This window comes from Strongylocentrotus purpuratus, unplaced genomic scaffold (assembly GCF_000002235.5).
Source record: "Strongylocentrotus purpuratus isolate Spur 01 unplaced genomic scaffold, Spur_5.0 spur5_scaffold_20, whole genome shotgun sequence".
Classification (NCBI taxonomy): domain Eukaryota; kingdom Metazoa; phylum Echinodermata; class Echinoidea; order Camarodonta; family Strongylocentrotidae; genus Strongylocentrotus; species Strongylocentrotus purpuratus.
In genome coordinates this window covers 37,370,579-37,442,667 of record NW_022145606.1, presented here as the reverse complement: position 1 = coordinate 37,442,667, position 72,089 = coordinate 37,370,579, and the positions used below count along the sequence as shown (strand labels likewise).

The window sequence follows — 72,089 nt, the reverse complement described above, 5'->3', positions numbered from 1 at the left end:
CCTTTTTCTTTATATTAATCTTCCAAAATACATATTGTGAAGTTAATTTTCTTTATTTCTAACCCGTCCAATAACAAACAAATTCTAGTCAGTGTCATCTGTTACCTTTAGTGGATTTATCATGATTATGCTTTCATACAATTAATGATATTGCAAGTGTAGAGCAGTGGTTCTAAAACTTTTTCAGTATACGGTACGGAACGGATGTGATTTCCATGTGGGCTAAAGGGTCCGAAACATGGGATGCCATTCGCGCAAAAGTTTCTCCCGGTCATTCGCATACGTCCAATGAAGTGTCAACAATTCTGTTCAATTCAAAGAAGTGCATTTACCTCATCAATCAGAATTACTTTACTCTTTAGGGCTATAATTGAAATGGCTCAATATCCAGTGGTCATAATCAAATACATACATTTCTATCACATTTTGTGCTTTTATGAAAATTTGATGAAACACCGAATTAATTTAAGATACTATATGGGGAGGGGAAGTCGTAAAATGAAGAAGATAGGAATGAGAGAAAGAAGGGAAGGGGCGTCTAAGCACTTCTGTCCACAGGGAGGAAAATTTCACACCCTCTTTTAATAATAATTGGTAGAAATACTGACTGACTGGCATCTACCGATAAACCTAGATGGTAAAAGGAAAATTCACTCTCTCGATTCTGGTTCACTGCCACCGTATGTTTGTATAGGGACAGGACCCCTGGACAAACGATCAAAGTTTCACAGCCGATCAAAACTCTCTTAAAATAATGTCTCACACACCATTCTGAATATCAAGCATTGTGGCGTAATAATAGAGAATCTTGAAACTTGAATTTGTTGCACCCTAAAAGCTTCGTTGGTAGCTGTCCAAGGTGGAGTGAAGGCAATAGTGTGTGAGTGTGTGAATTAAGCAAGTAAAACGGAAACATTCTAGTGAGTAGTCAATTTTCGCACATTGTTCACTTGTACATAATGAGTGATACATAGCCTCTCACAGTGGCGCCTAGCTCCAGGAGGTTTGTCTCCCTCAATCGAATGCCCACCCCCAACAAACAAGGGCGGACCGAAGGGAAACATGAAGGAAGAGGAACAAACAAATATGTAACATATGGAGATAGATTGCTCAAAGATGATCTTCAAAGACAATGATAATTATGTGAATCAGTAATGATAAGCTTAAATGAACATTTTATTTGATGAGGCAAGACATGAGAAATAGGTTTCAAAAGCGATGAGGGGGTAATCTGTATTATTATTATCATAATCGGCATCATCACTATCAGTATTGCTTGAACTATTATCAATTTAATCTTAGTTTGTAAAAAGAAGAACATAATTCTCACAACCCAGAACTCCAAATTTGTAATGATATTCATCAACAAGATTATAAATAGAGGATCAGGAGTTTTGGAAGGTTTTTAAATCTGTGAGTGCCATATTTGATGGAGATGCTCTTATCATCTTTATGCTTATTTCACTGGTCCTATTCACCATTATTCAAGCGGGAAGTATACTTGAGTGTCTTGTCTCCACACCTAATAACATAGCGGTTTTATTTATCATAATATTTTTTAAAAGGTGCATTAAACGATTATCGAAAATGCTCTGGGGCAAAGGCTACGCTCTGGGGGTGAAGAGGGTGGACAAGAGGGGATACATTCGTAGTACCTTAAATCTGCAACGTTTTACTTCAGATAAGTGCCCTTTTTCAAATAAGTGCCCCTTTCCCGTTCTCAGAAATACAACACTGATAAGTGCCCTACTCAAATCTGATAGTTTCCTTTTTTAACATTTGCATGTGCTCTTTTCCTCTGTAATAAATACCTATTTTCCCTTCTCATTTATACGTGCCAATTTTTCCTTTATCAATAAGTGCCTCTTCTCTATAGTAGATGTGTGCATGTTTTTACACATATTCTATTTAACTGCTAAAAGAGCTAACTTCCAACCTGTCATCCTTTAAACCCAATGCCCTTTTGAACTTCATAGAATACCAAGGTAATCAATCACCCTTTGTTCAAGAATTTAAAGGTTTTGAGATTGCAAGAGTTTTTAAACTCAAGGCAATGCATATCCATTTCCTAATGTCATTCAAGTTATACAAAAAAGACTGACAAATAATTACCAAACGTGCTATAACAAGACATTATTATTACCCCTCATTTCCCCAGAAACAATAGATGTGTCATAATGTTCCTAACATGTGTTCCAATATAAATGATTGAGAGACATTTTTCAGACCGTCACACACAACAGCAAAGTATGGTGTTGAAGCAATTGTAAAGAGACAATCTTGAAGATCTCACATTTGTAATTTTATGATTTGAGATTATCCGTTATAGGTTCCCCTTCTTGTCTAGGCAATGCCCCATTAGGCTGGTGCCCCCCCCCCTTGAAAGACACTCTGTTTCCCCACCATGCCAAATCTATGATTCACAACATACATCTTTCTCCATCTCTTTTTTTTTCTTTTTACCATACTCATTGTAGTAAGCGGATATTAATCGACTTCGAGGGTAATGGTACAAACTATCATCACCGAAACGATGATAGTTTGTATATATTGCCCGAGTAAAGGAGGTTGATATTTGTTTTGTATCCCACATCGGCAATAAGGTCTATTTAAAGGGAATTTTACATAATTAAAAAAAGTGATTCTGCAGATAGTTTAGCTTCAGCTACATTTTACAAAGCATAACATGCATACATGAAATGAAGTCGATACGCGCTCATTTGACATTGACGTTGACATTTCGCGTAACCTACTTTGCTATGCGCTATATTCGTCGCTGTTTTCACGAAGTGACGGTAGTGAAAAAAAATTGCATTCACTTTAATGGGCAAGAGTGGGGCAGAAGTAAAAAAAAAAAAAGATACAAAAGTCCTATCGCAGGGAGATAGTGCTTATCTATCATGTGACCTCGTTTAGACCAATCAGATTGCAAGATTGTTAGTATGCGGGATATAATTCCTCATATTTGCTGTATTGCAAATCAGACATATGAGAGGGTTGGTATGGGCATGAAAGATAGAATGAGAGAGAGAGATAGGGTGTAGATAAAGAGAGAACGGGGAGAGTGAGATAGAGAGAAAGCAAGAAAAAGAAAGGGGAGAGTAAAAGAGAGATATGGGTGAAAGAGACATAGGAGAAAAAAGAGAGAAAGAGAGGGATGGGGCTATGCCTAGACGTGCTTTCATTCCAATATGTATCTGGTACACTATCTTTCATGCCCATGCACACCCTCTCTAATACACTCCCCAGTATCATAAATACTCCTCTAATATTCCCATGCCAAATGTATGATTTGCGATAAACATAATGCCTTCTCCGTCTCACTAGGCAAGAGATATGTGTTCAATTGTCTGGTTGCTTGGCTACCATTAAAGGCAAAGCCCCTCATATAATAGTTTCATTTTCAAATGGAACAGGCTCCTAATACAGAGAGTAACAAACGCATGACTCCAGCTCTTTGAGCATATATTGACCATCAATAAAAACCAACCCTTTTTCTTTATATTAATCTTCCAAATTACATATTGTGGAGTTCATTTTCTTTATTTCTAACCCGTTCAATAACATTACAAATCTAGTCGGTGTCATATGTTACCTTTAGTGGGATTATCATGATTATGCTTTCATTCCATTAATGATATCGGTAGTGTAGAGCAGTGGTTCTAAAACTTTTTCCTTGACGGTACGGAACGGATGTGATTTTCATGTAGGCTAAAGGGTCCGAAACATGAGATGTCATTCGCGCAAAAGTTTTTCCCGGTCATTCGCATACGTCTAATAAAGTGACAACAATCCTGTTCATTTCAAAGAAGTGCATTTACCTCATCAATCATGGCAAAAGGAAAAATCACTCTCTCGATTCTGGTTCACTATTTGTATAGGGACAGGACCCCTGGACAAACGATCAAAGTTTCACAGTCGATCAAAACTCTGTTACATGTCCCACACACCATTCTGAAGATCAAGCATTGTGGCGTAATAATAGAGAATTTTGAAACTTGAATTTGTTGCACCCTAAAAGCTTCGTTGGTAGCTGTCCAAGGTGGAGTGAAGGCAATAGTGTGTGAGTGTGTGAATTGAGCAAGTAAAAAGGAAACACTCTGGTGAGTATTCAATTTTCGCACATTATTCACTGGTACATAATGAGTGATACATAGCCTCTTACAGTGGCGCGTAGCTCCAGGAGGTTTGTCTCCCTCAATCGAATGCCCCCCCCCAACAAAAAAGGGTGGACCGAAGGGAGACATGAAGGAAGAGGAACAAACAAATAGGTAACATATGGAGATAGATTGCTCAAAGATAATATTCAAAGACAATGATAATTATGTGAATCAGTAATGATAAGTCTTAAATGAACATTTTATTTGATGAGGGAATACATGTGAAATAATGAAATTCACAAGCGATGAGGGGGCAATTTGTATTATCATTATCACAATCGGCATCATCACTATCAGTATTGCTTAAACTATTATCAATTTAATTTAGGTTTGCAATAGTTTCGAATAAGTGCCCTTCCCCCTTCTCATAAGTCCCCTTTTACACCGTTGATAAGTTCCCCTATTCAGATCTGATAGGTGCCCTTTTAACATTGACATCGATTCTGCCCCTTTTTCTTTGTAATAAATACCCCTTTTACCTTTTTATAAGTGCCAATTTCTCTTCAAGAAAAGTGCATCTTCTCTTAGTAGATGTCTGCATTTCTACACATATTCTATTCGACCATTGAAAGAGGTATCTTCCAACCTATTATTCTTTAAACCCCATGCCCTTGTGAACTTCATAGAATACCAAGCTTATCAATCACCCTTTGTTCAAGAATATAAAGGTTTAGAGATTGCAGGAGTTTCCAAACTCAAGGCTACTGCACTTACATTTCCAAATGTCATTCAAGTTATAAAAAAAAATAATAATAATAACTACCATACGTGCTACAAGATATGTTTTTCACCCCTCATGTCCCCATAAACTATAAATGTGACCCAGTACCACAAAACCACCAAAAAGTCGCAAAAAATTATTTTCCTGATTTCATCTGATTATGAAAGAAGAAGTTCTCCTCATTAAAATGGTATATTACTTGTCCAAATTGAAGCTTCCTAACCCTTTCAATTTAGTGAATGAAAAGAGCTGGTGAGGGAAGTTACTGGTATTAAATTGTGAGAAAGAGAGCTTTAAAGTTTGGGGCTATTCAAGCATGCGGAGCAAGCAAACCACAGGGAAATCAATAGAAGGGTGAATTAAAAGGCCACAGCAACCACTATGAAGAGATTTTCAGATTAGGCTGAAATTTGGCCTGATGGTCAAACATAGTCTGTTCATTATGTTTCTGAGGTTTCAATGTGTGGACCTAAGTCTTTCAAAAGTTATTATGTTGTAAATGTTTAGAGTTGTAATTGGACAGATTAAGTGAACTGCATGGTGGACCCGGAGTCTTTTTGTTCCCCCTTACATAACACTGCTTGTCACCTATCTTGTTTTGTATACATCTGGGCAATTATTTGTAACCACATTATGAACTTGCTTTATACTTAATTCCCATACTGTTTTCTTTCTCACAGGAGGTTCAAAGTATTTTTTTTACTATGACTTGCTCTTTCATTTCCAGTAGCCATCCTGATGATAATTAATGGAAGCAATTCATAAATACCAGCCAGAAAGTGGTATAAAAATAAAGAAAGGCAGGAGACACACAGTAAAGACACCAACATAGAATAACGAAAAATAGAAAGAATGAGAGAGAGAGAGAGAGAGAGAGAGAGAGGGAAAAGAAGGGGGAGAATTATGATAGCTGTAAGCAAAATGATGATATCAAGAGTGTGAATGTGTGTTTACAATAAGAACTTGATTTCAAAACTCTTATGGGAGAATAAATTTGGAAGCACAGAAATGAAAACAAAATTATTTAGGGAATGTCACAACTCTTTCTCATCCTGTATCACAAGTTTAAAAATGCAACAACTCTCTCTCATCCTTTATCACAAGTTTGAAAATGCAACAACTCTTTCTCATCCTGTATCACAAGTTTAAAATGCAACAACTCTTTCTCATCCTTTATCACAACTTTAAAAATGCAACAACTCTTTCTCATCCTTTATCACAAGTTTGAAAATGCAACAACTCTTTCTCATCCTGTATCACAAGTTTAAAATGCAACAACTCTTTCTCATCCTTTATCACAAGTTTAAAAATGCAACAACTCTTTCTCATCCTTTATCACAAGTTTGAAAATGCAACAACTCTTTCTCATCCTGTATCACAAGTTTAAAATGCAACAACTCTTTCTCATCCTTTATCACAAGTTTGAAAATGCAACAACTCTTTCTCATCCTGTATCACAAGTTTAAAATTCAACAACTCTTTCTCATCCTTTATCACAAGTTTAAAATGCAACAACTCTTTCTCATCCTTTATCACAAGTTTAAAAATGCAACAACTCTTTCTCATCACCTCTCGTTCGTTTACATTAAAGAAGTTCATACTAGAAACATGATTGCATTCATTCAAAATATTATTGTTTTAATCATTCCATGGAAATATTTCCCAAGTCAAATCCTGAAAATGACCGTGCACTAATACATTTATCTGAAACAACTTCAAAAGAATAAACAGATATGCATAACATTATCGATATCAATAAAAAATAAGTGCATCCTACTGAGTGAAAATTAAACAATTCACCTCAGAATAATATTTCATACTGGTACCAGACCTGGAAAATATGTTTATAAATAAATTACTGTGTTTATTGCAAAGATACACAAATATTGCTAATTATAATAAAGCAGACATGAGAGTGGTCTAGCATTGCACAGTTATGTATATTAAACAACTATCAACGAGATGTCAATTAATATTCCACCAACTCCCATAAAATATTGTTCAAATGTCCAGGGGCTCTTTTCAACTTACACATAAGGACAGTGCACGTGACCCTAAGCATCCATGTGTTTTAAGCATTGTATCCCACAAATAGATCAATATTTTTCATCACAAGTACAGACATTACCTTCAATGGAAAAGTTTTATAATGAACTGAATTTAGATTTGCAAGTCCATCTCAAAGCGATTGAATGTATGTATTGAACAGTGTGCACAAACAAAACACAATTCAGCTCTCGTAACAGCTAACAAAAATTAACTCTCCGGAGATGAAGAATCACCATCACTCAAAGTCTCAGCATCTTGCTCTGGAGCGGGACAGACGATGTCGCGGGTAGATGCTGTACAGAACTCTCGAATAGTGCTGTGCAGGTAAGTAGCTCGTGCTCTTGTCAGTCCGGGAGGTGATACTGGTTCAGGCAGCTCACGCGGTGGTTGATTGGTTGGTGAACGAAGAAGCTGGATCCTCTTTTCCTCATCGGAAGGCTGCACCTTTACAAAAGCTACACCAGGGTGGTCACGGTGAAACCTGCAGACAAAAATTGAGAAAGTTGAAAAAAATAATTACTTTACTGTGAATTCAAACAGATAGAAAAGCTTTAGGTCATGTACAGACACAATAGTGAGTAATAATAGTATGGTATTTTGGTAAAGACAATAAATAAGTAAAGATTTTACAGGAGTTACAAAAATAAATAAAACCATAAGGTACGTGTAATAAAGATCATGTACATGGGGTTTTGAGCATAACAAAAGCTATGTGAATACTTTGGCTGTGAATTAAAAAAAAAAAAATTGTAGTGCAATGTTTGCATTTATTGTATTCTTTTAGAATCTTGACAGAAACGTGAATTGGAGTGTGTGGCAGATTAGCCCTCAACTACTGAAGATATTTAATAAAGTCTACAATAGAGGCATTTTATTCAAAACATGCTTGTGGTTTAAACATACATTTAAAAAGAAATGTGTTCGTATTGACTGATCTTCTATCTTAGCTGATGTGATGGTACTTCTCGATGCCAGCGAGAGGGAAGAAGAACGGTGCAAGAAAGCTCTGCCAGTCGTAGCTTGGTACGATAACTGTACCATCCTCCAGTCCCACAAGTCGAGGAATGTTGTGTCCGTTGACAGAGCTCTCCTCTACAACGTCACTGATGTCCTGCAGGCTGCTGACGGAGGTCCTCTTGTATCGGTGTTTCACAAGGCCAAATGCACGATCGGGTGAAAACTTTGTGTGTCCGGATACCATGAAATGAACACCAATCTCGTCGTGCAAACCATACAGAGTTCTCCAGGCGAGATACCACATGAGAAATTTGTTCTTGTTCTGTCCTCCACAGTTATCACAGTGCAACTGCAGCACTCGCTCACCCCTCCCAAACTGATCGAAGTAGTCGTGAAGATAACTTATTACAGAGTTGGAACCTTTGCTTGAAGTCATCCCTTCATCGATGAGGTAGTTAACTTGCTTGTTTGTACCATCACATGTCACTCCAAACAAACCGCATTTCCTTGGGCATAGGAAATACATGGGGCCAGGCTGATCAGGATCGGTGGGAAAATGCATCTGTTGAGCATAGTCAAAGGAGTAGTGCATTTCCTCCCCATCTCTCCCTTCCTTGACGGCAGCTTGGGAGTCAAGAACCATGTCCCGGTATAGGTTCCTCTCAACAGCAACATGGGCAAGGTGTTCTGTCTGGGTCTGGATACGGCCGAGCTTGTCTTCCTCAGTTAGGTTGGCGCTCTGGTACACTGCAGAGTTGTTCTTCTGGCACTGCCAGCACAGGTCAGTTTTGGGGCGAGACGTGATCACAAAGGGGCAGTATCTCCTCCAAACATTAAGAAATGTTGTCTGCTTTGCACTTCTATGAGGAGGAAGTCCTGTAATAAAGGGAGAAAGAGTAGAAAATAAAATTGAGCAAACTCGAAACATCAATTTCTTAATACATGTTATGAAATTTATTACTGAGAACAACTTTTTCATATCAACTGCACATTGCTTACCACTTTAGACAGATGAGTAACAGATTTCTCTTGTCTTAATAAATTATTGAAGTGCCTTGCTAGAAGCCCAAATTTTTTATCAAACTTTTGTTGCTGTTATATCATAAAAGGAAATACAGGCCTACTTTTCTTTACAATTAAACAATTCAATACTTTTTGCTACATGCTGATTGTTATATTGTTATTATCATAAACAGGAAACATAGGCCTACTTTTCTTTACAATTATACAATACAATACCTTTTGCCACACGCTGATCATTCTTGGAGGCAAGTTCCGTCTCATAGCTCCTCCAGACAGACGCCTTCGTCTGATTGGTCGGGAGAAGTCTTATACGGGGATCGGAGCTCTTGACGCCACTGATGCGCCCTGGAATGACGAGGCCTTGGGTGTCTGCGAAGTTTGTGATAAACGTCACAACTCTGTTGATGTCATCGCTGCTAAGAGCTGCTTTGTTCGCCTTGATGCCACCTGATGCCTTAGATGGAGGGACGACCCCTTTCTGTAGGTAGCTTTTGGTGATATTCCGAAGCTGGGTGTCACCAACACTGTGAGATAAGAGAGGAAAATAAAGAAATTATAAGATTTCATGGTTCAATGAATCAACAACCGCATTTCATTATCCAGATAACTAATTTTTTAAAATCAAAATAGACAGTTCATTTCATATAAAACAAAACAGAACCACAATTAAGGGCAAATCAAATTGATGCTAAATCAAAAGGTTTATATTATTGTAAAATACAGGAAATCAAGTTTGCGGGAATAACTGGGGCAGTAATTAAACCATGTTAAATTTCATAATATCTTTTCTCATGCTCTGCCCATTTTATGATTCCTCCAATAAGAAATTAAATGATAATCTACTTCTAGCCAATAGCATTTTAGGTGTAAAAAATCATGTCCAAATGTGCACGGCTTGGATACGAACTGGCAAGTCCTTGCAAAGTTTGTTATTAAAAGTAATATTGAATTCAACATTGATTTGTGAAATTTTTGGTTAGTAATCATCTGAGTATTAAAGGTGTTGCATATTTAAGCAAAGCATGTTAACAAAAGGCTTCTATTCAACAGAATGCACTTACCTGTGTAAAAACATGAAGGTCTCCCTGCACACACGCTTCCCCTCTACCATGTAGCTGACTCTTGCCCTCTGTCTATCCTTTTGTCCGGCTCTCTTAGAGCATTGGGTTGTCTCACCGCACTAGATTGTCGCGCTCACTCGCCCCATGTTGTTGTTGTTGTTGTTAAATGTTTAATGGCGTTCATTCAGTAAGGCGAGGCGTCAAAAATAAATATACCAGCCAGCGGCAGCTAACTGCACTTGTGCGTCCTGGCTGCATTTTTTAAATTAGCTCAGCCGGCTACCGCTGGCGGTAGGAAATAGCATTCAAAAGCATGCGCCGGCTGCCGCCTTTTGAATGGAAACCGAGCCTCAGATCCCAGCCTGGCGCAAGCCGGCTGGGCTATTAAGTGAAAAATAATTGCCCCAGCCAGGCTTCGGCCGTAATTGCAGCCTTGATGCGCCAATACGTGAGGCGGCAGCCTGCTGGTATCGATGTTTTTGACGCCTCGCCTAATGAATATATACGCCATAAATATCTTCAATTTTATAAGAAAATCCGTTATAGTCTTCATAAGAAAACTGAGAATAAAGATTTGTAATGAAATAATTAATTAATAAGTAACGCCCGGCCCCCCACTCAGTGTTATTTAGGGTACGCATATGCGTGTTCCAACCGACCCCCCCCCCCTTTTCAGCAAAAGTCCGGTGTGTAAAGTCAATACGGCTCGACCTTTTTCTTTTGTATACGAGCCTTTTTCCGCACCCCCCCCCCCCCCTTTTCAGCAAAAGTCCGGTGTGTAAAGTCAATACGGCTCGACCTTTTTCTTTTGTTACGAAAGGACATTTTGGCAACACGCATGCGGTCATTTTGAAACCTGAGTGGGGGGGGGGGGGGCGGGAAGTAACGCAATTTATTCAGAGTCTCTGAATGGTTTTCAACTTCGTGTTTCTGCTTTTTAGTTTAATCTGGTCAGCCCGGTTTCGATGCATGAAAACTAGCTTTGCCCCCGATTTGAAACAGGCTTCTCGGCTACTCGGCGTGCGTGCGCATTGATCTTTTTATTTTGTAACGCACGGTGCCTAGACCACTCAGAAACACAGAAACACTAAATTGAGACACATCGCACAGAGGCGCTCCTGTAACCGAATTTCCAATCCATTCAAGTAAATTGTTATACAAATCTTATCACAAAGTCATTATCATTATTTGTAAGCAAACATTAAAGTGGGCTTTTTGTTAGTATCAATTAATGCATAACAATAGAACAAATTGAAATATGAACGTCTTTCTTTCATCATATTATATAGGGCCTATATAGGCCTATATATTACATACATACAAACATTATATTTCTTTATTTATTCCTCCTTTTATTTTCTTTAGGAGAATCTCCTAAAGAAGCGAGAGTAGAAAGAAGTACTTTGGCTTATTTTACTTTATTTGTAGGTAAACTTATTAATGAGGTCTCTTGTTTTATTTGAAGCGACCTGTTCTATGGATGTATAGTAGGATGGCATATTGAGCCTTCTGTGATAAACATTTTCCTCGCCCCATGATAAACATTTTCCTTTCTTCAGTTTTCAACGCTCCGTCCATCATTTGCGCTCTCAGTCGCAGAACAAAAGTGGGATCAAACTGCGTGATGCACGATGATGCTCTTGACTTGCAGGTGCACTTTTCAAAGTTCTCTACACGAAGAAGTTCTTCACCGTTTGCTTCCGAAGACCAATCGTCAGTCCCAACTCTTTCCAACACTTCTCCAGCCAAATTAGGGACAACAAGCTGAAAATCATCATCTTCACCTTCATCCAGTTCCTCCTCTCCCTCTTCTCCAATGTCCATTTCGTCGTCAGTCTCATCGTATAACATGTCCTCGTCATTATCAGGAATTCTCTCGTCGCTGTCTTGCCCGAAGTGTTCGGTAAGCAAAGCTGTAAGGTTGGCCTGATCCCCCGCAGCTAGCCCCCGCATCATCGCTTCGTTGACCGCCCGAGCTACCCGGGCATCTGCGTGTACATGTATATCTGTTAACAGTTTCAGATCAGAGACTGTGCCTCACAGACTAGTTATTTCAAGGCGTGTTTCATTCCCTTGCCCATGTTACCGCAATATGGAAAGCCGTTGGTGACTTTATTCACGTACCCCAGACGTATGGAACGCGGCACACGTCTGCTAAATTGACCAATCACCGCCTGTTATTTAGGAGACGTGTGCAAGGTGCGATAGCACACGCCTGCTAGTTTGTTAGCACACGTGTGCCCTTTTCCAAACGGATGCGCAGTATGCTCGTAAATTGGTTTTTAAGGCAACCAATCAAGTCCGCTGTTACAAAGCTGCTCAGCTCTGTGCGTACGGGGCCTGCTCGCTGTTACAAAACTGCTCAGGTCAGTACATATTGGATGGGGGACATACCTACGGCCAGGCACGTATCCAGGGGGAGGGCCGAAGGGGTCTCCCCCTCCCCCGCCACAGAGAGAGAGAGAGAGAGCTAGAGAGAGAAGGAACAGAAGGGAAGGGGGAAAGAGGAGAGAATGGAAAGAAAGAAGAGGATGAAAAAAAGAAAAGGGGGCAAAAGAGATCGGTTGGGCGGGGAGGGGCGACTGAGGGCCTTGCCTCTGAGGCTGTTGCCCCCCCCCCCCACCTCTTCCCCAAATTAAGGAAGGAAAGGGAAATAAAAAAGGAGAAGAGGAGACAAAGGAAGGGGGAAAGGAATAAGAAAGGTAATGAAGGGGAATATCAGTAACGAATTTCTCGCAAACAATTTGTTGATCCTCAGGGGGGGGGGGGACAAAAAAAAAGAGTAGGAAGGGAAAAGGAAAGAGGAGAGCTAAAAGGGAACAAAAAGGGGGAAAGAAGAAAAGAAAGGAAGGGGGTCAGATGCAATTAATCCAGCCAACAACATGCGGTTCGGGTAGGCGTGAAAGGCCACTGCCCCCCCCCCCCCCCCAGCAAACTTTAAAAAGAGAGAAGGAAGGGAAGGGGAAGGGAAAGAGAAAAATAGAGGAAGAAGAAAGGTAGGGGAGATCAGTTGCGATTTTTCCCGCCAACAAGGTGTGAATCGGGGGTGAAAGGCCCTTGCCTCCCCCTCCCCCCTCAGCAAAAGCGAGAGAGAGAGAGAGAGAGAGAAGGGAGGGAGGGAATGGGAAAGAGGAGAGAAAGGGAAAGAAAATAAAGAGTAAGAAGAAAAGAAAAGGGGGAAAGATATGCTTTTGCGCTCCTATCGCCCCCCCCCCCCCAATAGGACCACCGCCAGATACACCACTGGACACTACTGGCGTACTCCCCCAAACAAGAATAAAACTAGGTTTATTTCTAATTCGATATCAGTGATTTACAAATGTTGTGAAATGACATAATTTTTAGTAAATTATACTTTATGAGTTTGTTGGAAAATGACTAATTTCCCAAAGATACAGTCAGGCGAGAAATATGCTTATTTTAATAGAGGCCTTCATGTCCAGGCCCGCGGAACGGCGGGGCTCGGGAGACTGAGATTTCCCCCCCTCCCCACTATTTTGAAAAAGTATATTAAAAAGAAATAGAAAGAAAGAAAGACTGAAGAAAGAAAGGAAGAAAAAAAGGAAAGAGGGAAAAGATATAATGCTTTTGCGCTCATCTCGCCTCCCCCAAACGAGACCAAGCGCCAAATACGCCACTAGACACCACTGGCGTACTAATTGGAAGGGGGCAGCCTCCCCCTTAAATGGTTCATTTCTAATTCGATTTCAGTGATTTACAAATGTTGTTAAATGATATAATTTTTTAGTAAATTATACTGTTTTATGAGTTTGTTGGAAAATGACGAATTCCCAAAGTTACAGTCAGGCGAGAAATATGCTTATTTAGAGGTCTGCACGTCAAGGCTCGCGGAACATAAATTGGCGTAAAGTCCAGGGGCTGAGCCCCAAGAAACTCAGGGGCTATCGGGGCATTCATTAACGTTCAGATGAACATATTTTAATACCCCGGAAACTCAGGGATTTTTAGGCATTTTATAACGGTCAGATAAGTATTCAGGAGCACGCCTTAGGGCCCTTGGTGGGATCAAGGGGTGGAGCCTCCGGAAAGTCAGGGGTTTTAGGCATTTAGCTACGGTCAGTTTATCATATTTTGAGACCTCATTATGACACTGGCAGGTCACAATTGATTTTTCTCTCTTTTTTTCCTTTTTTTTTTAAATATACTTTTTCAAAATAGTGGGTGGCCCATGCCCCCGAGCCCCGGCGTTCCGCGAGCCTTGACATGTAGACCTCTAAATAAGCATACTTCTCGTCTGACTGTTACTTTGGGAATTTTCCAACAAACTCATAAAACATTTACTAAAAAACTATGTCATTTTACAACATTTGTAAAACACTGAAATCGAATTAGAAATCAACCTCGTTTTATTCTTGTTTGGGGGAGTACGCCAGTAGTGTCCAGTGGCGTATCTGGCGCTTGGTCTCGTTGGGGGGGGGGGGGGGGGGGGGGGGGGGGGGGGGCGGGCAAAAGCATATATATTTCCCCCTTTTCTTTTCTTCTTCCTCTTTATTTTATTTCACTTTCTCTCCTCTATCCCTTCCCCGACCTTCCTTCTCTCTCTCCCTTTCTCTCCCTCTCCCTTTTTTTTTGCTGAGGGAGGAGGGGAGGCAAGGCCTTTTCCCCTCCCCCGATCCCCCCTTTTTTTTTTACCCCTTCATCTTCTTTTTCTTCTTTCTTTCCTTTCTCTCCTCTATTACTTATTTTCCTTCATCTCTCTCTCTTTTTTTGTCGGGGGGGGGGGGGGCAAGGCCCATATTATTATTATTATTATTATTATTATTATTGTTATTATTATTATTACACATATCTTAACATTCAAATATTAAAAACAAACAAAGAACAGAAGTATAAAGAAGAAAAAAAATGTACAAATAAAGATAATACTATCCACCCCCCCCCCCCCATCATCAATTATTAATTTCCAATCAGCGTTAAAAAAAAACGTATAGTTATGTAAATATGTATTTAAGCGTACGTAATATATAAACACTAAGAATTATTTCAAATATTATAGAACTAAAACAGTAAATCATATTGATATTGCATTACCCCTTTGTACGCTACATGACGCGAAAACCTTCAAGGCCCGAGAGTGTACATGTGCGTACCCTAGATAACACTGAGAGGGTGAGGGGGGGGGGAAAGAAAAGTCGGTGAGAAAGGGGGAAAGGCAAGGAAATGGCGCTAAGTGACAGTAACGACAAATATGGGAAAACTGTAATCGGGAGATTAGGGGACATTCCAGAAGGCTCATTGGCAAACGTTATTGAATAGAGGGGGGGCCGGGCCGGCCGCATAAAATCTCGAGCCGCGGATTTATAGTTATATACTCAACAGTCAAATTTTAAATTAACGGTAGGGCCGCTTGACAACTCTTATTTTGCCCTTCATTTGGATTCAGCTCGTATCGACTCGCTTGTGATTGTATTAGAACTCATGTTGGTAGTAATCATGGACAGCTAGGGGCGGCGATCCTGGGCCCGATATGGGGACAAGTCTCCCAGGAAATTTAGAAATATAGCTAGAAATAATTATAGCGGAAAGAACGTACATATCGGGCTTAGGGATTTTTTAGAATGCATAATTTCAGCATTCAACATTGCAAAATCTCGTTTGGTCGCTACGCCCCGGCCCCGGCCCTCGCCCGATAACACAAAATTATGACGCTCCCGGCCGTGATTTATCCATGGTAGCTGTAAAATAGAACGGTACAACGAATCGTCTTCTTTCTCCAATAATTTAATGAAATGTCAAAGCTTCCGCGCATCGCTCGGGAGGAGGGCAACTGAATTCAGACAAGGATTGGGAGTTGAGAATGGTAAAACGAATCATCTTCTTTCTCTAATAATTTAATGAAACGTCAACGTTTCCGCGCTTCGCTCGGGAGGAGGGCAACTGAATTCAGACAAGGATTGGGAGTTGAGAATGGTAAAACGAATCATCTTCTTTCTCTAATAATTTAATGAAACGTCAACGTTTCCGCGCTTCGCTCGGGAGGGGGGGGGGGCGGGAACTCAATTCAGACAAGGATTAAGAGTCGAGAACGGTACAACGAATCGTCTTCTTTCTCTAATAATCTAATGAAACGTCAAAGCTTCCGCGCTTCGCGCGAGAATGGGGGGGGGGGGGGGGAACTCAATTCAGACAAGGATAAAGAGTCGATGACGGTGCAACGAATCATCTTCTTTCTCTAATAATTTAATGAAACGTCAACGTTTCAGCGCTTCGCGTGGGAGGGGAAAAACTGAATTCAAAGAAGGATAATAATTTAATAAACCGTCAAAGCTTACGCGCTACGCGCGGGCAAGGAAAAAACTTAATTCAGACAAGGATTAAGAGTGGAGAATGATAAAATGATTCGTCTTCTTCCTCTAATAATTTAATAAACCGTCAAAGCTTACGCGCTACGCGCGGCCAAGGGAAAACTTAATTCAAACAAGGATAAAGAGTCGATGACGGTACAACGAATCATCTTCTTTCTCTAATACTTTAATGAAACGTCAACGTTTCCGCGCTTCGCGCGAGAGGAGGGGGGGGGGGGGCAACTGAATTCAGACAATGATTAAGAGTCGAGAATGGTACAAAGAATCGTCCCCTTTTCCTTATAATTTAATTAAACGTGAAAGCTTCCGCGCTACGCGCGGGAAGGGGGGGGGGGGACGGGAACTCAATTCAGACAGGGATTAAGAGTCAAGACCGGTACAACGAATCGTCTTCTCTCTCTAATAATTTAATGAAACGTCAAAGCCTCCGCGCTTCGCGCAAGAGGGGGGGGGGGGACTCAATTCAGACAAGGATAAAGAGTCGATGACGGTACAACGAATCATCTTCTTTTTCTAATAATTTAATGAAACGTCAACGTTTTCGCGCTTCGCGTGGGAGGGGGAAAACTGAATTCAAAGAAGGATTAAGAGACGAGAATGGTAAAACGATTTGTCTTCTTCCTCTAATAATTTAATGAACCGTCAAAGCTTACGCGCATCACACGGGCAAGGGAAAACTTAATTCAGACAAGGAAGAGTCGAGAATGGTACAAAGAATCGTCCCTTTTTCCTTATAATTTAATTAGACGTCAAAGCTTCCGCGCTACGCGCGGGAAGGGGGGGGGGGGGGACGGGAACTCAATTCAGACAAGGATTAAGAGTCGAGAATGGTACAAAAAATCGTCCCCTTTTCCTTATAATTTAATTAAACGTCAAAGCTTCCGCGCTACGCGCGGAAGGGGGGGGGGGGGGGGGGACGGGAACTCAATTCAGACAAGGATTAAGAGTCGAGAATGGTACAAAGAATCGTCTCCTTTTCCTTATAATTAATTGAACGTCAAAGCTTCAGCGCTACGCGTGGGAGGGGGGGGGGGGGAAACGGGAACTTAATTCAGACAAGGATTAAAAGTCGATGACGGTACAACGAATCATCTTCTTTCTCTAATAATTTCATTAAACTATGAAAGGCTAAAGCTTCCGTGCTTTGCACGGGAGGGGGGGGGGTGAATTTAGTCAAGTAATAAGAGTCGAGAATGGTGCAACAAATCTTCTTTCTATAATAATTAATGAAAGGGCAAAGCTTCCGCGCTTTGCGCGGGCAGGAGGAAACTGAATACACCCAAGGATTAAGAGTCGAGAATGGTACAACGAATCGTCTTCTTTCTCTAATAATTTAATGAAACGTCTAAGGGGGGGGGGAGGGGAACTGAATTCAGACAAGGATTAAGAGTCGAGAATGGAACAACGAATCATCTCCTTTCTCTAATAATTTTATTAAACTATGAAAGGCCAAAGCTTCCGTGCTTCGCGCGGGAGGGGGGGGGGGTGAATTCAGTCAAGTAATAAGAGTCGAGAATGGTACAACAAATCGTCTTCTTTCTCTAATAATTTCATTAAACTATAACATGTCAAAGCTTCCGCGCTTTGCGCGGGAGGGGGTAAACTGAATTCAGAGAAGGATTAAGAGTCGAGAATGGAACAACGAATCATATTTTTCTCTAATAATTTCATTAAACTATAACATGTCAAAGCTTCCGCGCTTTGCGCGGGAGGGGGAAAAAACTGAATTCAGAGAAGGATTAAGAGTCGAGAATGGTACAACAAATCGTCTTCTTTCTCTAATAATTAATGAAAGGTCAAAGCTTCCGCGCTTCGCGCGTCATGGGGGGGGGGGGGGGGGAGGGGGGTTAGCGAGCTACCCGCATATGATTTTTTGACATCTTTTCTCGTTTATTTTGGTTATAAATAACACTTTCACAAAATACATATTTTGCTCAAATTGTTGCTCGCTCGCTTAGCTCACTAGCCGAATTGTGAAACCAGAAAGTTACTTTTTCGGATAAGAGGCTATAGCCCCCCCCCCCCGATGAAAATGTCAAAAATTGTAATGGTATGGTTCTTCTAATATGACCTTGAAAAAAACGGTCGGCGCAATTTTCAAACTTCCGGCCCCCCCCTATTGGAAAATCCTGGATCCGCGCCTGAAGTGCCCCCCCCCCCCCCCTCTCCGAGCAGTAGCTAGGCTTGTAGTCTTTTAGTCTAAATACTAGTTTTATCCTGAGGTTTTAAGATTCCAATGTCATGGACAAACGAAAATCTTGAAAATTTTCATTGGCTAAAATTGTATAGTTTCTGGGTGCCTGGTCCATAAGTCCTAATAAATCTTATAAATCTAATCTTATTTAGCTAAAAATCTTGAAAATCTAACTTCCTTACTTATTTGGAAAATATACCGTGCAATATTGTATATTTACGAAAAGCTTGAATGTGGTATATAACTTAAAGGCTAAATCCACTTAAAAATAATTCGCTTTCAATAAATGGAGAAAAACAAGAGAAGCAGAGCAAAAAAATGAGTAAAATTGGATAACTAATAAGGAAGTTATGAATTTTTTTAAATATGAAAAACTATGGAACAATGGAAATCACTACACAAATTGCCAATTTGGTTATCAGTTTGTGACGCCATTGCCTCACTATTTATCATGTCCCTGCTATTTATCAATTGATTTATATATTTGTATGCCAAGGGCCCACTATTTGGAACAAACTACCCCCTAAACTTAAACAGTGTGCATCTTTAAACAGTTTTAAGCATCATCTAAAACTTCACCTGATACAGAAAATTTGAATTTGACAAACGCAATTTGTATGGGTGTAAATTGTAGTATTGTATTTTCTTCGTCTCCTTATTTGTTTTTTGTGTGTACATTTTTAGGATCATCTACCTATAAGTTTTTGTAACTTGTTTGATGATCCAACCACTTCGTAATTTCCTTTAGTGTATTTTCCATTTTTGGTTTATCTATGTTTGCAAGAAACTATTGTAGTCATTGCCTTGTATGTTTTTATGAAGTGGTGAATAAATTCAATTCAATTCGATTCAATCCCATTAATTTCCCTCTTTATCCCCAAAACTTGATTTCCTCATGCCTTTGCCCAGGTTATATGATTTGTATCGTATTGCGGGCATGACATTTCACAAGATCTTTTATAAACTTTGAATATATTCATAATTATTGACTTATGTAAATAAATTTTCAAAATTCACACTTTTCATGATTTAGCTGAAAAAATTACTCTATATTAGATTATTATCAATATGACTTGGATGCTAGTGTTAGGAAATGAGATTGTCAGTGGGAAAATGAGAAATTTATATTACCAATAGAAGGAAAACAATAAGAGGATAGTGAAGCAATGACGTCAGGCGCGGATCCAGGGGGACGAGCGGGCCTTGCCCCCCCCCCCCCCCCCCCACCCCGCGCAAAAAAGAGAGAGAGAGAAAGAGAAGGAAAAAAGGGAAAGAGGAGAGAAAGGGAAAGAAAGAACAGGAAGAAGAAAAGAAAAAAAAGAGATCGGGGGGCCGAAAGGGCCTTGCCTCCCAGGCTGTCCCCCTCCCCTTCCCTCCCCCCCCCCTAAAACAGAGAGAGAGAGAAGGAAGAAAAAGGGAAAGAGGAGAGCTAAAATGGAACAAAAAAAGAGGAGAAAGAAAAAAAAGGGTGAAAGAAGGGAAGATCAGTCGCTGTTAATCCCGCCATCTAATTAACGTGCGGAGCGGGGTGGGAGCCGAATGGCCCTTGCCCCCCCCCCCCCGTCAACCTAAAAGAGAGAAAAGGAAGGGAAGGGAAAGGTAAAGAGGAGAGAAAGGGAAAGAAGAAAAAAAAAGAAGAAGAAAGGTAGGGAAGATCAGTTGTGATTTTGTTTCCCCGCCAACAAGGTGTAATGGAGGGGTGGGGGCACTGGTGTACTGATAGGGGGCGGGGGCGGCTTGGGGGAAATGAAATTCAAACGTGGTTTATTTCTAATTCCATAACGGTGGTTTACAAATAATGCTAAAATGACAGAATTTTTCCGAGATTTGTCCTCACTTTTTAGTAAATTACCTATACTTTTGTATGCGTTTGTTGGAAAATGACAAATTCCTAAATTTACAGCCAGGCAAGAAATATGCTTCTTGAGATGTCTACATGTCAGGGCCCGCGGAAAGGCGGGGATCGGGAGCCTCGAGCTCCCCTCCCCCCACACACTTTAAAAAAAAGGTATATTAAAGAGAAATAGACAGAAAGAGAGCAAGAAAGAAAGAATGGCTAACTGCCAGTGGCACAAAATAATGAGGTATCAAAATATGCTCATCTGACCGTGATTAAATGCCTATAAAACCCCTGAGCTTCCGGGGGCCGGGTCGGAGAGGTGGAGGCGGTCCTCCCTAAAACGCTGGCCCAAAAAAAACAAAAACAAAAAAATAAAAGAGAGGAAATAAAAGGAAGAGGACGTAGGAAGAAAAATGAGCAGACAAAGAAGATTTTTGAAGGATTAAAATAAGAGTCGAGAACGGTACAACGAATCGTCTTCTTTCTCTAATGATTTAATGTAACGTAAAAGCTTCCGCGCTTCGCGCAGGAGGGGGGGGGGGGGGACTGAATTTAGACCAGCATTAAGAGACGAGTACGGTACAACAAATCGTCTTCGTTTTCTAATAATTTAATGAATTGTCAAAGCTTCCGCGCTTCGTGGCGGGGGAGGGGGAAGCTCGCCCCCACCCCCTATTATGTGACTGCTGGTCACCATTACGTACCAATATTTGGCTCGCATTCAAAACTTTCTTATTAGTTATCCGATTTTGCAAACTTTTAGTTTGATTGGTTTGTTATTAATTTTTGAAGTGGACTTGCCCTTCAAATCCATACAACCCCCTCTCTGTCGATTCCTTCCTTTGTTGTGGGTTAGGGATATGATACATCAGCCCCTAGATGGCAACGCTGTTACACCCCCCCCCCCCCCTCGCGAAACACATACGGGCTACGCCATCTGAACTACTTGAACGAAAATTGTCGGTAATATGTACTTGCACTAAGGGAATACTGTAGGGAGGGTGAGCCGAATGGCGCAGTGTGGTCAGACTGATGGGGGGGGGGGGGGGTGCCGGGGATGATGGTTCACGTTTAAGGGTCGCTATTCATAACATGGGTTGAGGGTCGCTTTTTATAAACAATTAAATGCAAATTAAATTAGCAATAAACAAAATGTTAATAAGAAAGCGAAATAATGGATAGGGAACACCCCCGCGGCTGTGGCGTAGGCGCAAGGGGGAGGGGGGCGGGGGGGGGGGGGGGGGCGGGGGTCGCCACATGGCCCCGAATATTTGTAGAAAACATTTATTGAAAACGTACATTTCTGAACAAATGAAGAAATAGGCGTGCCCCAATAATGTACGTGACCCACCATCCTGCCCCTCCCACAAATTTTTTAAAAAAAAATCAGTACGACCACGCTGCGCCATTCGGTCCACCCTCCCCGCAGTATTCCCTTGGTACGAGTAAATAGCGGGGGGGGGAGGGGGAGGGGGGTACGTCGCCGCCCCCAGAAATAAAAAACAACAAAGAAAATGCAATAAATTATCAATAATTCATTGCATTAATTTGACCCCGACCCCTAACATAAAAAAAAAATCCTCTATGTGGGCATGCCTTGAACCATAATTCATGGCCCTACATAGTTTCTATTTAGCTCACATCTACATTATTATAAGAACAGTTTCATTATCAAATCGAATAAACACTTATATACAGATAATGTTATATAATTATGTTTTGTTCTTATAAGTACACATCATATTCATACCTAATATGGCGATTCGTTATACCCTAACTCTAAATTAGACCTTCATTGTACCCATACAATCTCATTTAAACGAGCTAATCTATTATCCTCTCAGATTTAGAAATAATAATACTAACATAGAAATGTGTTGTATTCCTCCAGCACACAACACATACATAATCTCAGGTTTAAATATCGTTTTAGGAAAACGAGCTTACTGCAATCTGCATGTGATTCACCTATAATTATTGAACTATTATTATGCTTCGACTACACATATGACATATAATATAGAAATATAAAGGAATAATCATAAACTATATACAAGCCAAATATAGACTAAAGAATATTGATTTCCACTTATGAAATACAGCAATATATGTTGTATTATAAGCCAATCAACATCCAAACACCAATTAGGCCTATGGGATAATTATGAGCAGGTTTATTCTATTGAAAAACCAAATAATAACGGTCAGACAAGCAAATGCAAACTCTTCACAGTGTTTCCAACTTCTAATCTGAGCTCTTAAGCAAACATGCCTCCTATCACTAATCCCCCTGTCCTAGGCCTAGCCCAATTAATGCAGAATGTTGCTCAACAACACAGCATGCACTGGGGAAGAAAGGGAGAGAAAGAGAGAGTGTATGTGTGTGTTCCCCTACCACGAGTGAGGGTTGACCTCTGTACAGAGTGACCCAAGAGAGATAAGGGAGAGATGGAAGAGGGGGAGAGATCTACTCTGTTGTTCCAACACTATGTATCTACACTGGATCATACACATTGTCACAATGGCACTGTATAGTATATCACCTAATTTGCAATTAGAGTAGGTACCATTCATGATATTAGATTTACCTTTTCTTTATCAACCCTAGACTAATTTTATAGTATTTACATACTCCAATACTAGGTGGAGGATATTCGGATAAACGTTCATATAGCAGTTCGGTACTTCGTTTATAATTTGACAAATTTTTTTTGCATCAGAAAGTCCCAACCTCAATGGAAGTACTCTTACAATGTTCTTTTCTGATATAGAAATAAAAATCAATACTTTTGAGAACGGTAAGAGTACCACGTGCGTCGATCACCACGTGCCCGGCACATTTTTGCTTGTCTACGCTGCATGCACCCACTGTCGATCCAAACACACACATACAAGGTATTTGATTGGTCGATCAATTCCAGACGCATGCGCAGTAAACAGCACACGTCTGGAAAAGGGCACACGTGTGCTAATAAACTAGCAGACGTGTGCTATCGCACCTTGCACACGTCTGCTAAATAACAGTCGGTGATTGGTCAATTAGCAGACGTCTGCCTGTTATTTAGCAGACGTGTGCCGCGTTCCATACGTCTGGGGCACGTGAATAAAGTCACCAACGGCTTTCCATACCGCAAGGACTCTGTTTCAAACGTTTCGCGGGGTTTTATCAGACTTGGCGCGCCGTATCTTCCCATCATTGTGCTTTAATTTAGCCCATGATATTGACAAAAGGAAATAATCATGTGGAATATGACTACCGATTTCAATGACTGGCTTATCAGTCCTTTATGTTGGATGCATATTTGGTGCTACAGTATTCCTGGTATCCATTCCTGAAATGATATTAAATGGTGGATTGATGCTGAGAAACATGAGATGAACCACGTACATCATCACTCGAGTGTCATCAGCTGTGCAGGTAAAAAAGTTCTCCCTTTCCATAGACACAGAATATATTGCGATAGTCTCAAGCAAAGTATTTATCGCCAATGCTGTTTTGTATATATACACCCCTGCATCAACCAGACTAGGAGACAATATGTATTTGTGTATATGTCATTAGATATATGTCTCTTTCACCAGATCACTGTACTCATAATAATACCATTCGTGTTATTATCTCTTTGAAGTGACGTTGTTGCGTTATGTTACTCTAACTGTAATAGTATATTTTGAGTGGTTGCCAACTGGCCGTCTAGCCAATTCTATTTTGCAATATAATCAGATTATCCTTTGGTGAGCCTTTTTCATGGCAATCACTGCAAAAATAAATTTCTCGAGCATGGTCTGCAATAATGGAATTACAAACATGTTTATGCTGTGAATTGTGGAACACACGAGGGTTACATTTTCACTCATTCGTATATATTGCAGTTGGAAGGGCGATCGACTATTATCATAAGTCAAAACTCTAATTTAGTATTCCCGAAATGCTTCAAGTTTAAAGGTACTATGTCCCTTTTGCAGCCAACCTCAAATGCTGTGGAACTTTGCAGGAATTATGAATATGTCATTTATGTCCTATCTGTGAAATTTAAACGTTAGCAGTGTCCTCATATTCAAATTATGCAAGGAAATCCGTTTACTTGCTAGACTTCACTGTCAGACACTATTGAGTGACTGACTGGCTTTTTGTCTTCTTTGGTAATAACATGAAAAGTTAAGTGAATTCCCCTTTATATTGTTGAATTTATTTCAATCACAAACTGTACCTTTATTCCAGAATTTGATAAAAAAAATAACAAATTTGATTTAACTTAGAATAACTGGTATTACGAAAATGCCAAAAATAGTAAATAGGAAGAACCAGGTTTTTATTTTGAGTAATTAATTTGTTTCTTCAATTGTTTTGTTGTTGTTGAAAGTACCGTTATAAGGAAATTTAACCAACGTAACTTGTTGTTCTTTGATGGATTTTTGGCACCATATTTAATAAGACCATTCCCACTTATACAAAGTATAGGGGATGGGAAAAGGAGGAATCATGTCTTTATTTAACTTGAATACTGGATTTATTTTCCATTTTTTCCATTCTATTTTTTAGTAAATATTTAACGAAATTGTATCGGTGCGATCGTTCTTCTTTCTTGGAATATCTGAAACATTATTTCATAGGAAGGTTCATTTCAATTGTGGTAAACAAACTTATTGCTTTGTATTCATTTCAGTGTCAGTTTAGTAGATGTATCATCGGGCCGAGAAGGCAGGTATTATATTCTATTCTATATAATTATTATATCTAGATCTCCAAAATAAACATACACAATCAATTAACAACTATACCGGTGTAATTTTTTTTGGAATGACAGAAAATTTACTGGAAAATAACCGAGGGATAAGAAATGAGATGTGTCAGTCACAGACCATAGGCGTACCACCAACGTTGGTGGTACGTCTATGGTCAGACACGGATAGAAAAGTTCAAATTTACAACCACACGCACTGCATAATCACATTTTACACATACACATTAGCGACGAACTTCAGCAAACAATACTCGACAAAATGTTTTCCCGTTATTTCACTTTTTGTGTGACCATTAATGGATTTCTTTCTTTTTACTGCCTTCATCTTCTATTTCTCCATATGTATATATTTGCTTTTCTGTTTCTTTCTTTCCTTATATATTTTCAATGTTTTTCTTATTTCTCTACCTCTCTTTCCATAATTGTATTATTTCTTTGTTTCGTCCGTTCTTTCTCTATATGTCTTTTCTGATGTATTTCTGAGTTTTCTCTTCTTTCATCTACTCTCTTTCCTAATATATTTCTTTCTTTCTCTTTCTATTCTTTCTGTTGTATTGCCTTGTCATTTGATTCATCTTCTTTTTCTATATTTCCTTATGCATTTATTACATTTTCTTTTCTTTTGAGCTTCTCGTTTATTATTTTCGGTTTGTAAATAATGAGCATGCGATATACGCTGTTGTTCATAAAGTCTTTGATAACACTTATTATTTTCTCAACACTTTGATGATCAATTTCCTCATAATGACAATCAAACCACAATAATCTTTACAAACTTTTTTTTCTTCTTCAATTTCTTCAACCTTGGTCAGTGTAACGAAATTATTCCAACGTTATGGTATTAGTGTATGACTGAAAATACTTTATAACATTTGAAATGAATGCATTCGTATAATTACTGTAAGGTGGTTGGCTTGTTTTATTCTGTACAACGCAAGTAAATGACAATGTTTGGTAAGGTTGTACTCATTTTCCTTAGGTCATAGTAATCGACGTCTTGACATGAGACTATCTTCCCCATGCAGAAAACTGACTTGACGTTGGTCGATTCCTTTCGTTCGAAGTTTGTTTTCACCTTAAATTTTCCATTTTAATCATATTTCAAGCAAGATTAGCAATTTCTTTTACAAAAGTCATACAAACAATCATAATTTGGTAATATTCACCTCTCAGCCAGCGCGTGACCTTGTCTGTCCATTAGAAGGAATTCGTGGTTTCGAGGCATAGTTGTTTGCCCAGACCCTTAATAGAAACATCACATAGATGCATGCACTACAATATTTATAAACAACCTTAATATGGAAGCAAGCTTAATTAATATTTTTTATTAGTACTTAGTACATTTGATATTGATGATTTCGAGTTTTTGGTATAACTATTCGTTAGAAAGAGAGAAAGGAAAATCAATATATAGTGCAACGGGTATGAAAACATAATCTAGTCAGTGGTCGGGTCTTCTAAACCACTGCATTCCACCGAGAGTCAAAATTAAGATAGTTTCTCGTCGTGTTGCCTCGAATTATGACCGTAATAAAACTGTCATAAGACACACGACCTTCGTCATAGGCCCATGTAGTGTACGAACAGTCGAACATTACTCTTAAAATTATCTTCTGTAAAAAATGCCATAAGATAAGAATAAGTCAGTTTGTCCGCGACAAAATGTAGACTGTTTCAAGAAAATTTCGCTGGAATTGAAGACCTTGGCAAGATCATTTTAAGTCATTTTGGCCGGCCAGTTCTTTTCTATCTTATTCCTCCCCCTCTCTCTCTCTCTCGCTCTCCCACTCCATATACATATTAAGATATACATCTGCCTTTGCTGTTGTATTGCCTAATTCCTCGCATTCTTCATTTTACATATATATATATGATGTTTTAAATGTAAATAATAGCCTAGTTGTATCTATTTGTGGACTCTGTTTAGTGTACAAGTATAATTTATCTAATTTCACTTTTAAGCATTATTTTAAGCATACAACCGGTTTAAATGATGAATTGTATTTTAATTTTATAATATTCAAATATCAATATAATGTATTTGTTGTACCTGGTTTGTTCTCTCATCTGACGATGAAGCATTCAAAAACACATACCTAAAGCCTTATTTCTGGCTTCCGTTACTCCTGATTCTTAGTTTTTACCTCATGGAATTTTTTCTTCCAACACTAGTTCTTCCTCTCTGACTCCCACCTTTTTTTCTCTCCCTTCTTGATTCTCTCTCTCTCCCTCCCTCAATCTGGTCATCTATTTATCTATTTGCCTTTATCCCATCTGACAATCCTAGCTATTTCGGTTTCAAATGTTAAAGAATATTAGTTGAATATTATTGCGTTAATAATTTTGTATGCAGTTATTATTTAGTGTTACACTAAATAATAACTGCATACAAAATGCTTTTTACAATGTTCATTATAATCTGTTTTTATGTCAAAGATTTGTAAAAAAAATCGTGCAATTCAGCCTTTGGGCTGCAATTTGATTTTTGAATAAATAAACCATTATATATAAGACAATTAAATGTATGTCTTCCTATTCAGGAACAGGTAGAAAAACGTGTTGAAGATCTTGAAAGTTGTATTCATGATGTACGAAAATGGATGAATGATTGCTATCTCAAACTAAATGACGATAAAACAGAATTTCTCTTGTTAGGCTCCAGACAACAACTTTCCAAGATTGTTATAACTCATATATGTGTTGGTTCTGTGCACATTGCTCCTTCAGATAAGGCAAGAAATCTTGGTGTCATTTTCGATACAAGCATGTCTCTTGATGCACATATTTCAAAATGTGTGAAAGCTGCCAATTATCATCTTCGTAATCTTCGCGCTATAAGGAAATGTTTAACCCCCCAAACCACTCAACAATTGATTCATGCTTTTGTAACATCTCATCTCGATAACGGTAACTCTCTATTTATGGACTTCCTAAATACCAAATTCACAGACTACAAAAGGTTCAAAACGCAGCTGCCTCTAATTCAACAAATTTAACACAATTAAGAACAAAGAGGAGTTGGGGAGACAGAGCTTTTACAGCTGCTGCACCCCGGTTATGGAACTCCCTACCCCATTCAATCAAAATGTGTTCCAAAAACAATTGAAAACCTATCTAATGTCTGAATTCCTTATTTAAGACGTAGTGTATTTCACAATCTGATGTAATTAACGTTGTTGAATTATATTTAATTATGTTATATTATTTTCGTTCAATGTACTTACCTTGTTAGGCGCCTTGAGCATCTCTTGGGGTGGATATGTGCGCATTATAAATGTTGTTATTATTATTATTATTTTATGTGAATCAGTAATGATACGTTTTAAATGAAAAATTTTATTTGATGAGGCAAGACATGTGAAATAATAAAATTCACAAGCGATTAGGGGGCATTCTGTATTATCATTATCATAATCGGAATCATCACTATCCGTATTGCTTGAACTATTATCAATTTAATCTTAGTTTATAAAAAGTAGAATATAATTCTCACAACCCAGAACTCCAAATTTGTAATGATATTCATCAACAAGATTATAAATAGAGGATCAGGAGTTTGGGGAGGTTTTTAAATCTCAGAGTGTCATATTTGATGGAGATGCTCTTCTCATTTTATGCCTATTACACTGGTCCTATTCACCATTATTCTAGCGGGAAGTATAATTGAGTGTCCTTACTCCACACCCAATAACATAGTGGTATTTTTTTAAATTATAATATGTTATAAAAGGTGCATTAAACGATTATCGAAAATGGTCTGGGACAAAGGTGACACTCTGGGGTTAGAGAGGGTGGCCAAGAGGGGCTCATAGCCCCTTGCTCACCATTCGAACCCAAATCTGCCACTTTTTACTTCAGATAAGTGCCCTTTTTTAATAAGTGCCCCTTCCTCCTTCCCATTAGTCCCCTTTTACACCGCTGATAAGTGCCCCTATTTATATCTGATAGGTGCCCTTTTAACATTGACATCGATTCTGCCCCTTTCCCTTTGTAATAAATGCCCCTTTTACCTGTTTATAACTGCCAATTGTTTTCACTTGAAAAGTGCCTCTTCTGTAGTAGATGTGTTCATTTGAACACATATTATTTTCAACTGCTAATAGGGGTATCTTTCAACCTATCATTCTTTAAACCCAATGCCCCTTTGAACTCATAGAATACCAAGGTAATCAATCACCCTTTTTTCAAGAATATAGACGTTTAGAGAATGTAGGAGTTTTTAAACTCAAGGCAAATGCATTTTCATTTCTAAATGTCATTTAAGTTATACAAAAAAGACTGGAAAATAATTACCATACGTGCTATGAAAAGACATTGTTATTACCCCTCATGTCCCCAGAAACAATAGACGTGTCATGATGTCCCTAACATGTGCTCTAATATAAATGATTGAGAGACATTTTTTTCAGACCGTCACACACAACAGCAAAGTTTGGTGTTGAAGCAAAGGCTTAGACCACGTAAAGAGACAATCTTGAAGATCTCAATTTTGTAGTTTTACACTTTGAGATTCCTCCCCCCTTTTAAAGACACTCTGTTACCCCTGCCATATCATATGTATGATTTACAACATACAGCTTTCTCCATTCCACTGGGCACGACATATGTATTCAATTGTCTGGTTTTCTGGCTACATGCAAAGCCCCTCAATTTGGGTTTCTCGTCAGATAGAGCAAATAATAAAGCAAACAAACCTTTCCTAAATTGTGCAAATTAGAATTGATGCCCTAATGACATAATGCCATACAAAAAAAATCTTCATTTTACCATACTCATTTTGCAGATTTCATTTAATAATTGTGATTCCTCATATTCGCTGCATTGCAACTCATACAGTAGGGAGGGTTGGTATGGGCATGAACGATAATATAACAGAGAGAGAGAGAGAGAGAGACGGGTGAGATAAGAGAGAACGGGGAGAGTGAGATAGAGAGAAAGCAAGAAAAAGAAATGGAGAGTAAGAGAGAGATATGGGTGAAAGAGAGATAGGGGAAAGAGAGAGAGAGAGAGCAAGAGAGGGATGGGGCTATGCCTGGACATGCTTTCATTACAATAGGTATATGGTACACTATCTTTCATGCACATGCATACCCTCCCTTATACACTATCCAGTACCATAAGTACTCCTCTAATACTCACATGCTACATGTTTGATTTGCAATATACATAATGCTTTCTCCGTCTCACTAGGCAAGAGATATGTATCCAACTGTATGGTTGCCTGGCTACCATGAAAGGCAAATCCCCTGATAAAATAGTTTCATTTTCATATGAAACGGGTTCCTTACACAAAATAACAAAAGCATGACTCAAGTTCTTTGAGCATAAATGTACCATAAATCAAAGCCAACTTTTCACTAAATTTCTAAACCGTTCATTAACAAAGCGTTTCTAGTCTGTGTCATCTATTACCTGTAGTTGAATTATCATGATTACGCATTAATAACATCAATAATATCAGTAGTGTAAAGCAGGGGTTCTCAAACCTTTTCCTTAAAGGTAAAGACCTGTTTTGGAAACACCCCCCTCAAAAAAAGAAATGGAAGCTCTTATTACCAATCATGTGAAAGAATATGTTATTACTAATACGTGATCATACAAATTTTGCCCAGAAACCGCCTACTAATTGATATATTTGGTAAATTATTATATCTATTTGGACCTGATAGATATAACACACGTGTCGTGCACGTGTGGGGGTAGTCAAATATACATCTGTATGTGTACAGTGCTTGTAACTTTGTCAAGACTGGGCCAAATTTCTAATAATTTTGATGATTCCAAACCCTTGCAGTACACACCAATACTTATAGGCTAGATTATCAACCTTTTCTGATCGATTCCACAACGTTTCTTTCACAATGCAATCGCATGACCAGAACTAGCATTTATCTTTAACGGTACGGATGTGATTTTCATGAAAGCTAAAGGGTCCGAAACATGGTATGCCATTCGCGCAAAAGTTATTCTGTTCATCCGTATACGTCCAGTGGAGTAGCAAACTAACGTTACTATTACATGCTGGGATGTGTGGACATAACTCAAATATTACTGAACTTCGACTCACAAAATCTTCTCATAACATTTGCATTAATTACACTCGTATTAAAGATGTAAAGTGAAGGAAATAAGGAAATTAGGGTTGGTTTCTTTCTGATATTTTGACCAAGCTGAAAAGAGGTGAGCCTTGACAATAAAGACAGTGAATCAGACATACATGATCGATTTGCAGCATACTATGCTTGAACATGTCGTTTTTCAAAAGGTTCATTATTCTGAAAGGTTTGATATTCATAAGGTTTGAAATGTGATTAATGTTTCTGAAAATGAAAAAGAAGTTCCAATTCCGAAAATTATCAAAGAAAAGTCAGCATTGTCCCTTCTACAACGGGTTGCTGACTTTCGCGCCATGATGACACTCCCACTCTCCACTTCTTCTTGCCTTGACAACCTCCAACCTTACTGCTTTCTTTCTTTATCACATTTCTCCAAGAAAGTTGAGGTATCCCTTTCCCTCGTTTGTCGCCCACTTCCAGATCCCATGCTTTGTTCACAGATGCATTAGCTTTCCTTCTTTACACATGACCCATCCATCTCAATTCACTTTTCTGTACCATTTCCAAGTCAGTTTCTTCCAGATCCAACATTTCCATGAACTAACTTGTGTTTCCACACCACACGTCTTCAGTGTGGTAGCTATTCTACTTTATCTACTTCCAAGGCTTCTGAACCATATATCGTCACTTTTATAACACAAGCCTTATATCTCTTGCCTCGTATTCTCATCGTAAACCTTATACCAGCTAGGATCGAGGTCAATTCATTAAACTTCATCCACCCAATCTGCATCTTCTTGTCGATGGAATCTCACACCCATCACCGACGTTGATTGTATACCCAAGATAACAAATAGTATCAATCTTCTCAACATCCGTTCTTGCTCCACATTACTCCGTTACTAATCTCTCTGCATTTCTTGCAATCAGCCATTTTGTTGGAAGGTTTCACTAGTCCAGCTCATCTTGCATAAACCCACTTGTACATGACATGCATCTGATAGGGTTCCTCATCACTTGCTATAGCCACATACACTACAATCATCTATAATGTTTTATTCCACTGATGTTGCCCCGCCACTTGCTTTCATCACCTTTGTCTTTCAAGTGTTGACTTTAAGGCCCCTGCACTAAAATGCATTCTTCCAGTTTGTAAAATCCCTCCCCAGCTGGTGCATGGGTTCAGCCATCAAAATGAAGTCACTTGCATACATGTTTAATAAAACATCTTTCTTCACTGACTCTAATAAAACATCAATCACAGTAGACAACAGTAGTGGATGCAATACTGATCCCTGATGTACACCCACTCTAACTCGAAAACCCACTTTCAATTATCTGTTCCTTAAGTCTTTAAACACCCATGATTGCCCACACTATATCCATAACTCTGGAGCTTCTACTTCCTTAGCATCCACAGCACCATTCCAAACATGAAGAGAGAAGAATAAGAGACAAAACACCAAGATAACTAGGAAAGCGATGGTGTTTGTTATTAGAAACAGATACTCTAGGCTATCAAAGTGTAGAAAAGGGCAACATTCTCTTTTTATCTGAAATATAAATGCTGCACCCCACATATGAGTGTGACTTATTCAGAATATGGGGTTTTAAAAACTAATTGTATTTCACAGTTTCTTTTACACAACATAAATCTCTCAATTCAAACACTTTTTCTTGATTAAACAAATTATATATGTTATCATGCCACACACAGAAAAAAAAATCAGGTTATGGGATGGATGAGTCATTTCAAGTTATCCATTATGAATTGATGTCTTTTTACAGGATGCGCATTTTGAGTAAAAACAATATACAGGTACAATGAACATGTTCTGTATATAGCAATTCTCACACGTATGCGTAGTATTTGTTCATGGGCCAAAAAGTGATATGGCCCCACCCCCTTACTCAGATGTTTGCCTAAATATTCGATATTACGTTAGGATAAAGGGCAACAAAATCAAATGTAGTGTATGATACCGTAGACGGCTTTTTAAGATAAAGAAATGGATTACAAAGCGGATGAAGACTTTTTCAAACAAACATGTATGTCACCAGAAAGGATGATCGCGTTTTGTGAAACCTCATAAAATGAAGCAAAATCAAGACGACGAATGATGAAAATTATAACATTCAGAAAGACTTCTTTTCGTGTCTTTAGCGGTTTCAAAATATCTTGATTACGTTGATTTGCAATAGGACAAAGTGCAAGACTAAAATCTTTCTTACGTCTGTATTCATTGTTATTCTTCGACTTTGTCACTATCATCTCTTTGAAATCCAGGGAAGTGTTTCACAAAGATCGTAAGTTGAACTTATCTCTAAGTTGGACTTAACAAGGTAACCCGACACATGCTCCGCCGACGATTGCTCCGCCGACATTTACTCCGCAAAACGCGACAATTGCTCCGCGACATTTGCTCCGCGACATTTGCTCCGACGTCAAATGCTCCGCCGACAGTTGCTCCGCCGACAGTTGCTCCGCCGACAATTGCTCCGCCGACAATTGCTCCGCCGACAGATGCTCCGCCGACAATTGCTCCGCCGACAATTGCTCCGCCGACAATTGCTCCGCCGTCAATTGCTCCGCAAAACGCGACAATTGCTCCGCCGACATTTGCTCCGCCGACATTTGCTCCGCCTGAAGCGACACTTGCTCCGCCGACATTTGCTCCGCCGACAATTGCTCCGCGATAATTGCTCCGCCTGAAGCGACAATTGCTCCGCCGACATTTGCTCCGCCGACAATTGCTCCGCCGACAATTGCTCCGCCTGAAGCGACAATTGCTCCGCCGACATTTGCTCCGCCGACATTTGCTCCACCGACATTTGCTCCGCCGACAATTGCTCCGCCGACAATTGCTCCGCCTGAAGCGACAATTGCTCCGCCGACATTTGCTCCGACGACATTTGCTCCGCCCAAAAAGTGTTCCATAAACTACAAATGCTACTAGTACTACGACAAATGCTTCGCCGACAATATTTTCTTTACACCTATTTTTTTCGTTTTTTTTTTTTCTTCTTCATTTTCTGAATGCATTTCTTGAAATAATGTAGATGAAATGAAATGAATGAATGTTGATGAAGTGGGAGGAAAAAGGAGTTACCTAAAAGTCATTTCGAATATACTGAAATAACTTTCCATCTATCACTGTACGTCCCATATAATGTATACTAAACACTCATTACATGTCGTGGGAAGTTTTTTAAAAAAAAGTAGAGCAGCAAGCCACATTCCCCAATACGCGCATACCTCCTAGTTAATTTCAAGTAGCTCATCAATATGTAATACCTGAAATTACCTCGATCAATTCATCTTACTAGGTATAGCATTATACAATGTAATAGGTCATCATGGAAGTTTAGAAAATAAGTAAGGGGGATTTACCAAGTGTTGATCTTTTTAAGAGTTTTATAAAGAAACAAAAAGATATTGAATATTTCTCAGCGAAAAAAAAGGAACAAGCTCGTTTCGCATTTTAAGAAATGGCGATTTGACTTATGATACTCATGTTGATTTAACTTTTATTCCTGTTCCCCCTCACTCCCCTTTATGCACTGGAGTTCAAAATATGATTTATATGTGTACAGTGTATTTTTTTTTTACTATAATGTTTTTTTTTATAACTTTCTTGTCCTTTCATTATTGTTAGTTGTTCTTATACATATTGGTTTTTTTGTTTGTCTAATTATTACCAATGACTTGTAAATATGTAATTTTTATATGATTGAAAATTTAATAAACACACAAATATAAAAAAAAAAAAAGTTTAGAAAATAAGGGCACTTATATACGTAAGGAAGAGAACCCATTCAGACGGGAAAATGAGATGGCAGCCTTTCTGCTTATTCACATTTATACAAATCATTTTGTTGCAGTTTGATGTTAGTTCTTCATGATAAGCCAATTGCTCTTCTTCCGGTTGCTTCGTGAGTCCCTTAAATTATTTAGTGAAAACAAAGTACTCGAATGAAACGGAGTGTTTTGCACACTAACATATATATATTAAAGCTACATACACTTAACTAAAGGAAAGAAACCTTTAGAAAATGGACTGGATATTATTGAAAATACTATTCTAAACAAGAATGTACTACATGATTGTATTACTTAACGTTTCAATTTCACGAGAGAAATAGAACTCGAGAGGGGGAGCAGAGAAGAAGTGATGGAAATGAAAGAAGACTAATAGCATGAGAGGAAAGAAAAGAGCAAAGAAGACAAGAAAACGGTGTAAACAGGAAAAGGAGGAGCATGGGAGAGAGAGAAAGAGAGAGAGAGAGAGAGAGATAGCCTTGAGCTTTGGATCAGCTAATGAGTAATACATGAAACAGATTTTGAGCGGAGTAATTATCTTTCGCCGGAGAACTTGCGTAAGGAGCTATAATTTTATTTTTTATTTTTTTAAATCAAACATTATGGGGAATAGCAAAAAAAGGTTGTCTTTTTTGCTCTTTTCTTTCCTCTCATGTTATTAGTCTTCTTTCATTGAGGTAATTTCAGGTCTTACATATTGATGAGCTGTTTGAAATTAACTAGGAGGTATGCGCGTATTGGGGAATGTGGCTTGCTGCTCTACTTTAAAAAAAAAAAAAAAACTTCCCATGACATGTAATGAGTGTTTAGTGTACATTATGTGGGACGTACAGTGATAGATGGAAAGTTATTTCAGTATATTCGAAATGACTTTTAGGCAACTGCTTTTTCCTCCCACATTATCAACATTCATTCATTTCATTTCATTTACATAATTTCATGAAATGCATTCAGAAAATGAAGAAAAAAAGAAACAAACAAAAACAACCCGTGAAAAAAAAATATTGTCGGTGAAGCATTTGTCGTAGTACTACTAGCATTTGTATTCAATGGGACACTTTTTGGGCGGAGCAAATGTCGTCGGAGCAAATGTCACCGGAGCAAGTGTCGCTTCATGCAGAGCAAATGTCGTCGGAGCAATAGTCGGCGGAGCAAATGTCACTGGAGCAATTGTCGCTTCAGGCGGAGCAATTGTCGGCGGAGCAATTGTCGGCGGAGCAATTGTCGGCGGAGCAAATGTCGTCGGAGCAATTGACGGAGGGAGCAAATGTCGGCGGAGCAAATGTCGGCGGAGCAAATGTCGGCGGAGCAAGTGTCGCTTCAGGCGGAGCAAATGTCGGCGGAGCAAATGTCGGCGGAGCAATTGTCGCGTTTTGCGGAGCAATTGACGGCGGAGCAATTGTCGGCGGAGCAATTGTCGGCGGAGCAATTGTCGGCGGAGCATCTGTCGGCGGAGCAATTGTCGGCGGAGCAACTGTCGGCGGAGCAACTGTCGGCGGAGCACCTGTCGGCGGAGCATTTGACGTCGGAGCAAATGTCGCGGAGCAAATGTCGCGGAGCAATTGTCGCGTTTTGCGGAGTAAATGTCGGCGGAGCAATCGTCGGCGGAGCATGTGTCATGGAACCCTTAACAATTATGGAAAGCCATTGGCATTTATGAAAATAATTTGTAACAATTATTTTAAAAGGCATAAAATGTTGATTCAAATCGTTCATATTTTCTGTTATCAAAGAGATTTCATGTTCTTGACGTGGAATTTAAACAAATTCTAAAATACTTAAATTAGTGTTTTTGAATATATTTTAATTTAAGGCTACAAGTCGCGCTCCATAACGTTTCAGTCTTATTTAGAGTGAAGTTCGACTTAGGATCTTAGTGACCCCCCCCCCCCCTCCCAAGAGTATGTTTCATTCATCTTTGTACATCCTGTTTTGTCCTGGTTCATTCAAATCTAAATATTGAGTTTCATTGCTTTCCTTCTTTGTTATTAAACAGATAGCTAGAGAGAATACACATACCGATAGAGAAGACAGAATGAACATGGCGCTTTCTACAGCGGTGAAGGACGGTGATCTTGTAAAGACAAGGTCTATTCTGGAAGACGAGACAGGTGATACTAACCTAGTAATGCTACGCAGTGTGGATTCCGATGGAAAGACACCCCTCCACATCGCTTCAGAAGAAGGACATATTGACCTCGTGAAATATATGATCGATTTGGGGGCGGATATAGAAAAGAAAAGTAGAAGTGGCGACGCCCCTCTTCACTATGCGTCTCGGAGTGGTCGCCAGAATGTTGCTCAATATCTCATCGGGAAAGGAGCAGATACCAATATTGGTAATAGCAATGGCTATACACCTCTCCATCTTGCTTCGGAGGAGGACCATGTTGGTGTTGTAGAATGTTTAGTGAAATCTGGAGCAGATATAAACAAAGTTTCATGTGATGGTTCTACACCCCTTTATACTTCAGCAAGAAAGGGTCGTCTTGATGTGGTGAAATATCTCATAACTCGGGGAGCAGATATGACATTGAAGGGATATGAAGGTAAAACTGCTCTTAGTACTGCGGCTTCCTGTGGTCATCTCGATGTAGTTAAATATCTCTTAACTGAAGGTGCAAATATCAACATGGATGACAACAGCAAGTACACACCACTTCACGCGGCATCAAAAGAGGGCCATCTTTATGTTGTAGAATATCTAGTGAATGCAGGAGCCGACATCAATGAATCATCTCTAAATGGTTACACTCCGCTGTCAACCGCATTTATAGAGGGACATCGGGGTATTGTTGAGTTTCTTATGATTAAGGAAGCAGACATTGGCAACAGAGATTACGTCAGTCCACTTGTGCTTTCCAAAGCATCATCAGAGGGCGACCTCGATGCTGTAAGGTATATAATAACTAAAGGGGGAAACTTCGAACTGGGAGATAGAAATGGTTTCACACCACTTCATCACGCGTCACAGAATGGTCATCTCCACGTTGTTGAATGCCTGGTGGATGCAGGAGCAAATGTCAACAAATCATCCAATAACGGACACGCACCTCTCTATACTGCATTGATTAAAGGTCACCTTGACATTGTAAAATATCTTATCCTTACATCGGCAGATATTGGGATCAGAGATGACATCGGCACAAACGCAATTAGTCATGCGTTTATTTATGGGCATCTCGATGTTTTAAAATATCTCATCGGTAAAGTTGATGACCTTGATAGGTGTGATGTTGATGGTAACACACCTCTTTATCTTGCATCAAATATAGGCCTTCTCGAACTTGTTGAGTGCATCGCGAAAAAAGGAGCAGATATGAACAATGCATCTAGACATGATGGTGTCACGCCCCTCTACGCCGCTTCACAAGGAGGCTATCTCGAGGTAGTTGAGTGCCTCGTGAATAAAGGAGCAGATGTGAACAAAGCATCAGGACATGATAATGTCACGCCCTTCTACGCCGCTTCACAAGGAGGCTATCTCGAGGTAGTTGAATGCCTCGTGAATAAAGGAGCAGATGTGAACAAAGCATCAGGACATGATGGTCTCACGCCTCTCTACGCCGCTTCACAAGGAGACTATCTCGAGGTAGTTGAATGCCTCGTGAATAAAGGAGCAGATGTGAACAAAGCATCAGGACATGATGGTCTCACGCCTCTCTACGCCGCTTCACAAGGAGGCTATCTTGAGGTAGTTGAATGCCTCGTGAATAAAGGAGCAGATGTGAACATAGCATCAGGACATGATGGTCTCACGCCTCTCTACGCCGCTTCACAAGGAGGCTATCTCGAGGTAGTTGAATGCCTCGTGAATCAAGGAGCAGATGTGAACAAAGCATCAGGACATGATGGTCTCACGCCTCTCTACGCCGCTTCACAAGGAGGCTATCTCGAGGTAGTTGAATGCCTCGTGAATAAAGGAGCAGATGTGAAAAAAGCATCAGGACATGATGGTCTCACGCCTCTCTACGCCGCTTCACAAGGAGGCTATCTCGAGGTAGTTGAATGCCTCGTGAATCAAGGAGCAGATGTGAACAAAGCATCAGGACATGATGGTCTCACGCCTCTCTACGCCGCTTCACAAGGAGGCTATCTCGAGGTAGTTGAGTGCCTCGTGAATAAAGGAGCAGATGTGAACAAAGCATCAGGACATCATGGTACACCGTTACATGGAGCAACGGAAGGGGAACATATACTAGTTGTGAAATACCTCATGTCTAACGGGACAGATCTAAATACATGTTGTGCTGATGATAATAACTATACCCTTCTTCATATTGCTGCAAAGACATGTCACCTTGATATTGTTGAATGTCTCGTAAATGCAGGGGCAGATGTAAACAAAGTCTCACACGATGGTTACGCACCACTGGGCATAGCATTACGTTATGAACAACGGGAAATAGCAGAATTTCTCATGGCAAAGGAAGCAGATCTGGGACGTACTGATACTTGCAATAATATCCTCCAAAATGCAACTTCCAAGGGTAATATCGATGCTGTAACATATATCATACGTAAAGGAGTTGACGTTAATACCAGTGATGAATATGGTTTTACATCCCTCTATTACGCGACACGAAACGGACATATTGATGTTGTTAAATGTCTGGTGAATGCAGGAGCTGATGTCAAGAAAGCAGCAAAGAATGGCGAGAAATCTCTCTATACGGCGTCATATAAAGGTCATGTAGACATTGTAAAATATCTAATTTCTAAAGGCGCCAACCCAAATTGTGTTGAAAACGATGGTTATACACCACTGTACATTGCCTCACAAGAGGGTCATCTAGATGCTGTTAAATGTTTAGTAAATGCAGGAGCTCATGTCAAGAAAGCAGCAACGAATGGCGCGACACCTCTTTATGCGGCATCATCTAATGGTACAGTAGACATTGTAAAATGTCTCATTTCTAAAGGGGCCGACCCGAATTCGGTTGATACCTATAGTTATACGCCCCTGTACATTGCATCACAAAAGGGCAATCTTGATGTTGTTGAATGTCTAGTGAATGCAGGAGCTGATGTAAACAAAGCGATAAAGAATGGCGCGACACCTCTTCATGCAGCATCATCTAACGGTATAGTAGACATTGTACAATGTCTCATTTCTAAAGGGGCCAACACAAATTCGGTTGATAATGATGGTTTTTCACCCCTGTACATTGCCTCACGTGAGGGTCATCTTAATGTTGTTGAGTTTCTTGTGAATGCAGGAGCTGATGTCAAGAAAGCATCACAGGATGGCGCCACACCTCTTCATGCAGCATCATCTAATGGTGAAGTAGACATTGCAAAATGTCTCATTTCTAAAGGAGCCAACATGAATTCGGTTTATAACGAGGATTTTACACCCCTCTACGCCGCTTCACAAGGAGGCTATCTCGAGGTAGTTGAGTGCCTCGTGAATAAAGGAGCAGATGTGAACAAAGCATCAGGACATGATGGTGTCACGCCCGTCTACGCCGCTTCACAAGGAGGCTATCTCGAGGTAGTTGAATGCCTCGTGAATAAAGGAGCAGATGTGAACAAAGCATCAGGAAATGATGGTCTCACGCCTCTCTACGCCGCTTCACAAGGAGGCTATCTCGAGGTAGTTGAGTGCCTCGTGAATAAAGGAGCAGATGTGAACAAAGCATCAGGACATGGTGGTCTCACGCCTCTCTTCGCCGCTTCACAAGGAGGCTATCTCGGGGTAGTTGAGTGCCTAGTGAATAAAGGAGCAGATGTGAACAAAGCATCAGGACGTGATGGTCTCACGCCTCTCTACGCCGCTTCACACGGAGGCTATCTCGGGGTAGTTGAGTGCCTCGTGAATAAAGGAGCAGATGTGAACAAAGCATCAGGACATCATGGTACACCGTTACATGGAGCAACGGAAGGGGGACATATACTAGTTGTGAAATACCTCATGTCTAACGGGACAGATCTAAATACATGCTGTGCTGATGATAATAACTATACCCTTCTTCATATTGCTTCAAAGACATGTCACCTTGATATTGTTGAATGTCTCGTAAATGCAGGGGCAGATGTAAACAAAGTATCACACGATGGTTACGCACCACTGGGCATAGCATTACGTTATGAACAACGGGAAATAGCAGAATTTCTCATGGCAAAGGAAGCAGATCTGGGACGTACTGATACTTGCAATAATATCCTTCAAAATGCAACTTCCAAGGGTAATATCGATGCTGTAAAATATATCATACGTAAAGGAGTTGATGTTAATACTAGTGATGAATGTGGTTTTACATCCCTCTATTACGCGACACGAAACGGACATATTGATGTTGTTAAATGTCTGGTGAATGCAGGAGCTGATGTCAAGAAAGCAGCAAAGAATGGCGAGAAATCTCTCTATACGGCGTCATATAAAGGTCATGTAGACATTGTAAAATATCTAATTTCTAAAGGCGCCAACCCAAATTGTGTTGAAAACGATGGTTATACACCACTGTACATTGCCTCACAAGAGGGTCATCTAGATGCTGTTAAATGTTTAGTAAATGCAGGAGCTCATGTCAAGAAAGCAGCAACGAATGGCGCGACACCTCTTTATGCGGCATCATCTAATGGTACAGTAGACATTGTAAAATGTCTCATTTCTAAAGGGGCCGACCCGAATTCGGTTGATACCTATAGTTATACGCCCCTGTACATTGCATCACAAAAGGGCAATCTTGATGTTGTTGAATGTCTAGTGAATGCAGGAGCTGATGTAAACAAAGCGATAAAGAATGGCGCGACACCTCTTCATGCAGCATCATCTAACGGTATAGTAGACATTGTACAATGTCTCATTTCTAAAGGGGCCAACTCGAATTCGGTTGATAACTATAGTTATACACCACTGTACATTGCCTCACAAACGGGCATCCTTGATGTTGTTGAATTTCTATTGAATGCAGGAGCTGATGTAAACAAAGCAATAAAGAATGGCATGACACCTCTTTACGCGGCGTCATCTAATGGTGCAGTAGACATTGTACAATGTCTCATTTCTAAAGGGGCCAACACAAATTCGGTTGATAATGATGGTTTTTCACCCCTGTACATTGCCTCACGTGAGGGTCATCTTAATGTTGTTGAGTTTCTTGTGAATGCAGGAGCTGATGTCAAGAAAGCATCACAGGATGGCGCCACACCTCTTCATGCAGCATCATCTAATGGTGAAGTAGACATTGCAAAATGTCTCATTTCTAAAGGAGCCAACATGAATTCGGTTTATAACGAGGATTTTACACCCCTCTACGCCGCTTCACAAGGAGGCTATCTCGGGGTAGTTGAGTGCCTCGTGAATAAAGGAGCAGATGTGAACAAAGCATCAGGACATGATGGTGTCACGCCCGTCTACGCCGCTTCACAAGGAGGCTATCTCGAGGTAGTTGAATGCCTCGTGAATAAAGGAGCAGATGTGAACAAAGCATCAGGAAATGATGGTCTCACGCCTCTCTACGCCGCTTCACAAGGAGGCTATCTCGAGGTAGTTGAGTGCCTCGTGAATAAAGGAGCAGATGTGAACAAAGCATCAGGACATGGTGGTCTCACGCCTCTCTTCGCCGCTTCACAAGGAGGCTATCTCGGGGTAGTTGAGTGCCTAGTGAATAAAGGAGCAGATGTGAACAAAGCATCAGGACATGATGGTCTCACGCCTCTCTACGCCGCTTCACACGGAGGCTATCTCGGGGTAGTTGAGTGCCTCGTGAATAAAGGAGCAGATGTGAACAAAGCATCAGGACATCATGGTACACCGTTACATGGAGCAACGGAAGGGGGACATATACTAGTTGTGAAATACCTCATGTCTAACGGGACAGATCTAAATACATGCTGTGCTGATGATAATAACTATACCCTTCTTCATATTGCTTCAAAGACATGTCACCTTGATATTGTTGAATGTCTCGTAAATGCAGGGGCAGATGTAAACAAAGTATCACACGATGGTTACGCACCACTGGGCATAGCATTACGTTATGAACAACGGGAAATAGCAGAATTTCTCATGGCAAAGGAAGCAGATCTGGGACGTACTGATACTTGCAATAATATCCTCCAAAATGCAACTTCCAAGGGTAATATCGATGCTGTAAAATATATCATACGTAAAGGAGTTGATGTTAATACTAGTGATGAATGTGGTTTTACATCCCTCTATTACGCGACACGAAACGGACATATTGATGTTGTTAAATGTCTGGTGAATGCAGGAGCTGATGTCAAGAAAGCAGCAAAGAATGGCGAGAAATCTCTCTATACGGCGTCATATAAAGGTCATGTAGACATTGTAAAATATCTAATTTCTAAAGGCGCCAACCCAAATTGTGTTGAAAACGATGGTTATACACCACTGTACATTGCCTCACAAGAGGGTCATCTAGATGCTGTTAAATGTTTAGTAAATGCAGGAGCTCATGTCAAGAAAGCAGCAACGAATGGCGCGACACCTCTTTATGCGGCATCATCTAATGGTACAGTAGACATTGTAAAATGTCTCATTTCTAAAGGGGCCGACCCGAATTCGGTTGATACCTATAGTTATACGCCCCTGTACATTGCATCACAAAAGGGCAATCTTGATGTTGTTGAATGTCTAGTGAATGCAGGAGCTGATGTAAACAAAGCGATAAAGAATGGCGCGACACCTCTTCATGCGGCATCATCTAATGGTACAGTAGACATTGTAAAATGTCTCATTTCTAAAGGGGCCGACCCGAATTCGGTTAATACCTATAGTTATACGCCCCTGTACATTGCATCACAAAAGGGCAATCTTGATGTTGTTGAATTTCTATTGAATGCAGGAGCTGATGTAAACAAAGCAATAAGGAATGGCATGACACCTCTTTACGCGGCGTCATCTAATGGTGCAGTAGACATTGTAAAATGTCTAATTTCTAAAGGGGCCAACACAAATTCGGTTGATAACGATGGTTTTACACCCCTGTACATTGCCTCACGTGAAGGTCATCTTAATGTTGTTGAGTTTCTTGTGAATGCAGGAGCTGATGTCAAGAAAGCATCACAGGATGGCGCCACACCTCTTCATGCAGCATCATCTAATGGTGAAGTAGACATTGCAAAATGTCTCATTTCTAAAGGAGCCAACCTGAATTCGGTTTATAACGATGGTTTAACACCTCTGTTCATTGCCTCACGTGAGGGTCATCTTAATGTTGTTGAATTTCTTGTAAATGCAGGAGCTGATGTCAAGAAAGCATCACAGGATGGCGCCACATCTCTTCATGCAGCATCATCTAATGGTGAAGTAGACATTGCAAAATGTCTCATTTCTAAAGGAGCCAACCTGAATTCGGTTTATAAAGATGGTTTAACACCCCTGTTCATTGCCTCACTTGAGGGTCATCTTAATATTGTTGAATGTCTAGTGAGTGCAGGAGCTGATGTAAACAAAGCAATAAAGATTGGCATGACACCTCTTTACGCGGCGTCATCTAATGGTGCAGTAGACATTGTAAAATGCCTAATTTCTAAAGGGGCCAACACAAATTCGGTTGATAACGATGGTTTCACACCCCTGTACATTGCCTCACGTAAGGGTCATCTTAATGTTGTTGAGTTTCTTGTGAATGCAGGAGCTGATGTCAAGAAAGCATCACAGGATGGCGCCACACCTCTTCATGCAGCATCATCTAATGGTACAGTAGACATTGTAAAATGTCTCATTTCTAAAGGGGCCGACCCGAATTCGGTTGATACCTATAGTTATACGCCCCTGTACATTGCATCACAAAAGGGCAATCTTGATGTTGTTGAATTTCTATTGAATGCAGGAGCTGATGTAAACAAAGCAATAAGGAATGGCATGACACCTCTTTACGCGGAGTCATATAATGGTGCAGTAGACATTGTAAAATGTCTAATTTCTAAAGGAGCCAACCTGAATTCGGTTGATAACGATGGTTTTACACCCCTGTACATTGCCTCACGTGAGGGTCATCTTAATGTTGTTGAGTTTCTCGTGAATGCAGGAGCTGATGTCAAGAAAGCATCACAGGATGGCGCCACATCTCTTCATGCAGCAGCATGTAATGGTGCATTAGACATTGCAAAATGTCTCATTTCTAAAGGAGCCAACCTGAATTCGGTTTATAACGATGGTTTAACACCCCTGTTCATTGCCTCACTTGAGGGTCATCTTAATATTGTTGAATGTCTAGTGAATGCAGGAGCTGATGTAAACAAAGCAATAAAGAATGGCATGACACCTCTTTACGCGGCGTCATCTAATGGTGCAGTAGACATTGTAAAATGCCTAATTTCTAAAGGGGCCAACACAAATTCGGTTGATAACGATGGTTTTACACCCCTGTACATTGCCTCACGTGAGGGTCATCTTAATGTTGTTGAGTTTCTTGTGAATGCAGGAGCTGATGTCGAGAAAGCATCACAGGATGGCGCCACACCACTTTATGCAGCATCATCTAATGGTAAAGTAGACATTGCAAAATGTCTCATTTCTAAAGGAGCCAACATGAATTCGGTTAATAACAATGGGTCTACACCCCTGTGCATTGCCTCACAAGAGGGTTATCCGCAGGTTGTCGAATGTCTCGTGACTGCAGGAGCTGATGCGAACAAAGCAGCAAAGAATGGCACGACACCTCTTTATGTGGCATCAGGTAAAGGTCATGTAGACATTGTGAACTATCTAATATCTCAAGGAGCAAACCCGAATTCAGTTGTAAACAATGGTCGTACACCCATGTACCTTGCCTCAGAAGAGGGTCATCTTGATGTTGTTGAATGTCTAGTGAATGCAGGAGCTGATGTAAACATAGCAGCAGAGGATGGCAGGACACCTCTTCATGTGGCGTCAGGTAAAGGCCATGCAGATATTGTAAAATATCTCATTTCTCAAAGAGCGAACGCAAATTCGGTTACAAACACTGGTCGTACACCCCTGTACCTTGCCTCAGAAGTGGGTCATCTCGATGTTGTTGACTTTCTAGTGGATGCAGAAGCTGATGTGGAGAAAGCAACGGATAAAGGTTGGACACCTTTTCATGTGGCATCAGGTAAAGGTCATTCTTCTATTGTAATATATCTCATTTGTCAACGAGCAAACCCGAACTCGGTTACAAACAATGGTCAAACACCCCTGCACCTTGCCTCAGAAGAGGGTCATCTTGATGTTGTTGAATGTCTAGTGAAGGCAGGAGCTGATGTGAACAAAGCAACGGATGAAGGTTTGACACCTCTTCGAGCTGCGTCAAGTTTGGGTCATGTAGACATTGTAAAATATTTAATTTCTCAAGAAGCGAACCCGAATTCGGTTAATAACAATGGTTCTACACCCATGTGCATTGCCTCACAAGAGGGTCATCTCCAGGTTGTCAAATGTCTAGTGAATGCAGGAGCTGATGCGAACAAAGCAGCAAAGAATGGCACGACACCTCTTTATGTGGCATCAGGTAAAGGTCATGTAGATATTGTAACATATCTCATTTGTCAAGGAGCAAACCCGAACTCGGTTAAAAACAATGGTCAAACACCCCTGTACCTTGCCTCTATAGAGGGTCAGCTTCAGGTTGTCGAATGTCTGGTGAAGGCAGGAGCTGATGTGAACAAAGCAACGGATGAAGGTTTGACACCTCTTCGAGCTGCGTCAAGTTTGGGTCATGTAGACATTGTAAAATATTTAATTTCTCAAGAAGCGAACCCGAATTCGGTTAATAACAATGGTTCTACACCCATGTGCATTGCCTCACAAGAGGGTCATCTCCAGGTTGTCGAATGTCTAGTGAATGCAGGAGCTGATGCGAACAAAGCAGCAAAGAATGGCACGACACCTCTTTATGTGGCATCAGGTAAAGGTCATGTAGACATTGTAACATATCTCATTTGTCAAGGAGCAAACCCGAACTCGGTTAAAAACAATGGTCAAACACCCCTGCACCTTGCCTCTATAGAGGGTCAGCTTCAGGTTGTCGAATGTCTGGTGAATGCAGGAGGAGATGTAAACAAAGCAACACAGAATGGCGTGGAACCACTTCATCTGGCATCAGGTAAAGGTCATGCAGACATTGTGAAATATCTAATATCTCAAGGAGCAAACCCGAATTCAGTTGTAAACGATGGTCGTACACCCATGTACCTTGCCTCAGAAGAGGGTCATCTTGATGTTGTTGAATGTCTAGTGAATGCAGGAGCTGATGTAAACATAGCAGCAAAGGAAGGCAGGACACCTCTTCATGTGGCGTCAGGTAAAGGCCATGCAGATATTGTAAAATATCTCATTTCTCAAAGAGCGAACGCAAATTCGGTTACAAACACTGGTCGTACACCCCTGTACCTTGCCTCAGAAGTGGGTCATCTCGATGTTGTTGACTTTCTAGTGGATGCAGAAGCTGATGTGGAGAAAGCAACGGATAAAGGTTGGACACCTTTTCATGTGGCATCAGGTAAAGGCCATTCTTCTATTGTAATATATCTCATTTGTCAACGAGCAAACCCGAACTCGGTTACAAACAATGGTCGTACACCCCTTTACCTTGCCTCTTTAGAGGGTCAGCTTCAGGTTGTCGAATGGCTAGTGATCGCAGGAGCTGATACGAACAAAGCAGCAAAGAATGGCACGACACCGCTTCATGTGGCATCAGGTAGAGGTCATGTAGATATTGTAAAATATCTCATTTCTCATGGAGCAAACCCGAACTCGGTAACAAACAATGGTACAACATCCCTGTATATGGCCTCTCAAAAGGGTCATCTTGATGTTGTTGAATGTCTAGTAAATGCAGGAGCTGATGTCACGAAAGCAGCAACTGATGGTGATCTACCACTTCAGGCTGCTTCCCGTTGGGGCTACCTTGACATTATCAAATATCTCATTACGAAAGGAGCAGATATCGCGGCACGTAATAGTTTCGGTTGGACAGTTTCTCATTTCGCAGCAGATAATGGTCATTTAGGATCATTGGAATATTTCCTGAAAAACAGGACCAACGGTACATCGGGAAAAGGTCACAATGCACTTAAAGTGGGACTTCAGGTATTATGCTCAATTCAAACTTATTTTACTTAACAGTCGAAATTTCACTACCAATTTGTTGTTTAGTGTCGTCTCGTGTGTTGTCTCAAAGGGAAAATTTGAGGAAAATGGGTCACTCGTGATGAGTTACCCGGTTTTGAGGCTTTTAGATACCTGAGTAAGGATTTAGAGCATTCTAATGAAACAATGTAGTCTAACAGTTGAGAAAAAATTAAATATTCCTTAATTAAACCTCTTCCACACAATTTGAATGGTAATCATTAACCCATGTGTTATTTTTTTCATGGACGCAATATGTTCAAATAATCATGATATTTGTATTAAACTGTAGCCGCGGAAAACTACCCACAGGACGTAACTGGAAGGTAATTGTTCCAGAATTATTGCACCTGGTGTAGTTGTTCTGAGTGTAAATGTACTCGATGGGTAATTGGCAGAGGATAATTGTCGAGTTGTAGTTGACCAGGAATGCCTGCGTTCTTAATATCAATGTCTCAATTACACGTCTGCGGGCGATTCCCCCCCCGGGGACAATTACCCCCCTAGGACAGTTCTCCCCTCCGATGACAACTCCCCTCCCCCCCCCCGATGACAATTACCCCAGAAGACAATTACCCCCCGAATACAACTACCCCAAGATGATAATTACCCCCCTAGGACAGTTCTCCCCCCCCCCATGACAATTACCCCCCCCCCCCCGAGGAGAACTTCCCCCGTGGACAATCAGAATTCAATAGCAAAAAACGATCTGACACATTGAGAGATGGCTACGAACCCATAAGATTCCCTGCATGAACCCATATTCGTTCAAATACTATAGCACGTTTTTTTCCTTATTACTACACATTTCCCTTTCATTCTAAATTATGCAACGCAAGTGCGCTTGCTGATTTCCACGAAGGATGTAAGTTTTAGGTAATTGTCCAGCGCTTTTCAAAATGAATAGAAATACATTTCTCTGGAGAAGCATTATTCTAATTTTTTGTTAATCACGGTACCCTCTTAAGAAATGAAAAATTTCTCCCAAATCCCAAAGCCTTTACAGACTATTAATTTTCCATGACTCTGGCACTCGTCAAGTGCTATGCACATACGTATGGACACATTTAAGAAGAAAAAGGAAAAGACATTTTCAAACGGTGGGTAGGGTAACGTCGCATCGCGTTGACTTGAACGCGACCATTCGTCCAAAGCCCCCCCCCCCCACCCCCTCCCCCCGGTTCGGCCGAAAGGGTGCGTTGACTAATCTTCCACATCAGTCGTTTATAATAGAATTTAATAAATAGAAATTTAAGTCGTCTAAATTCAAATAATCAAAATAGAAACAGATTAAAAATTAAATCAAACTAGTTTTACGTAGGCTTGCAGATCAGGCGTTTAGAAGAACTAAATCAATAAATTAAAAGAAACACAATCAAATAAATTATTATGATATCTAAAATGTCTAATAAAGGTGTTTACCTAGTCTTGCATATCAGTCGTTTATTTATAAAAATAACGAAAAACGGAATTCAGAAAGCTCCCCCTCCCGCCCCCGCCCCCCCCCCCCCTGCCCGCTTATCCCGAAATGGTGCATTAAGGAAGTACGCCTACTCCGTTATTTATTTATTTATTTGTTAATTCATGTGTAAAGACTGTTAAGCATGACTAGTTTACATCAAAAAAGAATTATATACATAGAAAGAAATGGATATTATTTTTATTTGGCCTTTTAAAAAATTCATTGAATTCAATAATATTATTGATGTAATTCTTACAAACGCCTGATCTGCAAAACTACGTAAAAACTTGTTTCTATCTTGATTATTTGAATTTAAACGACTTAAATTACTATTCTGTGAATTATATTATAGGCGACTGATGTGGAAGACTAGTCAACGCACCCTTTCGACCATACCGAATGGGGGGGGGGGGGGGGGCTTTGGACGAATTGTCGCGTTCAAGCCAACGCACCGCGACGCGAAGCTACCCACTCTTTCGACATAAGTTCAATGGTTCAATGGTTCAATTTTTTTACAGAGAATGCATAAAGGAAATCTTACACCCTAATTTCTGTGTTGTGTCATTGTAGTGAGAGAGGCTGTATAGCGTACTCATCTGCGCGCAATGTATTGTTCATTTTTTCTTCTAAGAAATGTAATTCATGTTCTTTACTCGGGGGAATTGGGCAACCTCCACCCCCTCCCCCTCTCCCCCCTCCCCCCATATTTAATTTAATTATTTTGGAAAGATTGAAATGAACAAAGAAAATGAAGGTTCGTGAATTTTTCAGTAAATAGCCATTTGGAGAGAAGCTTGCATTATACGTCACAGTGTTATAAATTCTTCGGGATTGATTGTCATTGGGGGTAGTTGTCCTCAGTAGCGGATCCAAACAATTAGTGCTCGCTACCCCCCCCCCCCCCCCACTGAGCGCTTTTTCTGGAGCAAAAAGCAAAATTGGGCCCCACCCCTAAAATATCCTGGATCCGCGCCTGGTTGTCCTTCGGGGGTTAATAGGGACTTTTAAATTTGCGTGGACTGATAGGTGTGACGTCCATTCAAGGCAGTGCATTAAAGGGACGTCGATCGTAGCAATCCACGTTGTCAATGTGCAAATCTAAAAGTCCCTATTGTTCTCGGGGGGGGGGGTTGTCCTCGGAGGGGGAGGGGTAGTTGTCCTCGGGGGGTAATTGTCCTTGGGGGTGGTTGTCCTCGGGGGGGGGGGGGGTAGTTGTCCTTGGGGGTAATTGTCCTCGGGGGTAGTTTTCCTGGGGGAGAGTTGTCCTCGAGGGTAGTTATCCTTGGGGGGTAATTGTCCTCAGGGGTAGTTTTCCTCGGGGGGTAATTGTCCTCTGGGGTTGTTGTCCTCGGGGGGGGGGGTAGTTGTCTTGTGGGTAATTGTCCTCGGGGGTAGTTGTCCTCCGGGGGTATTTCTCCGGGGGATAATTCTCCGGGGGTAATTGTCCTTGGGGGGTAATTGTCCTCGGGGGTAGTTGTCCTCGGGGGGGGGGGGGCGGAATTCTACGGGGGTAATTGTCCTTGGGGGTAATTGTCCTCGGGGGAGGGGGGGGGGTAATTTTCCGGGCGTAATTTTCCGGGGGTAAATCGTCCAAAGGGGGTAGTTTTCCGGGGGGTAATTTTCCGGGGGTGATTTCCCAGGGGGGTAATTGGCTGATACGCATGCAAGCAAATGCAGGTGTTAATACGTAATATAGTTTTTAACTTGCATCCCCATAAGAACTTTGTCCAATGTCTGAAAAGCTTGGATGGACTCCACGTTGATCTTTATACTACCAATGTATCCCTTTTGAAAAGGTCTAGTTGCTCTGGACAAAAGCAAAATACCAAAAAAGGAAACACCAAATCCGATACCGGAGAGGACATTAAACAGTGTTCTAATTATATCGTACCGATATAATTGTTCTTACAGACCTTAAAAGGTGTCACGCCACTAATGGCTTCCGTAATGGGAGGACATGTGGACTGCGCACGTCTGCTGCTAGAAAACAATGCAGATATTGAGACAGAAGATGCAGAAGGATGGACAGCGCTTCATTATGCTGCAGCAAGGTAATCCGTTTATACAATATTTTCATACAAATTGTACAACTAGTTTTCTCCTTGACTGTATCAAAAATATTACTATGATTCAATTGTTTTGTTGTACAATTCAACAAAAACGTTCTTCGTGCCAGTCAAAGCAAAACAACTTTTCTCAGTCTTCTTAAAATATTTGTTAACATGTTTTTTCTTTAGATCCCATTTTAAGGGTAGGTTGATTTGCATTTTTATAGGCCATGTTGATTAGGAAATGAACGAAACACAGTCAAAGTTTCGCTACATCATGTGCGTGTGTGTGCGTATGCGTGTGTGTGTGTGTGTGTGCTTTAATGTACACATTTATAGTAACAAAAAGCTGAATTTCTGTTTTGAAGAAAAGTAAAAATAGAATATAATAATCAGTTCGGTTCCGAAAGGTACTTTATCCATTCAAGTTATGCATTGTAACTTGCATACAGTATGCAAGATTTACGGTTCCAAAAAGTACTACACTGTACACCCAATTTCGGTTCAAAAAGGTACTACATCCACAATAAATATAACAGACAAATACAAAATAGCGCACTTATCTAATAACTTACTAAATATATTAATTATATATTACTTATAAATATATATTACTTGTTAAATATATATATATATATACATGTATAATTGTAAAGAGCTCGGTTCCAAAAAGTACTACACTGTACATCCTCCAATTTCGGCTACAAAAGGTACTACATCCACAAATAATATAATAGATAAATACAAAATAGCACACTTATCTAATAACTTACTCAATATATTAATTATACAGAGTGAGTCAGAAAAAAATGTCCCACTTTTTAAAAATTGTATTGTTTGAAGTATGAATATTTAATCATGAGTTTCATGATATGTCTTGATAGAGTTATTCTCCCATTACATTTAGGTACCATTTTCATTTGAATCTCTGCATGCATGACTGAACATCAGACAATCTTTACAGGACTGCCAGATCTCACTTGCACCAAGTTGCTAGGTGAGGAATAAAATAATGTTTTGAACAAAGACAGCCAGTTTTGTTCAATTATCCAATTAGCCAGACAGACACAACACACAAACACATGCACACATGCACACACGCACACACACACACACGCACACACACGCGCGCGCGCGCGCACATGCACAGGCACACGCACACAAATGAGCATTCCATTCCCGACAAGGCCCGCCCAAACTGTTACTTTTTGTCGGGAATTCTTCTTATCGTACGAAAAGTTCAGTGACCGCTGTCCTCTTGGTGCATAATTTGGCGGATGTTGTGCCTTATGATGATGATGATAATGATGATGAGGATGAAGAAGATTAAGATGTTACAATGATGATGATGATTACATGGGAAAGGGAAAGATTTTTAGGGTTATGCCACTTAAACATTCAGCGATCTTGATAAACATCAATGCTCAATCAGGGGAAATTATGAAACAATTGTCACCGTTTATGTTGTGTGTGCGTGTGTATGTGTGTGTGGGTGTGTGTGCGTGTGCGCATGTCTGACTGTCTTTGTTCAATGCACTGTTTTATTCCTCACCCAGTAACTTGGCGCAAGTGAGATCTGGCAGTCTTGTAAAGATTCAAATGAAAATGGTACCTAAATGTACTAAGAGGATAACTCTATCAAGATATATCATGAAGCCCATGATTCCATATTCATATTCTAACAATACAACTTTCTAAAAGTGGGCCTTTTTTCTGACTCACTCTGTATATTACTTATAAATATATATTACTTGGAATATGTATATATATATATATATGTATATTTTACTAAAGGCGTCATTAGAGAGACATTTGGAGTGAAAAATGAGTCATTATTAAAGTAGACATTGTGATTAGGAGGACAATTTGGTGTCCTCTTATTCAAATTTATTCATAACGTGAAAATGGGTGTAACTGTTGCTAAGTGATCCCAGTTCAGAAAACAAAGAGGATAAGTATGTTCAACAAAATGACGAGACAAGAATGGCAACACGCGAAATAAAAAGGAGGGAGTGAGGCGTGAGAATGACAAAACAAAGTAAAGGATTAGAAATACGGGAAAAATGAAAGGAGAACGGAAAAAAGGAGCGCGAGAGTAGAGAAAAAAAAAAGGAAAAGAGGAAAAGAGAGAAAGAGAGAGAGAAAATATGGAGAGAAAAAAAAAGAAACGAAGAGAAAAAGATATGACAAATAAAAAATATTTAAATAATACCTTTTCTTGTTTTAATAAAGTGGGAATGAAACAATAATGAAGGATTTACTGGACCGGAAAGCAATTATGAGCACGAGAATTTGTAGAAGAGGCCCGTCACCGCTAAGTATTGCACTAAGATCTGGCAATGCTGATACTGCAAGGACTCTTCTTGATAAGGTAAATGTAGCTGTGACTCATTCAGCTTTAATTTATGTTTATTAGTATAACTTCCGTCATATAGCTGATGCATTACCATTAGTACAACCAACACCCATAATATACGCCCTCTACTACCTCTACTTGTTACACTTCATCAACAACAATTCTACCCTATACAGTTCTACTAATATAACTGCTGATAGTAATCCTCAATAACTATCTTCTCTTATGTTATGGTTATAACAGGCCAACAGTAAATGGATATCACATTATTATATTATAATAATGATAGTAATGAATGCCCGACAACAATGCATTATCTATCAAGTGTCATTATTTATATCTTCTACTATATATTATGGATAGCGTTATCATTTAAAGTATATGATGGAAACGTATGTATGTACATATATATGTTAAAATAAACAATGTTGCCCATGAAGTTCGAAAAAAATTATTTGTACCCTGTTTCGTTAAATGACTGTGACATTATGATTTATTCTTGCTAAATAAGTTTATATCTTTTCAGAACTTTATTGATCAATCAAACAAATCAGAATGAAAATCAAACCACAGTTGATCTTTACAAATTTTATATTCTAGTTCAAACCAAATTCGATTGGAGGCCTAATATATATATATATTTTTTTAATGTTCAACCTATTTGGTCATTTTAAATGAAACACATACATGAAGGGATTTTACGCATATAATTTCTCATACTTACAAGTGTCACTCAGTCACTAATGTCGACTAATATCGAGAATGCCCTGCCCTGACACTGATCTGTGAGCTCGGACATAATGGATTATTGTCTACAATCTTGTGGATGTTGTTAATAGAGATGGCGTCCCATTCTTCAGTCAGATCTAGGGCTACCTTAAATGTTTAAGGGGTATTGTTACTCGTTTTGATGGCTTGGCCTTAGGCATCCCAAACATACTCAATAGGGTTTATATCAGGGGAGCAAGCAGGTCATGGCATCTGCTGCCCCCTACCTCTGCATCAAGGAATTCCTTCATAGCAGCTGCCTTACGTGGTCTAGTGTTGTCGTCTTGCAGCTGAAACTTATTTCCATAGACCCTTCTTGCGTGTGAGAGGCAAGGTTCTTTTGGATGTCGCGATGCTTGACAGTGTTGGCGTTTCCATACGGTACCACCAGTGGCATTTTCCCTCTTTGCTGATTACCGGCCCATACCATCACTGAGCCGCCACCTGCTTGATTGGTTTGATGGATTCACTCATTGTGGAGGTTCTCGCCACGGAATCACCGGGCCATTTGTCTTCCATCTGTATTGTCAAGAATATGGCGGCTCCTAACCGTAAAGTTAATATGTAGCCAGTCTCCAAGCTGTAGTCTTCTGTGCTTCCTAGCCCAACCAAAACGGTTAACTCTGTGTCGAGCAGTTAGGCACGGCCACTTGTCCATTTGACTTGCTCGGTAACCATGCTCAAGCAATCTTCGATTAACCGTTTGGCGAAAACCATTGATTCCATCGTGTCTCGATCCTCTACACACGCCGACAGCGGCGCTCAATGTCATCTTCTTGTTTCTACGGCACAAATGTAGCTGGTGTAGAAATCATGTCCTGCCTTTAATAGAACCAAACAATAGGCTAGCTTATGGAATAATATGCGTGAATAAACTTCACCTCTGCAATTTTGACTAATTATGTAATCTTTACATCTGGTCAAAGGTTATAACTGATGTATTTTAATAGAAATAAACAGCGGAATATGTCTAAAAACGAAACTATTTCAACCTTATGGGCAACAGTGTAGATATTTATATATATATATATAAATGTATACGGACCAAATAAATACTCATAAAGGGTACATTACCATTACGTAACAATATTTGAATTCCTTCATTTTTTATTTGGTTAAAGGGGTAGTTAAGTTGTGTTGTAGAGGGCGCTGCACAAAATATTTTGTGTGAGATAATAAAAAACTGAGTGTCAAACTTGAAAGAAGATACAATTGAAATGACAAAATCATCTTTGATCAAAATTGGTTCAGAGACGACTGAAAAATCCATAAATTTAAGCATTTTTAATATTTGTGTACCGTCACAAATATTAGTTAATTTAAACCAGCCGTTGAAAAAACGAAATAGCAGCCTTGTACGCTTTAATCCAGGCATTGAAGCATTTGCGGTCTGTAAAAGGAACGCAACTATCCCTTTAATTGTTTTTATTTTTGTTTCAAAGGATGTATCATCTATACATCACAAAGACAGCGCTGGTCTAACACCAATTCACCTTGCTACTGTAAGCGGGCTAACATCAATCATTGAAAAGTTGGTATCACTGGGTGCTGGTTTAAATCCTCAGTCACACGATGGCCAAACGCCCTTACATGTTGCCATCCGACTATGCCACTGTAATAAAAGACAGGTTGAAGTGACGACAGCTTTGAAGCAGGTAACGTATTTCTTATTTTAGTTTCTCTCTTAGTGAGGACTGTTAGCACTTCTAATCGACACACACACTAAAACACGCACGTATACACACACACTTGTGTGTGCGCACGCGCGTGATTTCTTTACCTTTTTATTATTCGAATGTCTGAATAGGGAAGGACAAAGTCCTTGATACTGAACGTTATAAATATTTGTTAATATGGAATTCATAAAATGCATACCCTCTCCGTTTGTTTTATTGAATATACACTTCCAACGACCTTTACACCAACTTGATGCAGGGAAACTGTGGTGAGTGTGTTAGTTTTACGTGTGTGTAAATATGTGGGAGGGGCCATCGAACGAAGGTGCGGGGGGGGGGGGTGCTCAATTGCATTTATTATGTATATGTAGATTCTTTATTGGTATTAGTAGTAGTAGTATTAGGCCTATCATTATCATTATCATTATTATTACCGTTATCACTACCATTATTATCATCATCATGATTTCATATTAGAAGTCGATAGTGCAATGTGAATAGATTGCTGCAAGTATAAACTTAATACAAAAAGACGGATCGTATTCCCTGTTCTCGTAAATTTTGAGAACTGTGTAGTGTAGAAAAAGCATTTATCCTAGACAGTCTATTTTTGTTTGGTTGTTTATACTGACAATAATTTAGTTCTTTTACCGTTTTCATTAACAAAATAGATACAACAAGAGAGTAATGATGACATATCCCCCGCGGAGGCTCTGATACAATTCCTTATAAATCAAGGATCAAAGGTCGAAATTAAGGATAACAACGGTTTTACCCCGATACAGTATGCCAGAGAGGAGCGTATTAGGCAAATGGTATTCCGGAGGTGAGAAAATAATAATGACTTAACCAGGCTCTGTTAAATATGATTCAAGTTTAAATTCTTCAAAACGTAATGAATAAACTTAAGTATTTATCTGTGTAATTATATATAATTATTGTATGTCTCCTCTGAAAAATTCGATTTAATAAATAGTTCATAAGTTTTGACTACTAGCTCTTTCATTTTGCTGTAAATATCAGTCCTTAAACAATTATAATTGCGCATCCTGACATTTAAGTCAGAATAATAACAACAGTGCCCATACGTGATTGTAATATAACACACGATATACTACGGAGTTGTATGATTAGTTGTACATCACAATTATCAATAGACTCATACAACATAATATGTTCCTTTTTTCAGCTTATCCGAAGATGATGTTCATACATTCCGTGGTACGTATTGCATCTGATTTTTTGTCGGGTTTTACTTCTTGATAAGATTTTATTCTTACAAGGATCAATTTATGAAAATGATACGTTTTATGCATACCCCAAACAGACAAATATTTAAACATGGCCAATAGTCACGTTTGTTGTGCTCTGGCTTTGTTAAACCTAAATACATATTATAAAATAGATTATCCCCTTTTTGGTATGAGAAAGGTAGATAGGGCGGCGTAATTCTGCCATCAAAATAGATTCGACGATTTGTTTACTTATCATCCGTATAGCGTTGATAAGACAATGTGCTCTTCAAGCTTTCCATTTGTGTGATATGGAATGACTAATCATCATGCTATCATCACATTTTAACATTCAGTGTTTCTTATTAACTTGTCCTCTATTCCGTTAACATATAGATCTACCGATTGCAAGATCTACTGAAACACATCGTAGTATTGGGTGTGAAGGCGGGACCCTACATCTGGATATTTGTGGCGTCACAATGTCGATTCCACCAAGGACATTGCAGGCTGGCTCTTGCCACGATGTATCTTTAGCTCTAGTTACTGATGATCCCCCACCTATCCGAGAGGGGGAGTTTCTTACAGGCCATGGCATTGGCATCACATTCCCTGCACAGTGGCGCTATTCTCAGAACCAGCCTATAACGTTAAGTCTTCCTCATGCCGCAACATTTCTGGAGTCAACCGATGGAGATGCTGACATTATCTGGAAACGAACTGAATCAACATCAGGTTAATTGTACACAAAATACTAATTTTCAAACTTTGCCACGTTAAATACAAGTGGCTTCCATAGTTGGTGTAGTAAAAATATAAATTGACTAATATATATTTTTATGAAAATAAGAGATGCGCTGCAACCATTCATGATTATTTTGCATACATTCCTCATTTACTATTCATAGATCTTGTATTCATCGAATGCCCATTTGTTATCATCATTTTTTTTCATTTTATCGTTGGCCTACTTAGCGCAAATGTTGTCAATTAAACATTTAGCAACAAAATGAATAACCCAAAGTCATCACATCAACAAGGGCGTTACAAAAGAAAGCAAACAGATTTGTATTTGATTCTTTGTTTTGTCAATATGCAACTATTTACAGTTAACCGTGATGATTGCTACGATGATAGTGATGCGCAATGTATCATTGAAGAAAGGGATATCAGACTCGTCATAGGTGCCACGTCTGTAATTAAGGACAAGGTACAGCTATGGATACCGATGAGGCTTCATGATCATGCTCCTGGTAAACGAATGGCGTGCACCCCTTTCCTCCCCGTTGACATGGCACATGGGGAAGATATGACACTCCGGATGTACATTCATGAAGACATACCTTACATAGTTGAGGTAAAGTGAATATTTATATATATATCAAGGATCTTTATTTAAACTGTTTAATTTAATATTTATATACCCGTGATAGACGAAATATCCGACCAAAGTAAGGACATCTTTATGAAAAATATTGAACTATTCCAATAAAACCGCTTAGTACGCTACACTGCCAGCACGATAATCATGGTGTAAATGTGTTGTACCTTTAAGCTAACCTTGAGCTATGGTATGGGCATCGTATGTCAAGAGAATATGGCTATAATTGAAACTGGATTGTTTATCCTGCAGTTGATTGATTGTTTGAACCAGTAAAATTTATTTCCCATCATTACCAGAACTCAAGCTTATCTTGAAATATATCACAAAATGCATGAATTATCATTGTCTGCAAGTATTTTATTTTTTGTTAAATTTTGTAATTGGCTGCTCTAAATTATTTGACTTTTTTTAACGGGTTAATACTCACTTTTCTTGGATGATGTATAATAGTAATAATACTCAGTTCATGTATAGCGCATAATACGTTATGAAATAACAGGCCTGTTTTATAAATGTATTTATATTAAAGACAAAATCTATTTATACGCTTAAGAAGATGGTACACGGTTAAGCGTAAAATTGTTACTTATATTTTGTATCAAATTTAAAAATCGGTATTTCAAAAAGTCATATTGCCTACTTTTATGGTACAAATGTCTCTCTTACAAATGTTTTGTCAGTGACTCAGTATAGGTCTATTAAAATAGAAATGTTTAACCAAGGTGTCTCTGTGTTGGCCTCCCTTTTCAGGACTATCCTTTCGTATTAACGACTAATGACATCACCTTGATCATGGTGTTTAATAGACATATATTACAGCGTTTCGAAATTTCTTAGTTTTTTATTGTACAGACAAGAAGGAAATCCCTTTGAGTACAATATGATACGTCGACAAAGTCAAAATACAAAGCATTGCAAAATGTGAAAAGTGTTCCAGGTTCATATTTAAGTGGAGACCGTGAAGAATATGATTTTATATACATAGTTAATGACAAAATGATAATTTCATTAAATTAAACATGTACCAAATTTCGAAGAAAATATGTTTGGCTGTTGAACAGATTTCCATTAAATGCTACGTACTTTAATATAATTGGACCAATCGTAGTAGGTTAAATAATTACATTATAACTTTATGTATTTCAATCATTACATGTATAAGATGTGCTGTCACTGTTATTGTGTATATATATATATTTTTTTTTAAATAATTTTATTTTAAACAGAAAATTCGAGAAGAAGAGGAAAATTTGCTATACCGCCAAGTACATCCTGGAAGATGTTTTGCACTTGAACCTCAGTCAAGTGATCTAGAGCTGAAATGCGATGGAGGGAAAAAGGCAAATACTATTCCACTATGATTGTTTGGTTGGAATTTCTGCATTATAAATTTATTTTAAAGATGTTCTTGATACAAGGCATTAAATGCAAATACATTTCCTCAGTCCTACTATTAACGGCCTGTCAATGCCAAGTCAACTCATATTAAACATTTGAATAGGCTATGCCTCTATCTTAGGCTTTGTCCGTGTGTGCATAATAAATATGGATATATATGTATATATGCACGTGTGAGTCACAAACAAAAGTTGATATTAACTAAGGATGTTGGTTTCGCGCTGCACTTGCTACTGGCTTGAGGCAAAATTAAGTGTTAGGGTTGCATCTGGGTTTTTGGTTAGGTCTAGGGTAAAGTTTAGGGTTATGGTTTATTTCAGTTCTAGTCTATGGCGTAAATCGATTAGTGCTGGAAATAATAGCGGATCAATTGGCGCAGGAGCAAGTGTCGTAAATCCGTCCACAACGCCTTCAACGTTGCGCCGATTCTATTCGGAGAAATAAAGACTAAATATTGTAAATATAATACTTTTTCAGATCATCTCTGCGACAGAATTATTCAACCGGCAAAAGGTGATATTTTCGATGCCCATTACGACGGAAACCAATGCCAAAACGCAGATGATCAACATTTCGATTTCAGCAACAAGTACCGACCAACCCCTAACCAACATGGCGTTCATGGCTATACAGACTGGTTTGTCTATCTTCTTCTTCTCCTCTTCTTTCCCCTCCTTTTTCTTCGTCGCCTTTGTCTTCTTCTTCAATTACTATTTCTCCTACTTCATATTTTTTTAATTCATCTCCTCTTTGTTACTCTTCGTTTATAACAGGTTATATAAATAACGGCATTTATTGCTTAAACATGTTTCGATTATATCATTTTCATGAAAATCAGGATCACTACATGTTTGTCATAATGTAAATATTCTAAGATATCTCATTTTTTGATGAAAACTTCTCCGTGGGTGATGTAGTAGTAAAACAAAATATTGCATGCTTTCTTCAAGAAACAGAGAGTTAACCGATTTGGCTGGGCTAGGAAGCACAGAAGACTCCAATGAGATAATGGGTTCATTATAATTTGTTTTCATTTTCCTCCAAGGATTCTCCGACGACATAAGCTCAACTCTAGATGACATGGTCCCTGGATCAAATACTGACCTCAGGTAATATTAATCTAAGAAAAAAAATTTGTTCCATTCACAAATTATTGTGTCAATTCTTTATTGCTCATAAAAACCTATGCCTTTTCCTCGTGTGGCATTATTATTTCTTACTAGTATTTAAATATTACGAGAACAAGATGGGAAATGATATTGTCGATTGTGTCAGCGACAAAATATGAACACCATTATAAAAAATAAATTGAACTAAAAGAGGAACAATTAAACAAAATACCGGGATGGTATGTAATACAATTATCTAGCCTCACTAATCAATTAATAATGGCATTGTTTCTCTCTCCTCCCTGTATTTCCATTAATAGCAACACTGAAGAAATTCGGAGTGAGGATTTCATCATAAAACAGATGAACACTGATCAGTACTACCATCTTGGTATAGCATTGGGTTTGTCCTACCAGACACTTGACAGCATCCAGTTCAGATGCAGACACCATGAGGAGGCTGGGGATTATACCCCAAATCAAAAGGCTGCTATCTCTATGATCCGCTATTGGAAATTCTTGCAGCATTCCGTCTCCCTAGCAGACGATCGTCTAAGAGCAGTGTGGAAGTCCGTGAGCGAGTCAGGTGCCCCTGATTTAGCCTCTGTTTTGATAGAACGACGGGGAGCGGGTAAGAACGCACTGAATTTTGAAACACAATTAAATTCATTCTAAAACAGACCAGATGAATAATTGAACCTTTCAAACAAATATGAGGGATCGTGCAATACAGTTTATTCTTCAAATTTGATTAATAAATAAGGTTGAAAAAACATTTTGACATGGTCTTTATATTTCTACCTTCCCTCTAAAGAAGAGAAACATGGCATGAATGTAGAAGATTTCTTCGGAGGAGAATTCCCTCATAACGAACCAAGGATCATCCCGACTGTAGGCCTACATGCTTATGAGGTGGAGGTGAGTGGCGATAACGTTGCCATCAGTATTAACTACCATGGTAACATTACCCAACAGCCAATCTAATCAAGGTTTCAATGAAATTTACCATTAATAGCAAAATTACCAATAATCGTAGGCTTTAGGAAACGGTGCAAAGACCTAATCCACTTATTCCTAGGCTAAACATTAGTCTAGTCGTTATCAATGTGTATATTATGCATACATAGACCTGCTAAGCAGACAACCACATTTAGAACATTTGCACATCTGACATGGCAGAAAGATAATCTCCGATTTAGCTAGGAGCCTTAATGATTCGTGGGCGTGCTGATGTACTATTAATTTATCTTGCATTCATGTACATGTGGATCTAGTATAGACACTGAATTTGATATAATAGTTAGGATCATGTATCATCTATAAATTCGTTTGACGCTAAACTGTCCCAAATAACATAGCAGGCGTCTTAAGTATGAATAACATAGGAAAAACAGCAAAGGGGTGTCATGACCTGTACTATAGATCCTCATTTCAGCCCTTCGATGAAACATGAAAGGCTACTCCACCAGGCCAGGATTCCGAGTGAGTGATTGGACTATATACAAGCAGTGTCAAGAAATAATTCAGATATCAAATGTCAGTCTTAGAGAAAATAGTAAGGGATAATCACTGTTATGTCGCAGAAATTCAAAACAACCTCTCTCTCTCTCCCTCTCATTGTACCTTTCTTTGTCAAATGTATGTATCCTTCATTTTGTACTTTTACTTATATTGTTTTAGGCTTTGAGAAATATTGAATAAAGACTTCATTTGGAAGGGGGGAATGTTACTAGTATTGCTGTAATCCAGTTAAATATGCCTATACTCAGCAAGTGGCGATGATTATATTCCCCTTCAAAGATTCCAGGAACAAGGAGGCACTGGGCAGAGAGGCTTCATCATAAGCGATCTAACACTCCTAGTGTCAGAAGCGACTCGTTAAGCAGGTATGTAAAACATAACTTTGAAATGCATTTAAATGGTTATTATTAGTTTCCAGCTTCTATCAGGTACATAAGAACTATAATGGCGTTATTGCCTTTTGCCAAAGGACCGTGCTTTTACCTGAAATAATTGCAGATTAAACGCGCTTTGAGGGAGAATGATTACAGTTCCAAGATGGATTTGGCGTTTATTATGATTTCCAATAAAACTCTCACTCTGTGACACGAGACTAAAAGAACAAATACGTTCAGACGAAAAAATGAAAGGTAAAACTAATTGCAGGACCTCAAGAAAAAAAGCAGTGAGGCTAAATAGGCTTACATTAAACGACAGTTTTATTATCATTATTATCATAAGCATTCTGATCATTATCATTATCATTATTATTATTAGTAGTAGTAGTAGTATTGTTGTTGATGTTTTTATTATTATTATTATCGTACAGTTTCAGCACGTTGCTAGAGGAGGAGGAGGAAGATTGCTTTCCGAAACTTTGTAAGTTTCCCTGTTTTGTAAGACATTTCTTCTTCTTGAATAACATTGAATGAAAAGTGTGTAAGATACCGTAGTTGTTAATTAATACTTAAGTCAATTTAATAAATTGGGAAGTATTTCTAAATAGTATTAGATGGACTCGCTTCTATCTTGCTATAATATGCCATTTTAATATTCAAAGGTAGTTTGTGAGTTAATTACAAGTTTCTTTCAAGAGGACAAAATATCTTTTTAGTATTGTGTGTCGAATAGAAATAAGATTGTTGAGTCTCAGACAGATATTTATAATAATGTTAATTTCTGTATGTTCATTTCAGATCACGCCCACATTCCCGGTTTACCTCGTGTGCATAAACGGACCTTCTCAACTTCTAGGCACAAACATGACAGAGTTAAAAGGTATATTGCCTGCCTTTCTTTTGTTTCCCATGGGCTTACCCTGATCAATACATTGTAATAATAATTGAGAAAACCGACTTCAATTCATTTATTTCCACAAAACCCATAACAACAATAAAATATGTAAAACAGTGTAGAAAAAAATAAAATAAATTAAAACATGCAGTCAAAAACGATACATAACGTATACTTGAGTATATATGGAGGGACTAGCAAAGACCGACGGTCTGTCGAGGTCTAATCACTAGCAAGGTTGGGATAAGACTTGCCTGTACTAATTTCAACGGATCTGTTTTCTCTTCAAAAGGAAAATGTTCCCGTGTTAAACTCACTCGGTAACATTGTTGAAGGTTGATAACAAACATTGCTTAATTTTTGTATAAAATGTCACTTACTATATTCCTTCTACTATACTAACCCTATGACATGCATAAAATCCTGAAAAAAATCTCAAACCACGAAGATATGTATGGTTTTCTTTGCAGGCGTCGATGTTAGACACCCTCTAACAGTGATTAACAGTAAATTCTCCAAACTATTTTTGAATTTTCCCAACCGTTTTTCCATGAAAAAATACATAAAACAGGCTATAAAAATCCGACAGCACTTAACTGTCTGGAATGGAATGTAGAGCCATTTTATTGCTTTGTGACGATTTACATTCACTTAAAAATGTAATAAAATTGTCCTTGTCTAGATGCTGAACAGGCTTTGACAAGTAGCAGAATAGAAGTAGAATAATATAGTTGGGAGAATTAAGGAATGGATCAGATCAGTTTTTCCCAATTTTTACCATGAATAATGGTCTGTTTTCATTCAAATTTTCAGATTATCTTTAATTGTACATCTAGCATTGAAGTCACTACCTTAGCACCATTATCTCTCATCTGAACAGTGTTAGAAAGTCCCTTTATCTTTAAAAGGATAAAACTATCCGGTGTTAATGATAATATGATATAATCTTAGATTGCTGTAGACGAAACGTATCTTTAGTCTGTACCTGGATATTGCTCACGATTTCCTCCAATGTTGGTCTTTCATTTTAGATATCTGAGTATTGACGAGCTTCATAAAGATGAAGGTAGGCTTCCCCGTGTTATCTGTAATATTGTTATTATATATATATATATATATATTTTTTTTTGTGTAGGGGGGGGGGTAGTAAAACAAATATATCATGTTCCAAAGCGCAGTTATTAAATCATGTTTCCATATTTGTTTTCATACAATAAATGAAACGACAATTTAAAAAATGCCCCTAATTAAAAATGAAATGCTATAATGTATTGCACAATATTATCTTTTATGTATTATTCTTTATTCACATTGTAAAAACACTCAAGACAAAGTCCAACACCCTCAACGTTGGTACTTGTTTTTAAGAAGTAGAATTTTATTTCTGGTAATGGCGCTATACAAATCCAGTCATTTTTACTAGTAGTGTACCCAAAATCATTTACAGAAAAAGAGCGTTCCAAGCAAGCCATTTTTGCATGGATGGAATCTGGAGAAGGAGTAAAGCCGGCAGATTTCAGACCGCATGAGTACACCGCAACACCTTCAGATGACGAGGGACAGATAATAGGGTCCGTTCATCATATGTTTTCACCTAGCGCCCTCCAGGATGATATTGAAGTAACTATTCCACCAAATGAAGCTTACAGCGCAACAGATGTGACTGTCGAACTAATTGATGCCATTCCAGCATCATCATCAGACAGTGAAGTTTCTACTTCCAGAGACAGGTTAGAATTCCTTTCTAATTGCTAAATAATGTTTTCTCATCAATCTTGATCAAGATCCCATGAATTGATAAGCAAACAGTTAGGGAATATTCCTTCGGTACAATTTTCTTAGATATAGACTATATTCCAGCGTAGATCAAAAGTGTATAGGCTAAACGTACACTTATGAATACAATCCAGATTTGTATTAAAAGGTGTATGAGTTAATCCCCTTACGAAATAGAAGGAGAAATAAACATGGATAATTGGATAGGATAAGATTTGTAAGAATTTGAAGAAATTGCATCGTCCATTTCCAGATGTACATTAAGATATCTCTGAGTAATCGGGTCAACAACCCCAAAACACACCGATATGAACAAATTGCATTTAGATTTGGTTCCGCCCCCTCCCCCAAACAAATTATATTATACCAACTTGTTGTATAAACAGGACATCTATATATAACCCTACATTTTAGATTGGACGTCATAAAAAATGGTATATTAACCCTAACCCTTACCCTAGCCCTAATCCTAACCCTTATTCAAAACAATATTACTCAATAAACTAATAATTAATGATTAAACTTGTTTCTTTAGAGCCCTTTAAGTTTCCTCTACCTGCAAACGTCCGTAAAAAGCAGTACTTCTTTAGTTCAATCGTTAACAGGATACAAACATGTCCTTCTAATGACCATGTCTACTTAAGGACATATTTTTTCACTACATATATGTCCGTTTTACAAGAAAAATGATATGGAATTTACAAACATTATCGATCATTGTAAGGTAAATATACATGTACAATTAAATAAATAAATGAAAAGATAAATGATTTTTTTTTTTAAGGTTAATGTATAAATAAATTAACTTTTGAAAATGAAGCATTACAAGTCTTCCCATAATCAAAGAAAGCATCGTTGTAGCGAGGAAACATTTGATATATTTCTTAATACCTAGGGGTGAATTTTCCAACGGCCGTAAGAGCTGACAGAGGGATAACGACGATATGAAAATAAGCTTGACCCTGACAAAACGTGACCGAAATGGTCAGAGTGGGCCAAAAATATTTGTCAAAGAGACCGAATTATCATGACGAGGGTCAAAAGGATTTTTTAAAACTATCAGCGCAAACTTTTACCCCGAATTATTACAAACTATTGAAACCTATCCGACCAAATATTCTGATTACAGCTCTTTATCTCTTAGGGTTAACGGCTCTTTATTTACCAAAGGTTGGGTACATTGAATGCAAAAATCTGAATACTCAGTGCTAAAACTGTATCATTAATGTTGGTCTTTCTTTTTAGAACTCTAAGTGTTAACGAGCAACATGAATATGAAGGTAAGTATCCTCTTGATATCTTTACTATTATTACATATATCTTATTATTGGCAAGTAAAGAAATGAATCATGTTACATGTTCAAAGTACAGTTAGTAGACCATGTTTACAATATTAATCAAATAGCTTTTTATTTTAATTTCCATACCACAATGTGCAAATATAATACGAAAAAACAGGACTGTGTATGCCTTGTTATATTATATAAGTGTCTACTTTAATTGTAAAATCATTCTTTGAAAAATATATAAATATTGTTTTCGAAAATAATTGGAGGTTGGATTTTTATAAAGAATTCCTACATATGCCCCAATATGACAACTTTCAGTGAAAATATTATTGAAAGTAAATGTGAGGTATAATTTTTTGTAGGTTTAATCAATACGGCAGTAAAAGCAAGTTAAGTTATCAATTCTTTCTTTTTATAATTCAAAATCAATTATTACACAGAATACAATGTCTTCCATTTACTAAGGTAATACAAATACCGGATGCTTAGCCTAACATCTAAAACATTTAATCGTTTGTACAAGACAGGAACTAATGTTAAACAACAGATCAGTGGCACGAGGTTTCATTATCCCTTTTCCTCCTGTCAAAATGAGGAAGAAGGAATGAAGGAAAGAACCCGTATGAAAATACAACAAGAATACCGAACATTTCACTGGTGTATGAATTAACCAACAGTTAAAGAATTATGCATATTTTCCAAACAACATGTTTCAATGACAAGAACTCTATAAATTCAATGATTAACTCCTTCACTATCTCGACTGAGTTGTTTCATATATTAACAAAGAAGATAAGTACTAAGTGCTAAATTGGATCAAGTTGATCACAGAGAAAAAGTCCACAACAAGAATTAATACCATGATATAGACCGGATTACTTTGGTAATTCCGAATGATCTGAAAACTTGACTTTTTTACAAAGAAAAATAGATGAAGCTAGCATGATTAGGAAATTTGATATATGTTTGATGAAAATATCTTGGAATTTGGATTAGACGGACCCTAATATCTTTTATAACTATTTGCAAAATATATTTCTTATTTCATATAATACATGTTTTCCTTAAAAAATGGTAACTATCAAAAAGAATTGTGTTACCAAACCATGATTTGACAAAGATTTGGTTAAGAAAATCAATAATTTGCTTTGTTGTTCTAATTATTCTGTATGACTTTCTATTGGTATTACTCTGCTGTGTATATATCATATGTATGTTGTTTGTATTGAGAATAAAATAAATATTGAATCGAATTGAAAATATTCTACTTGATCACCTTACAAATTTATATCATCATGCACATAATTGTTATAACAATAATGTATGATCCCGACACTGTAAACCCCTTGGAATAAATATACTTGTATGCATACGGGTTATGGTACAGGTACTACACCACATTAACAGCCACCCCGAACTTGGTGCTGTACTGATTTAAAAGGAACATGAAACATATATATATAAATATATATATGTTTTTTGGCTCAAATAAATTCAAATAAAAAAACAACGTCCCTAAATATAACTGGGAGATTCACATTAGCCAACAAAAACATAGGGCTCCAAATATCCTGGGGAGTAATTTTACTAGGAGTGAGTCCCCGGGAGAGAAATGACCTAAAAATAGTTTATTGAAATTATTTCAATACACAATGCATTGAATATTCATAGTACCCAAGGTAAGATCTCCTCGCATCATAATTCAGAAATGTATTGATAATGTCACACATGATTTTAATCGTAGAGAAATACCATTCTGAAGGGATCTTTGACCAAACCGGAGGAGAGCTACATATTCCGTCATACGGACTCACTCTTTCCATCCCTCCCGGTGCGCTGCCAGAGGGTTCCGGTGAAACGATAACTTTAGATGTCCTCACAGACGTCCCACCTGAAATCACACTGAGACACGACGAGACGCTTGTTACTGATGGCTTCCGGTGTCTTCCGTCGGGAATACAGTTTGTATCAGGGAAACCTGTCAAATTGAAGATTCCCCATTGTGCCAACCTCATCGATCCGAACAAAGTTCAGGTCGTTCTGTACTCCATGAATCACGGTAAAGCAATGTTATCTGGAAACCGAAAGTTCACTACATGTTTAAATCCGAAGCACAAATTAGTTTAATTTTGAATATTCAGTTGTAATAATATCACATACCCTCTAACTAAAATAGAGAGCATTCCAGACGTCGCCATTTACAGGCATGTAAATTCGAATCAAACCAAAACCGAACCAATCGCACCTGATAGCCATTTAACAACTGAGCGGAGTAAATTAAAGGATCGTAGATAGACAAAAAGTGATAATTCAGCTAAACTCTAGAACACGATGAATAAAATGTCATGTAGTAGTAATCGTAGCAGTATTAGTTTATACAATAATAACAATGATAATAATGATAATGGTGATGATAATGATAATAATGATAATAATAATGATAACAATAATAAAATTAATAATAATAATTATAATGATAAGAGGAAGAATAATTATAATAATGATACTTATGATGATAATAATAGTAATAATTTTGTTTATTCCTCAAGAACCATCACCATCAATGATATTACTCCTAATGGCCCAGCAATAACTATTAACCGAGCAATTTCCCTGTATCCATTGATATATGGGTGGCGAGTGGTAAATCACTATGATTACAACTTATACTACAACTTAAATCACTAGAGAGGTTCATATGATTGGTGATGTAACGTACTTGAATTTAGTTCTTTCCTCACAAACAGTGGGAAAATATGACATAAGTCTGAAGAAGCTTTCAGCACAGCGAGTGAAAGCTAACAAAAACAGGTAATGTTTCCACTGATTGTTAAAATGAATCATACAAAAAGAACAAAAACAAGTTCTACTACTACTATTACTCATATTATGTGCGTGCAATTCATTTCATTTGTCTTTTTTGTTACAGAAGGGGAAGTTGATCGCATTGTACAAACTTCAGGAACCTGTAGGGTTACATATACCCATGTGGAGATTTTACTGGAGCACTTTTCAAACGGATTTCTCACCTTCATTAAAGATCTGTTCTCTATGAGAGACAAACGAATGTCCTTCATGCCTTTTCTTCCTAAGATTATGCCACAGTCTAGGGAGATGATACTGGAGTTTTGTATGGTCAACAAACCTAATGGAAACTCTTGGGTATGGCATACATATCTGTCATTTTTTTGCTTTATAAAGCCCAATATATCTATCAATATTCATCATGTAATGCTCACTGTAATAATGTTGATGCTTTCGATTTGATCGGCTTCATTTTTATTAACATGAAAGACGTAAACTAAATCCGTGCCGTTTGTCATCACTTCAAACTCATGTTGAAGAAATACATTTATTCAAAGGTTTAAATGATCTTTAAAGGTTGAGTTTTGCATGGTGATTGTACAGTGCGTCTCAGAAAAAACGAAACCGAGAAGTATCGATGTTCTATCATAACTTAATCACAACTATAATTAATGAATGATATATATTTGGAAAGCTTAGAGTATCCTCTTTTATGTGATGCTACTCGGATAATGCATAGTTCACGCATGAGTGATTAAAAGCAATTAGAAGGAAGGAAACCAAAAAGACATTTGGCGGGCGGTATCTGAATTTCGAAAAAGAATTCACATTTCTAGAAAGTTGAGTTTCTGCCCTTTCATATGACACCTCAATCAGGAAAAATGAGCGAGGAATGACAAAGTTCTGTTTGTTTAAAAAAGTGCATGCATTTCCATAATTGTATTGAACGAATTTGTTTTCACTGGCTGCCTGCCGTATCAATAAACGAAATTAACAAAAGACTTAACTCCGTTTCGTTGACAATCAGCCTTAGACGAGAGTCTTCATGCAAACAGAATTTTTTCTGGGACGCACTGTATAATATTTATTATCTTTGCGCTCTCACTATGTGGTAGTCCATACAAGACTGGTAAACTTGACCAGGTTAATAACGTCGGCCCGTATGACTTTACCCACCCTCTCCTGCGCTCTATTCACTAAAGATACCACTCTCTTTAGGACTACGCTCACTCTCATTTCTATTCTATCCCATTTATAACCCAACAACCATTTTAATGACTACCCACATGGTGAAACCGCAGATGTATGAAATGTTAAACTTATTAATTTTAAATCCACTTTGCCATGGGCATGGTCAATGATACATTTTCCGGAAGTTCTCTTTCAATACCTTTATAAATTATTCAAATTACTGTTATTACCCCCTCCGTCAAACTATAAACTCATTTTTGAAAATGTGTTTTGAGTTAGTGTGAACGGGGATACACAAAATAATGTACATGCAATATTTGAATATTCTGAAGTCTTTTATAAGCTTTGAATTGTCACATTACCTTTTTACAGAAGGATGTTCATGAAATCGGGGAGGAAGCAGAGTATCGACCCGCTAAAGATCGTGACGATGAGATGAATGTCAAATATGAGGATATGGAAGTCACTTGCCAACTAAGTGATAATGACACAATCAAAGTGGTAAGAGTCCCCCTCCCCCTAGAGTTTAAAGTGGTAACGACTGTACTAAGTATACTGAATCTTTTAATCTTGTATCATTAATATCTTATTGTGAATATAAATTTATATCTTAACTAGTAAAATAACCATTAAGACTGCTTTTCATATGAAAGGCCATTCGTTTCATTTTGAAGAAACCAGCATTTCGAGAGCCACCACTTTATACCCACAAAGTAAAGTAAAGATCATAAAAAATTATATTGTAAAAATAATGTTTAGTCGATTGTACGTGATGCATTATGGGAAG

At 38.8% G+C, this 72,089-nt stretch overlaps 2 protein-coding genes across 2 annotated transcripts; one reads left to right on the top strand and one right to left on the bottom strand.

Moving 5' to 3' along the window:
• Positions 1 to 7,873: 7,873 nt before the first annotated feature.
• On the bottom strand, positions 7,874 to 10,085 carry LOC115927714. Its single transcript, XM_030993914.1, has 3 exons — positions 9,972 to 10,085; positions 9,127 to 9,434; positions 7,874 to 8,763 (listed from the first exon to the last, which is right to left on the bottom strand). Exons 1-3 carry the CDS (start codon positions 10,019 to 10,021, stop codon positions 7,874 to 7,876), a joined length of 1,248 nt encoding a protein of 415 aa, XP_030849774.1. The 5' UTR covers positions 10,022 to 10,085.
• An 18,743-nt stretch (positions 10,086 to 28,828) lies between these two features.
• On the top strand, positions 28,829 to 51,532 carry LOC583072. Its single transcript, XM_030993913.1, has 5 exons — positions 28,829 to 28,844; positions 29,233 to 29,330; positions 36,949 to 46,000; positions 46,244 to 47,976; positions 51,389 to 51,532. Exons 1-5 carry the CDS (start codon positions 28,829 to 28,831, stop codon positions 51,530 to 51,532), a joined length of 11,043 nt encoding a protein of 3,680 aa, XP_030849773.1.
• The last annotated feature ends 20,557 nt before the right edge of the window (positions 51,533 to 72,089 follow it).

What these genes read in the sequence shown, in the direction of transcription:
- LOC115927714 (XM_030993914.1), bottom strand. Translation starts at nt 10,021, where the DNA reads ATGGTAGAGGGGAAGCGTGTGTGCAGGGAGACCTTCATGTTTTTACAC. An exon ending in ACCTTCATGTTTTTACACAG is followed by an intron (nt 9,435 to 9,971) that starts GTAAGTGCATTC and finishes CTTATCTCACAG; the next exon opens with TGTTGGTGACACCCAGCTTC. An exon ending in TGATCAGCGTGTGGCAAAAG is followed by an intron (nt 8,764 to 9,126) that starts GTATTGTATTGT and finishes CCTTTATTACAG; the next exon opens with GACTTCCTCCTCATAGAAGT.
- LOC583072 (XM_030993913.1), top strand. An exon ending in ACCTTTTCATGTGGCATCAG is followed by an intron (nt 46,001 to 46,243) that starts GTAAAGGTCATT and finishes TTTCTCAAGAAG; the next exon opens with CGAACCCGAATTCGGTTAAT. An exon ending in CACTTAAAGTGGGACTTCAG is followed by an intron (nt 47,977 to 51,388) that starts GTATTATGCTCA and finishes TTGTTCTTACAG; the next exon opens with ACCTTAAAAGGTGTCACGCC.